This window comes from Eschrichtius robustus, chromosome 8, assembly GCF_028021215.1.
Source record: "Eschrichtius robustus isolate mEscRob2 chromosome 8, mEscRob2.pri, whole genome shotgun sequence".
Classification (NCBI taxonomy): domain Eukaryota; kingdom Metazoa; phylum Chordata; class Mammalia; order Artiodactyla; family Eschrichtiidae; genus Eschrichtius; species Eschrichtius robustus.
The window spans coordinates 24,350,527-24,422,615 of record NC_090831.1 but is presented as its reverse complement, the minus strand read 5'-3'; the positions used below and the strand labels follow the sequence as shown (position 1 = coordinate 24,422,615).

The 72,089-nt window shown below is 35.6% G+C and overlaps 1 protein-coding gene across 1 annotated transcript; it reads right to left on the bottom strand.

Moving 5' to 3' along the window:
• Positions 1 to 13,425: 13,425 nt before the first annotated feature.
• Positions 13,426 to 49,968, bottom strand: LOC137768419 (platelet glycoprotein 4). The gene is made up of 14 exons (XM_068549930.1): positions 49,871 to 49,968; positions 49,176 to 49,384; positions 39,064 to 39,224; positions 34,804 to 34,951; positions 33,872 to 34,051; positions 32,536 to 32,627; positions 24,073 to 24,119; positions 21,277 to 21,346; positions 19,995 to 20,182; positions 18,833 to 18,951; positions 17,791 to 17,864; positions 17,163 to 17,217; positions 16,177 to 16,341; positions 13,426 to 13,685 (listed from the first exon to the last, which is right to left on the bottom strand). Exons 2-13 carry the CDS (start codon positions 49,293 to 49,295, stop codon positions 16,177 to 16,179), a joined length of 1,419 nt encoding a protein of 472 aa, XP_068406031.1. The 5' UTR covers positions 49,296 to 49,384; positions 49,871 to 49,968; the 3' UTR covers positions 13,426 to 13,685.
• Between the last annotated feature and the right edge of the window lie 22,121 nt (positions 49,969 to 72,089).

Genomic DNA, 72,089 nt, shown 5'->3' with positions numbered 1-72,089 from the left:
GGGAGGTAGTACCTGCCTGCTGGGACAAAGCAGAAAAAGAGTGTGAAGATGGTGTCGCCAGCCTCTGTCCCCAGAAAGTATCCCAGCAGGCCCCTATGTGTGTGTCAAATGAGATGCCTGTCCCTCAGTCTGAGATTTTAAGGTTAGCAAATGAGCCTCTTTCATATACAGTCTGGGTGCCTCTGGTTCTGCTGCTTCTGTACCTGGCCCTGGGGGAGGTGAGTCTGAGCATGTGAGCCCTTTGACTGAGTCATTTCTCAGTTTGTTATACCTTTGTGGGTCTCATGGATGCAAGATCTATTGGCTTTCAGACCGAGATGTTTTGGGGACTCATGTCTCAGATGCACATATTAAAAGTTAGGGTGCCCAATGTGGGGTTCAGACTCTTTGCTCCTCAGGGAGAAGCTCCGGGTTAAGTTTCCTCCTGAATGTTTCTTGCCAATGGCAAGATTGGGTCTCAGCCTCTCCTACCTGCTTCAGTGTGGGTTTTTTTTTTTCTCATTTGCTCTATGTGTAGGAATTGCTCAGCTAGTTTTTAGTTTATTCAGAGAAAATTGTTCCTTATTTGCTCTAGATTTGAAGTGTGTGGGGGAGAAGGTGAGTTCAGGATCTTCCTATGTTGCCATCTTCAGCTGGAACCAGAGCTTATGTTATTCAGTAATAACATAAATAATGTAGCAAATAACACATGTCAGCAAGAAATTATTTGTGGAAAAAGTTTCTGAATCCTAGTGACTCAACTGCCCATTCAGTTGGTTATCTCCACTGATACCCCTCCTTATACTTCTGTAAACATGCTACATGTGTGCTCGTGGCAGGCTGGGGTGGGAAGGGAATGGGGGATGGGCAAAGGGAAGTTGCTAACTTAATAGTCAGTGCAGATAGTTCTCACAATCTTATAGGACCTTTAATTTTAAATTATTATTCAGATACCTACAGGGAAATACATAACATTAACATGTGATGATATTTCAAACAAGTTCCAGAAAAGAGAAAAATTTTAGAATTCTGTTCCCCAGTCTATATCAAAAGCTGAAGATATTTAACACTTTCTCACGAACCATATTTCCATTTTAGGATGGTTCCTTGGACGTCTTCAATAACTAAATTCTCTTCTTTAGTACTTAGGACGTGGAGTTTATAAAACTACCTGCTACTAATTACCTATCCTTTCATGTAGGCCCATCTTTTCATAATGACCACAGTCCTCAACTGTGTAGACTGAGGGTAGGATTAGAGCAGAATAGTAGCTGTCGACTTGGTTCTTTGAGCCTAGATAGTTCCAAGCTCAGTTCTCTCCTCCACACTGGCCTTATTTATTCTTCTATAACTTCATAGATACTCATTCTCTGGAAATAAACCCTCATCTTTGTATTCTCCCCCTTGCCCCTGCTCCTTACCCCTTTCTAGACATCCTCCAAGCAAGCAATCCCGCCCATTATTTTGCCCAGAGTGAGGCTCCATAGCTGTTAATATATTCCTTATAACTTATATAATATGTAAAACTCCTGGATGCTGAAGAGTCCCTTTATTCAAGTGGATAATTTCCATCTCAGATAAATTCTGGGGAATATCTCCAGTCTTAATATTCCTTACCTGCCCTGAGCTATCTCCTACTTCACATGCAGTAAATATGTGATCAAAGAACACATTCCAGAAAATTCAGAGAGAAAAGTTACTTTCACTTCACCCTCTACCCTGCCAAATAGATTAGCTCTATTACCATCTGAAAATAGCATTTACAAGCTCAACAGGGCAAATGAATGAGAAAACTTAGTGGAATATTTATAGCAAATTGTCAAGCGAGATGACTTTCCTCTCATCTCAGTATGCTTATATAGCTTTGCTCTCTTAAGTTGTTCTGTTAATAAATCTAATACCAGCAACCAGTCAAATAAAACTTTTTTACACAGGTAGTCTGATTTCAGTATGACTTAAATCTGGACGTGTCGAATTTTCTTGTGTGTAGAAATCGCTTTGGTATCCTATTAAACTACAGATTCTGATTCAGTAGGTCTAGGATAGAACCTGAGATTCTGCATTTTTAACAAGTTCACAGGTGATGCTGAGGCACCTGATTCAGATTTCACATAATAAAGGAAACAAGACTTTAAAACATTTATATTTGTCCTAACTACATCAGAGTTCCCCTTCATGAGTGTGTAGAATGTAGCATTTCTGAAATGTGTGAACATTAGCTTACTAGCATCTGAGAACAGTTGGGAAAAGAAAATAGGAGTTCATATGTCAATAACTCATGCACAGGCAAAAACAGCTAATATACAATTATAGTATTTATATCAAACAACATTGATGTCAAACGCATTCAAAAATTATAAATGAAAAGCAAATCATTATTCTAATAAAGGAAGTTTTTATTTTCACAAATGTTTAAAAATGCAGCTACCTTTGAGCCAGGAAAGAAAAAAGTAGAGTATGCCTGTATGTATTTGATGCCAATATTAAACACTAACTCACTTTTAGTTCATTAGCTCAGCCTGCTACAAATAGCCCAGAAAAACAATCATAGGTATTTCTGTTAGTGTATGCAGAAAAGGGTAATGGACAGTGATTCTTTTTTTTTTTTAACATCTTTATTGGAGTATAATTACTTTAAAATGGTGTGTTAGTTTTTGCTTTATAACAAAGTGAATCAGCTATACGTATACATATATACCCATATCCCCTCCCTCTTGCTTCTCCCTCCCACCCTCCCTATCCCACCCCTCTAGGTGGTCACAAAGCACCGAGCTGATCTCCCTGTGCTATGTGGCTGCTTCCCACTAGCTATCTGTTTTACATTTGGTAGTATATATATGTCATTGTTACTCTCACTTCATCTCAGCTTACCCTTCCCCCTCCCTGTGTCCTCAAGTCCATTCTCTAGTAGGTCTGTGTCTTTATTCCCATCTTGCCCCTAGGTTCTTCATGACCTTTTTTTTTAATTTAGATTCCATATATATGTGTTAGCATATGGTATTTGTTTTCTCTTTCTGACTTACTTCACTCTGTATGACAGACTCTAGGTCCATCCATCTCACCACAAATAACTCAATTTCATTTCTCTTTATGGCTGAGTAATATTCCATTGTATATATGTGCCACATATTCTTTATCCATTCATCTGTCGATGGACACTTAGGTTGCTTCCATGTCCTGGCTATTGTAAATAGAGCTGCGATGAACATTTTGGTACATGACTCTTTTTGAATTATGGTTTTCTCAGGGTATATGCCCAGTAGTGGGATTGCTGGGTCATATGGTAGTTCTATTTTTAGTTTTTTAAGGAGCCTCCATACTGTTCTCCACAGTGGCTGTATCAATTTACATTCCCACCAACAGTGCAAGAGGGTTCCCTTTTCTCCACACCCTCTCCAGCATTTATTGTTTCTAGATTTTTTTGATGGTGGCCATTCTGACTGGTGTGAGGTGATACCTCATTGTAGGTTTGACTTGCATTTCTCTAATGATTAGTGATGTTGAGCATCCTTTCATGTGTTTGTTGGCAATCTGTAGATCTTCTTTGGAGAAATGTCTATTTAGGTCTTCTGCCCATTTTTGGATTGGGTTGTTCGTTTATTTGATATTGAGCTGCATGAGCTGCTTGTAAATTTTGGAGATTAATCCTTTGTCAGTTGCTTCATTGGCAAATATTTTCTCCCATCCTGAGGGTTGTCTTTTCGTCTTGTTTATGGTTTCTTTTGCTGTTCAAAAGCTTTTAAGTTTCATTAGGTCCCATTTGTTTATTTTTGTTTGTATTTCCATTTCTCTAGGAGGTGGGTCCAAAAGGATCTTGTTGTGATTGATGACATGGAGTGTTCTGCCTATGTTTTCCTCTAACAGTTTTATAGTGTCTGGCCTTTTGAGGTTTTTTTGTGTATGGTGTTAGGGAGTGTTCTAATTTCATTCTTTTATAGGTAGCTGTCCAGTTTTCCCAGCACCACTTATTGAAGAGGCTGTCTTTTCTCCATTGTATATTCTTGCCTCCTTTATCAAAAATAAGGTGACCATATGTACATGGGTTTATCTCTGGGCTTTCTATCCTGTTCCATTGATCTATATTTCTGATTTTGTGCCAGTACCATATTGTCTTGATTACTGTAGCTTTGTAGTATAGTCTGAAGTCTAGTGATTCTTTAAGTCCAGTGATTCGTTTTTTTTTTTTCACACACACACACACTGTATTTTATTTTTACAAGAGATAAATAGACTGACACCAAGCATTGTACATGGATGACCACAACAAAAGCAACAATGGTTGCAATTACCAAACATGAAACACACTCATACTATGTCATAATATTGACATTCAGTCCAGTAATCCTCCACTGTAACAGCTCCTTTACTTTGCAGTGAAAATTGATTTGTATATTCTTTGCCTCTGAGTCCTTGTGGGATTTTTTTTTTTTTAATTCAGACAGAAAGTCACAAAAATTATACTCATCCTCATCAGTTCACTCAGTCCCATGTAATTAATTTTTTTTTCATCTTGATCTTTTGTTAGCACTTTTATGAGTTCATCAGTTTTTCATTAGAGTTCTGAAAATGCTTATTCATTCAGTTCAGCAGTACAGTCAGTTACCAGAAACCTGTACTTGTCAGAGTCTTTTCCATGAATTTCATGAAGATGAAACCCTTTTATAGGAACATATTTGCAAAATCATCAGAGTACACCCAGAACTGTCTGTAAATGACAAAAGACTTAAAAATGACCATGGTTAAAGATTTGATGAAAGTTCATAATAATGCAGTTGACAAGAAAATTAGTTATTTCTGAGATATACATTTTAAAGTAATAACTAGGATTATTATTTATAACATTATACCAGAACATATAAGATTTTTAGAAATTTCATGTAATGTCTGAAACATTTATATTAACATATTTCCATACATATTTCCATACAAATACAAATATAAGATTTTTAGAAATTTCATGTAATGTCTGAAACATTTATATTAACATATTTCCATACAAATAACCCAATGAAAGTTTAGTATTAGTTGTTTTGTTTTTTTATACTGCAGGTTCTTATTAGGCATCAATTTTATACACATCAGTGTATACATGTCAATCCCAATCGCCCAATTCAGCACACCACCATCCCCACCCCACCGCAGTTTTCCCCCCTTGGTGTCCATATGTCCATTCTCTACATCTGTGTCTCAACTTCTGCCCTGCAAACCGGCTCATCTGTACCATTTTTCTAGGTTCCACATACATGCATTAATATACGATATTTGTTTTTCTCTTTCTGACATACTTCACTCTGTATGACAGTCTCTAGATCCATCCACGTCTCAACAAATGACTCAGTTTCGTTCCTTTTTATGGCTGAGTAATATTCCATTGTATGTATGTACCACATCTTCTTTATCCATTCATCTGTTGATGGACACTTAGGTTGCTTCCATGTCCTGGCTATTGTAAATAGAGCTGCAATGAACATTGTGGTACATGACTCTTTCTGAATTATGGTTTTCTCAGGGTATATGTCCAGTAGTGGGATTGCTGGGCCGTATTGCAGTTCTATTTTTAGGTTTTTAAGGAACCTCCATGCTGTTCTCCATAGTGGCTGTATCAATTTACATTCCCACCAACAGTGCAAGAGGGTTCCCTTTTCTCCACACCCTCTCCAGCATTTATTGTTTCTAGATTTTTTGATGATGGCCATTCTAACAGGAGTGAGGTGATACCTCATTGTAGTTTTGATATGCATTTCTCTAATGATTAGTGATGTTGAGCATCCTTTCATGTGTTTGTTGGCAATCTGTATATCTTCTTTGGAGAAATGTCTATTTAGGTCTTCTGCCCATTTTTGGATTGAGTTGTTTGTTTTTTTGATACTGAGCTGCATGAGCTACTTGTATATTTTGGAGATGAATCCTTTGTCCGTTGATTCATTTGCAAATATTTTCTCCCATTCTGAGGGTTGTCTTTTCGTCTTGTTTATGGTTTCCTTTGCTGTGCAAAAGCTTTGAAGTTTTATTAGGTCCCACTTGTTTATTTTTGTTTTTATTTCCATTACTCTAGGAGGTGGATCAAAAAAGATCTTGCTGTGATTTATGTCAAAGAGTGTTCTTCCTATGTTTTCCTCTAAGAGTTTTATAGTGTCCAGTCTTATATTTAGGTCTCTAATCCATTTTGAGTTTATTTTTGTGTATGGTGTTAGAGAGTATTCTAATTTCATTCTTTTACATGTAGCTGTCCAGTTTTCCCAGCACCACTTATTGAAGAGACTGTCTTTTCTCCATTGTATATCTTTGCCTCCTTTGTCATAGATTAGTTGACCATAGGTGCGTGGGTTAATCTCTGGGCTTTCTGTCTTGTTCCATTGATCTATGTTTCGGTTTTTGTGCCAGGACCATATTGTCTTGATTACTGTAGCTTTGTAGTAGAGTCTGAAGTCAGGGAGTCTGATTCCTCCAGCTCCATTTTTTTCCCTCAAGACTTCTTTGGCTATTCGGGGTCTTTTGTGTCTCCATACAAATTTTAAGATGATTTGTTCTAGCTCCGTAAAAAATGCCATTGGTAATTTGATAGGGATTGCATTGAATCTGTAGATTGCTTTGGGTAGTATACTCATTTTCACAATGTTGATTCTTCCAATCCAAGAACATGGTATATCTCTTCATCTGTTGGTATCATCTTTAATTTCTTTCATCAGTGTCTTATAGGTTTCTGCATACAGGTCTTTTGTCTCCCTAGGTAGGTTTATTCCTAGGTATTTTATTCTTTTTGTTGCAATGGTAAATGGGAGTGTTTCCATAATTTCTCTTTCAGATTTTTCATCATTAGTGTATAGGAATGCAAGAGATTTCTGTGCATTAATTTTGTATCCTGCAACTTTACCATATTCATTAATTAGCTCTAGCAGTTTTCTGGTGGCAGTTTTAGGTTTCCCTATGTATAGTATCATGTCATCCGCAAACAGTGACAGTTTTACTTCTTCTTTTCCAATTTGTATTCCTTTTATTTCTTTTTCTTCTCTGATTGCCGTGGCTAGGACTTCCAGAACTATGTTGAATAATAGTGGTGAGAGTGGACATCCTTGTCTCGTTCCTGATCTTAGAGGAAATGCTTTCAGTTTTTCACCATTGAGAATGATGTTTGCTGTGGGTTTGTCATATATGGCCTTTATTATGTTGAGGTAGGTTCCCTATATGCCCACTTTCTGGAGAGTTTTTATCAGAAATGGGTGTTGAATTTTGTCAAAAGCTTTTTCTGCATCTATTGAGATGATCATATGGTTTTTCTTCTTCAATTTGTTAATATGGTGTATCACATTGATTGATTTGCCTATATTGAAGAATCCTTGCATCCCTGGGATAAATCCCACTTGATCGTGGTGTATGATCCTTTTAATGTGTTGTTGGATTCTGTTTGCTAGTATTTTGTTGAGGATTTTTGCATCTATATTCATCAGTGATATTGGTCTGTAATTTTCTTTTTTTGTAGTGTCTTTGTCTGGTTTTGGTATCAGGGTGATGGTGACCTCATAGAATGAGTTTGGGAGTCTTCCTTCCTCTGCAATTTTTTGGAAGAGTTTGAGAAGGATGGGTGTTAGCGCTTCTCTAAATGTGTGATAGAATTCACCTTGTGAAGCCATCTGGTCCTGGACTTTTGTTTGTTGGAAGATTTTTCATCACAGTTTCAATTTCATTACTTGTGATTGGTCTGTTCATATTTTCTGTTTCTTCCTGGTTCAGTCTTGGAAGGTTATACCTTTCTAAGAATTTGTCCATTTCTTCCAGGTTGTCCATTTTATTGGCATAAAGTTGCTCGTAGTAGTCTCAGGATGCTTTGTACTTCTGCGGTGTCTGTTTTAACTTCTCCTTTTTCATTTCTGATTTTATTGATTTGAGTCCTCTCCCTCTTTTTCTTGATGAGTCTGGCTAACGGCTTATCAATTTTGTTTATCTTCTCAAAGAACCAACTTTTAGTTTTATTGATCTTTGCTATTGTTTTCTTTGTTTCTATTTCAATTATTTCTGCTCTGATCTTTATGATTTCTTTCCTTCTGCTAACTTTGGGTTTTGTTTGTTCTTCTTTCTCTAGTTTCTTTAGGTGTAAGGTTAGATTGTTTACTTGAGATTTTTCTTGTTTCTTTAGGTAGGCTTGTATAGCTATAAACTTCCCTCTTAGAACTGCTTTTGCTGCATCCCATAGGTTTTGGGTCGTCGTGTTTTCATTGTCATTTGTCTCTAGGTATTTTTTGATTTCCTCTTCGATTTCTTCAGTGATCTCTTGGTTATTTAGTAACGTATTGTTTAGCCTCCATGTGTTTGTCTTTTTTACGTTTTTTTCCCTGTAATTCATTTCTAATCTCATAGCGTTGTGGTCAGAAAAGATGCTTGATATGATTTCAATTTTCTTAAATTTACTGAGGCTTGATTTGTGACCCAAGATGTGATCTATCCTGGAGAATGTTCCATGCGCACTTGAGAAGAACATGTAATCTGCTGTTTTTGGATGGAATGTCCTATAAATATCAATTAAATCTATCTGGTCTATTGTGTCATTTAAAGCTTCTGTTTCCTTATTTATTTTCATTTTGGATGATCTGTCCATTGGTGTAAGTGAGGTGTTAAAGTCCCCCACTATTATTGTGTTACTGTCGATTTCCTCTTTTATAGCTGTTAGCAGTTGCCTTATGTATTGAGGTGCTCCTGTGTTGGGTGCATACATATTTATAATTGTTATATCTTCTTCTTGGATTGATCCCTGGATCATTATGTAGTGTCCTTCCTTGTCTCTTGTAACATTCTTTATTTTAAAGTCTTTTATCTGATATGAGTATAGCTACTCCAGCTTTCTTTTGATTTCCATTTGCATGGAATATCTTTTTCCATCCCCTCACTTTCAGTCTGTATGTGTCCCTAGGTCTGAAGTGGGTCTCTTGTAGACAGCATATATATGGGTCTTGTTTTTGTATCCATTCAGCCAGTCTATGTCTTTTGGTTGGGGCATTTAATCCATTCACGTTTAAGGTAATTATCGATATGTATGTTCCTATGACCATTTTCTTAATTGTTTTGGGTTTGTTTTTGTAGGTCCTTTTCTTCTCTTGTGTTTCCCACTTAGAGAAGTTCCTTTAGCATTTGTTGTAGAGCTGGTTTGGTGGTGCTGAATTCTCTTAGCTTTTGCTTGTCTGTAAAGCTTTTGATTTCTCCATCGAATCTAAATGAGATCCTTGCCGGGTAGAGTAATCTTGGTTGTAGGTTCTTCCCTTTCATCACTTTAAGTATATCATGCCACTCCCTTCTGGCTTGCAGAGTTTCTGCTGAGAAATCAGCTGTTAACCTTATGGGAGTTCCCTTGTATGTTATTTGTCGTTTTTCCCTTGCTGCTTTCAATAATTTTTCTTTGTCTTTAATTTTTGCCACTTTGATTACTATGCGTCTCGGCGTGTTTCTCCTTGGGTTTATTCTGTATGGGACTCTCTGCGCTTCCTGGACTTGGGTGGCTATTTCCTTTCCCATGTTAGGGAAGTTTTCGACTATAATCTCTTCAAATATTTTCTCTGGTCCTTTCTCTCTCTCTTCTCCTTCTGGGACCCCTATAATGCGAATGCTGTTGCGTTGTATGTTGTCCCAGAGGTCTCTTAGGCTGTCTTCATTTCTTTTCATTCTTTTTTCTTTAGTCGGTTCCGCAGCAGTGAATTCCACCATTCTGTCTTCCAGGTCACTTATCCGTTCTTCTGCCTCAGTTATTCTGCTATTGATTCCTTCTAGTGTAGTTTTCATTTCGGTTATTGTATTGGTCATCTCTGTTTGTTTGTTCTTTAATTCTTCTAGGTCTTTGTTAATCATTTCTTGCATCTTCTCAATCTTTGCCTCCATTCTTATTCCGAGGTCCTGGATCATCTTCACTATCATTATTCTGAATTCTTTTTCTGGAAGGTTGCCTATCTCCACTTCATTTAGTTGTTTTTCTGGGGTTTTTTCTTGTTCCTTCATCTGGTACATAGCCCTCTGCCTTTTCATCTTCTCTATCTTTCTGTAACTGTGGTTTTTGTTCCACAGGCTGCAGGATTGTAGTTTTTCTTGCTTCTGCTGTCTGCCCTCTGGTGGTTGAGGCTATCTAAGAGGCTTGATGGGAGGCTCTGGTGGTGGGTAGAGCTGACTGTTACTGTGGTGGTCAGAGCTCAGTAAAACCTTAATCCACTTGACTGTTGATGGGTGGGGCTGGGTTCCCTCCCTGTTGCTGTGGCGGTCAGAGCTCGGTAAAACCTTAATCCACTTGACTGTTGATGGGTGGGGCTGGGTTCCCTCCCTGTTGCTGTGGCGGTCAGAGCTCGGTAAAACCTTAATCCACTTGACTGTTGATGGGTGGGGCTGGGTTCCCTCCCTGTTGGTTGTTTTGCCTGAGGCAACCCAACACTGGAGCCTACCCGTGCTCTTTGGTGGGGTTAATGGCAGACTCTGGGAGGGCTCACGCCAAGGAGAACTTCCCAGAACCTCTGCTGCCAGTGTCCTTATCCCCACGGTGAAACAGAGCCACCACCCGCCTCTGCAGGAGACCCCCCAACACCAGCAGGTAGGTCTGGTTCAGTGTCCCCCAGGGTCACTGCTCCTTCCCCTGGGTCCCGATGCACACATTACTTTGTGTGTGCCATCCAAGAGTGGGGTCTCTGTTTCCCCCAGTCCTGTCAAAGTCCTGCAATCAATTCCCACTAGGCTTCAAAGTCTGATTCTCTAGGAATTCCTCCTCCCGTTGCCGGACCCCCAGGTTGGGAAGCCTGACATGGGGCTCAGAACCTTCACTCCAGTGGGTGGACTTCTGTGGTATAAGTGTTCGCCAGTCTGTGAGTCACCCACCCAGCAGTTATGGGATTTGATTTTACTCTGATTGCGCCCCTCCTACCGTCTCACTGTGGCTTCTCCTCTGTCCTTGGACATAGGGTATCCTCCTTGGTGAAGTCCAGGGTCTTCCTGTCAATGATTGTCCAGCAGCCAGTTGTGATTCTGGTGCTCTCGCAAGAGGGAGTGAGAGCACGTCCTTCTACTCCGCCATCTTGGTTAATCCTCTTAAGTCCAGTGATTCTTTAAGTGGAGTTGTAGATGGGCCAGAAGAGGCAGACAGACAAAGAGAGAGCAGCCACACTGTCTCTAATACATAGAACTTCAACCAGAAACACTGAAGTAACAGGTGGAACACACCTGCAACAAACTCCAGCTCCAAAGATAATTATTGTGTAGCTCAGACATTGATAATGGGTTAAGATTGACAGATAATTGCATATGTAAAAATCTAATGTATAGCTGTGTTTTTTTTCCTGAAATGATGCCCCTTTTACCTCTCATTTTCTGAGAACTGAAAGCTATATAGATTGTTCTCCATGTACTTGTCAGCAACAATAAGCCTCAACCCATTTTAAGATGCTGTAGACTCTCTATATTAACCCCTTTGCAGATACTACACATTTTCAAACTTAAGTTTTGAACACCAATAGTTTTGTGGTGATTAAACAATTTTGAATGAAAATATGCCTCTCTAAAATATGGGGTAGTTTTTCTACGAAACAAAGCAAATTCATCCTTGTGTACAATTACACTTTCTCTGGGGCAATCAGCAGGTCAACATTTAATACATTCCCAAAAAGTGCTCCACTCCCACCTCAGCACGTGCACGTGGGCACGCACACACATATCCAAACCCATTTTTCATATTAAAAAATCTACCTTCCATTTTTTTAAAGAAAGTATTATACTTTCTACTGGGTATTTTTAATGTGTTTCACTTATCTCTGTGTATGGATTATTTTTCCTCTGCATAATTTATAGAATTCAGAGAAAATATGGTGAGGAATGATAAAGATTAGAATATACATGTGTTTAGTTGAACAGTACTAAAGACACATAAGTCAGAACCTTTTTACTGATACCCGAATACTATGAGGTGCATTCTTGTATGAAGAGTTAAAATCTGAGTCACTGATTGGTTATGCAATTCTACCATGAGGTGGGTATATAATTTCTCAACCAATTCTTTTGAACAGTTTCTACTTTACATCATTCAGCCCTACTCAGTTTAAGATTTAAAGAAGTATCCTTTATATTCCTCCTAGAACAACATGTCCACAAATATCCTAATGCAGCGAAAGTAGACTCAAGTATCAGAAGAGGATGTCTAGGATCTCATCTGTCTATATCTTAGGGGGATACTTTTTTCTGTTGCCAATAAATGAGAGGACATTATTACATCAGTATATTTTGAGTAGCTTCAGATTTTCAAAAGATCCTTCTGAACTGGTGGTATCTTGGTTTGGGGTTATCAGTATTTATCCTGGCAGCTAACATGAGGAGATTAATTATTCTTGATTTTAGTATCTCAACAAACCAGTTACTAATAATTTATCCTAGAAACCTCTGTGTATAAAACACAGAATGTGGTCCACCTTCCCTTTCTATGGGGAGCCTTTTTAGGGGGCCTAGTGCTCTCTGCCATAAGTGAACCCCTGCTAAAGAAAGCAGGGTTACCTAACAATATGTCTTCTAATAAAAAGGAAAGATCCTTCAGAGTCTAGACTTTAAGTACTGCAACTCTAAAGCATGACCAAGTATCCTTTTATTTCCTTTTCCCCCAACTAGCTCAAAAAATTACCTAAGGAAAAAGTGGTCAAGGTTGAATTTAGAAATGTTTCAGAAGGAAACGTAGATGCATAAAGACATAAAAATTCAGATAGAATACATCAGTCAGAAAACTAGAGTAAATGTTTTGTGACACAACAGGAACTGGGCAAAGCACAGAAATTTAAGGAAGGACATCTTTTAATGTTTGAAACCAGTCTTTCTGTGGTGACTATGAAAGCAAGAAATACTACAACAAATAACTATGAACGCACATTGTACTCTTTGTAATGTCCCACACAACAATTTCTGTATTATCATTTACATCTCTTAATACTAGCACAGCATTCTGAAGTTGCCAAGCATAAGTTGTATGCAACTGAGTGAAAAGATCAAAATCTACTCAGATTTCCGAAAGAACTGCAGAACATGGAAAATGACCGTCCCAAACATGTCCATTTGTATAATCATTGACAAAAATATAAGCCCATGTTGTTATAAACAGCATGGTTGCAGTGCCTACTGATGCTGTACAAAGGATTCCATAGAGAAAGAAACTTAAGTAATGTATAATAAATGGTTCATAGGCCAGTCATTTAGTTTCCATTTTTAAACGTCTTTCAAAATGGTTGATGCTCATGAAAAGCAACGTCCTGACAGTCCTGGGGTCTGTGTATTGCAGGGACACTGATGAGGGTAGTGATGTTTTCCCTTTGATGAGGAAGACAAGAGTTCAGGGTCCAGGATTTGTTTAGAACATCCACCCCTCTTCTGAATTTAGCAAAAGGGAACCAATCAGTGAATCAGTACCAAATAAAAGTAACTGGATCATGCTGAAGCCACATCTGTAGAAACTGAAATCCATTCCATTGTGAACATGTTGAATTTTAAAAGTTACTGTTTTTTGTTCAAAGTGGGGATTTTAATGACATCTTAATAATCCTTTAGAAACATGCTGCTGCTCAGTGCAGAGAACAAAAGTGCCGCCAGTTCTTCAACTGTAAGATAAGACGTGTTTTGCAAACATAAAGCATATTAAATCTTCATTTTGTAGGTCGATATTAAGAAAGGTCCTGATGTAGCTGGTGCATAAATGTCGACTCATTTGCTTCCTGGAAAGCAGAAGAAAGGTAAGTACTTAACAGAAAGTCGTGGAAAAATGAAACTGGTAATATTCGAATTCTATATACTGAAGATGTCATGTTTTCTAGTAATTAGCCCAATTTCTCAAGCTGTGGAGAAAAGTTCTCTGATGAACTTCATGGATAAGGCAATTATTTTCCCATTCCAGGATACACGTAGGCTGCTTCCCAGCTCTCAAGAGCTGCTCATGGCCAGCTAAGGAGGGGTAGCGCGTTCAATCTGCTCTGGATGAGCATCTCCACTCTTTGCTGTCCCTTCAGACCATCCTCCACTTAGCGGTGTATATACTGCTACTTTCCAAAGGACTACTGGCTTACTCTCTTTGTGATCCATTGAGCAAACTCACACCTTAGCTCCACCATCTTTGCTTTACTCCCTCTCGTACATCCATCTCCTTATTTTTCAATTGTTTATAAATCTTCCCAAAGGCATAATTTATTATAATATTCGAAACTGAAGCTTGTTTAAGGAAATCTATATCTGTGATTCTTCTAAATCTAGTAAATTAGGTAATCTACAGACAACAGTGTTCTCTATTTGTAAAGAAAAGAAAACAGACATATCATTGTGTAAAGAGCAGTAACTTTTCCTTGTAACAGTCAAATGTTTAAGCCAAGTCAATATACTTGTTGGTAAAGACACTCTAGAAAGTTTTTAGTCTTTCACCTTAATTTAGCCACATAGAGACCCAAGATATTGGACATTCAGGGCTCATTAAGCACTGATGAAATAGATCATATAATTTTAATAGAGAATAGTATCAGACAATTTTTACAACTACTATATACTTCATTTTGAAAAGCATATTCTCCCACTAGAACAAGGTTTTGTTGTAAATTGGCTTTTCAGTGAATGATCTCTTCTATCTATTATATAAATGGTCATATGAAGTACTTTGTTTAATCATAACTCATTTGTTACTGGACTGATGACAGATCTTAATGGTGATGCCGTATTTCCTTTATTATACTGTGAATGTATTAAGTCAGCATTTTGAATACATTCTGTCCAAAAAGATTGTAGGCAGAATTGTTCAGTCTTCTTTGCAGGGACTAAATATAGGCCGACAGCATCGGAACAAAAGGTGGAGTTGCCTTCCTAGGCCTAAGCTCTCAATCTCACACACAAAAAATATTGGTCCAAAAATGCCACTTCAATCTTCAATTTGACTGGTTCACGTTTTGAAAATGGTTAATTCTGCAGTTAAAATTTACAATTTTCTGGAACGTCTCCAAAAGACAGAAGGATGGATCCATGGCTATTGGAAACTCATAAAATTTTATTAGGTATTAGTTGTGATAATTCATGTAAAATATTTAGCATGATTTTGGCACATTAAGAAGGTCAATAATTATCAGTGGCAGCTTCAGAATTTCTATATAAGACAGCTTACGGTCAACAACCTGATTGAAAGTAGAGTAAGAAGACTTGTTTTGAAATTGTGATTTTTCATAGCAAGTATATTGCTTTTATTTAGAGTCCATATTTTTTTTGATGTTCCTGGGAAGGAAGGGTGGATGGAAGCTATGGGTAAGTGGAAAATCCCACCCCACCCCCCACCTTCAGGCCGTACCAGTGCCACGTATGATCATTAAAGAAAGGCTTCCATTTAGGAAAGATAGGGTCAGACATTCATTCCTCTATGTACAAGGGGGCACAGGCACTAATGTCTAAAACACAGAGGCCTGAACCGCCTCTTCAGTTTTGCTAAAACTCCTATCCACATTTACCTGATTTTTCCTGTAAACGCTGAGTAATTTGGTTTTACTATGTTGAACATTTTTTGTCTCTATTTTCTTGTACTGTTGTATTCAGTTCTAGCTCCCGAATTGTGATCATTCATCAGGGCTTCCACATCATGATTTTGGACAGCATGTCTATATGCAGCAACTCTGTTTTAATATGCTATCTATCTTCATTTTAAAACAGCATATTTTTATCTTACCTTTATCATTTGAGTGAGTTTTTAATTCTCATTAATTTTTAGCTTATCATCTAATTTTCCTTTTTATTTTCTTTTCCTTTGTAAATTTCAGTCTCCCCAAATATCTACCATTTTCAGCTTCACATACCGTTTCCTAGTCAGAGATATATTAATTTGATTTTTTAAAATAACTAGCTAGAAATAATTAAGAAATAAAATTTAGTACATGTATAGCTTTTGTGCAACATTCTAACTTTTCAAAGGTGACAATTTCATAATTTAGCCCATTCCTCCCAGAATAAAGATGAAATGTAGTGATCTGCTTAATATTAATAGGCCTTATTACTCATTCAGGCTTTGTTTATAATTTACATTAAGCATCTCAAAACTTCAAGGATGTGTTAAAAATGATAGGTGACTAGACATATCCAGAAATAGTTGCAGCCTAGTTTATAACCTCTTTTTGATAAAATGAAAACAAGTAATATATAAACTAATGTTATTAAAGCCGTATATAATTTTTGTTACATACTTACTTAATTTACCCTCTTTGATCTGCATGCACAGTATGAAATCATAAAAACAATAAACATCACCACACCAACACTGAGTAAGGTAATTTCTACCAGGCCAAGGAGGTTTATTTTTCCAGTCACTTGATTTCTGAACATTTCTGCCTTCTCATCACCGATGGTACCAGTCTGTAATCAAGTTAATAAATAGCGTTATTTGGTTAGATTTGAGAACAAAATACTCAACTCTCCACTTAAGTGTATCACTCTTTTTTCGAAACACCGCATAGATGTTAGTCATCTTTATCTGTAAGACAAGCCAATGGAATTCCCTTTGCATGTCAAAGAAGGCAATAAATGCCAAGGTAGAATATTTAGAGAGAGAAATATAATCTTCCTCCCTTGTAACATGTCAGCTAGCATTCTTCAATATACTGATTTCATTGATAAATACAATGGTCTTACTGGAATATTCTCCAATTTTCCAAAGGTTGTTTCTTAGTGGCAGAGGAAAATGCCAAGGGTCAACAGTTTTCTTCCTCTAAAGGGTTATGCAGTTCATTTCCTAATCCTGTGGCTAATCAGTTCCCTGATTTGTACTAAAAATATTTTGTCAGGCACTAGATAGACTGCCTACATGTACTCTAACCTGGTTTTTATAAGTTTGATTGGCTTTTATTAGCACTACAACATTCACATTGAGTTATTTGGAGTTACACATTTGCATGACTCTTTCCTAACACATGCATTATGACAGGAAAAATTGTTTAATAAACACATTATGAAAATAAGAACACTGAAATCTAACATAATCGTGATACTTCTGTGTGATTTGGTATTCTCAAAATAATTATTATATAATTAATTAATAATATATAAATCTCCCATATATGCAATGGAAACACAAGTTCAAATACTATATATGTGTATTCAGTTTTCAAACATCAAAAGCTTTTTCTATCTACTGAGAAGTTTACTGTTTTTAGTGACTAAGCAATAAAAATACTAACCTCATTAAGCCAAAGAATAGGCACAAAATAGTTCTGCTTCAGACCCTTTAATGCTCTGTAATAAACATTGAAAATAATTATGAAAATATATACTAATATACTACCCATATATGACAGAAATGTTAGTAATTATTAGTGAAAATAAATGTTCAGAAATTAGCTGCTCTTGAAACTTGGTTAAGTACCTTGATGTTTGTTCCCTGTAGTGAATCATTTAAATTTTAATATGCCTGTTTCTCAGACATCTTTCACTCTTATAAATCTTTCTAATACAGATTTCTAATTAGACTGACTTTTTCTAAGCATAAGTTTTGTTCTTTCAACAAATTATACCCAGGAAACTAAAATATGAGTGCTAGAAACTATTCTCTTGAAAATATTTGGACAGCTAGCAAAATGAGCAGTGCCACAAATACTCATTCCAAAATATGTGTAAATACCATTTCAATACACACTAGATATAATTCTAAATTACAAATGAAAGTTATAAGCATTTGGTAATTATTTAATGACATAAAGCCAAATAGAAGGTGAAAGTTTTATTATTTCCACTTCCTGTCATAGATATACCCACATTCTTACAAGGAGGTAGTAAAAATCATAATGAAACTTTTTCCAAGGGACTCACTCAATTTTTCTTGCTGGCTTGACCAATATGTTGATCTGCAGCCGTTTTGCAAATCGTAAGGTAAATCCAGTTATCTAAAAAAGAACAAACTAAAAAATTACCAACTTATTTTAAAAACATTCTTTTATAATATCCAAAACTTATTTTTACTGTTATATAGAACCTAAGGTGAAACTGTTGTTCTTAAAACTTGTGAAATTTATTAAATAATTAATTGGACTTATTAAATATTACATACATAACTCTCCATCATTACATTTTATGTGTATATGCCTGTGTGTATACACACAGATGTATACACACATGCGTATGTATGTGCACGCGCACGCACACAATTTTTTGCCCAAACTACTGTCAAGGTTTTAGTTAGATTTTTGATATTTATCAGAACTGGTTTTGGGGAATCAACAGCAACAACAGTAGTGAAACCTAGAACTCGTGTAGTCAGTTTAAATCCTGAACTATATATTATCAAATATATATTCAGTCAGAATCCATGTATCGTCCATATAATTATAATGCTACTTCTGTCATTTAAACTGAAACGTGACTACTAAAATCCTGGCATTTCATTTAACTGTTGACAAGGGAATATTAAAATAAAAGTTAAAACTGTTACACTATAGGAAATTTAATAGATTTTTTTACACTAAGTATATCATAGATCTTGCCTCAAATGCACATATACCCATAAAATTTTTTAATCCCTCATAGTCTACAGTGTCCCTTCATGTAAGCAATACTTGCAGTTAAGTATAAAAGAAGCATAAAAGAGTACCTTATACCAAATTGTTTTAAACTGATTAGAATCTTTTCCATCATTGTTATTCCTGACCTTTGCTGAAAAACTAAAATTGAATTACCTTGACATTTCATAAGCAACAATAGGAAGAAATCAACGTAATTTTCATTGAAATAAAGGTAATTTATCAAGATTGTGATACAATAAATATGATCAATAGATGTGATTGACAAAAGGAGAGAATTAAATTTTTCCTTCATTTTTAAAAAAACAGATGAGATAAATAATGTATTTGCTTACAGGTTCAACATCTAAGTACGTGCTGTGTTCTTCTTCATTTGGACTTAAGCCTTCAATAGGTTGTGAAGTTTCAGGACTTGCATATAGAAAATGAGGAAGTGAAATATACACGGGTTTTCCTGAAAACAAGTTTTAAGAGACAATTGGGATAAATTGTTTTCCTCATTTCATATACCACTTAGGAAAGACTTCCTTGAAAATAAAGCTTTTTAAGTTAGTTAGAAAGAGAAATGCATAAAGTTGGCTTTGAATACTAATTGGGGGATGAGGGTGAGGGAAAATTATTATATCTGATCACTTTTTGATCAAAAATAAAATATAAATTTCTGCATCATCTTACTAACCATTCAGTTGATGTCTGTTGTTTATCCCTTAGGTGTTTATTTTCAATATGTCATGCTTCGCTGCTGAACACAAAGTTACAACCATGTACCTTCATGTTTCAGGCAGTAGTATGTCTCTGGACTGAGAATTTATTTAATTTAAGAGGCTTTTCTTTCTTTATTCTCACCCATTCCAATATGAAGAAGGTGAGCAAAATAAGATAGATAGATAGACTCCAAATTTCATGTTTGAATCAATTCTTGTCTCAGAGACACCCTGAAATATACTGATTTTTATTTACCATTTTCTAAGGTAGAAAAGGTTAGAAAAACATCAGATGGGTAAGTTGGGATGCTCAGAATATTCTGGGAACTATTTTCACTTTACCCTAAATCTAAAAGGAGCACAGGGATTCTGCACAGCAAAGAAAACCATCAGAAAATGAAAAGCCTGCCTATGGGATGGGAGAAAATATTTGCAAAATGCATATCCCATAAGTGATTGATTAATGTCCAAAATATACAACAAATTCACACAACTCAAAAAAATAAATAACCCAATTAAAAAATGAGCAAAGGACCTAAAGAGACATTTTCCAAAGTAGCACTGGGAAATATCAGTAGGGTTTTACCTAATAAAAACTAAGTTTTGCAACACTGAAACAATTGGAACCTTGAAAGTGGTACAAAAATCAAACTAAAAATATCCTACCACCACCTTTACTTTCTGCCCTTATTGCTTTCACACTTTAAATTTTTGGTGGAAAGGATTCCTGCGTGAAGTTTAAAGAAAACTACAAATTATGGCATGGATTGTGCCATCGAGAACTTTTACTCACCGTCTTTGCATTTGCCAATATCTAGCACACCATATGAAGTACAATTTTTGGAGATAATTTTTTCTGTGCAGAAACAGTGGTTGTCTGGATTTTGAAGTGGAGATGCAAAAGCCAAGGATGGAAGAATAAATCTATACACAGGGATTCCTTTCAGATTAATTTCGGCTCCAAACACAGCATAGATTGACCTAAACACAGATAAAGATCTTCATTCTGGGAAACTGAACTTCATTCTGGACATTCTTTTTTTTCTTACTCTTAAATTTATATTATTGCCTTAAATTAGAGAAACTGGATATGATCTTGTTGAAATTCTTGCTTAATTTTTAGGGAAAAAATTCTTGTGAAATTCTAAGATATACCAGAACTCAATACCTGAGTATGAGCTCTTCTTACCTTTGTTTTCAAAAGCTTCTGAGAATAATTTTTGCTTGTGAACTACTATGGAGTGTTTATACTGAGGACATTTCTCAGAGTTTCCTTTATAGATTAAATATTTATGACTCCCTCAAGTCCTCTATCTGTGCCCAATTTAAAGAAAAATAAAATTTCAATCTTCTACAACTTAATCCTGGAGAGAGAGAAAGGCTGCTCACTTGCTGGGGTGTGTGCATGTGGGTTTTGATATATATCTCCTACACTCCCCCATTTACCAAGTGTCCACCATAACCCCGGCAATGTACCGGGACTCAATACATGTTTTCTAATCCCCAGTTAACTCTAGTTGAAGAAATGCTGCTCTTTTCAGTTTTACAGATAAGGAAAAATTCAGAGATATTAAATGCTTACCCACACCACAAGCGTGTAGAAACAGGGCTAGGATTCAAGGATATACAACGCTTTTGTAATAGCTGCTAGGCCCCATCAATTTGAAAAGGTGCTATACTGTCTGTAGAGCACATCAACATAGCTCTGTGACTGTGGTATCATCCTCTTTGGACATCTTTGCCAAGACTGAACATGCCTTTCTAGACTTGACTGTTATTACACATACTACTAGTTTAGTAAAAGAATGAAAATAGAGTTCTTGCTTAGAAATAACGAAGAAGAAGATGATTTGCATTATGCAAAATATCCTCCATCTTTCAATTTTTTAAAGACTTATGAACACGTTATGAATTCCATATTATATTTTTTCTTAATACATCAAGAAAAGACTTCCCTAAATGTACTTTATTTTTCTCAAATCACATGATTATTAAGTATGAGCTTCTTGGTCTGTGTTTTATCTCTTAGGGAAAGAACTGTGACTTCGAGAAATACATCAATGTCTTTGTCTTACCTGCAAATGTCAGAGGAGAAGAATTGCAATACCTGGGTCTTCTCAACGAAAGGTGGAAATGAGGCTGCGTCTGTTTAAAAACCAAGCCGGCGGCAAGGGATTAGGTGTAATGTGTGTCCTAGACAAACCTGGAAATCCTGATTCCAGCAGGGTTAAGAGAAATATGATGCAAACTGTATATATAATATTAAAATTCTCCGGTAGCCACAGTTTAAAAATGAAAAAAGTATCTGGTATATTTTATTTAACCCAATATACCCCAAATACCATCATTTTAACATACAATCAATATAAAAATTAACAGAAATCTCAAAATCCAGTGTGTACTGTATACTTACAGCACATTTCAGTTTGTACTAGCTACATTTCAAGTGAATTGTGGCATGTGCTAGCAGCCACCACATTGAACCAGTCTGTACACTATACACAATCACTGGTATTCAATTTCATACTAAATTTTCCCACTCCTTAAAAATAAATGAAAGTTTGGCAAAATCGCACGTTGTTCAAACTGTGATTGTGTGTTTTGAAATCCTCCACCTATCAGTAGAGTGGCACTTTTCTTACCTTGAGGTTCCTTTAGAACTCATTTTGGTAAATGTTGTTCTTACTTTTAATAATGATTCATTCACCTACCCTAATGTCTGATTAATATTTTTTAAGTCACTTATTGAAGTTCTCTCACTAAACAGAATTTCATGCAAATGGTTGGAAAATGTACACATCAAACTAAAAAGGGCAGTTGTTGAGTTTATTGAATCTCTACTATGATTATGATCCATGGCACAGCACACACTGGATATAAGCCGAAATAACAAGATTATGCCTCCATTTGCTCCACAAATGAATATCACCAAAATGAGCCACCACTGAATGTGTCTGTTCAAAACAGTAAGATCCATCCTTCAATTATGAATACCATGCTCTTTTTCTGGTAACTGCACTAACCTTGTGATCTTATTACATTTCATTTATATTTTTTTGATAAGTGAAATGTAACAGAATATCTCAATGAACTGGATACTGACATTGAGAGAATGGGATATTGAATATTACCTTAAATTCCACAGATAGGCCCCTGAATGGGCATTGTCTACAACTGCTGTCCCAACACCTTAGCCATTAAAGGAAAAGAATACCTTGAAAAGCTTTAAAAATGATCTGAAATATTATTGAAAATTGTGTCATAATGACACCAACAATTACCATGGGCCATGACCATAAGATAGCTGATATTAGCAGGGCTCTTTTTTGTAATACATTCAAATGTAAATCAATATTTTCATTTTCTGTCTCTTTAAACTTATTGAAGAAGGTAGAAGAAGTACATCTAAATCATGATAAAAAACACCTTGGAACATTTTCCATTTCATTAGTCTCTTTCCTAGTGCCATAACTAAGAATCTCTCTCACCAGGGATTCCATCAGAGTCCTCTGGCCTGTTCAGTCTACCTTTACTCCTAGTTTGTTTTACTGCTTTTTTCTTCTTAGATACTTTTAACTTCATGCCTGATGCATATGTATTTATAGTATAGTCATTAACGAATCTTCTAATTCCTGTTTTAAAACTTCTCTACTTCTCTGTTTTGGACAAAGTTTTAAAATATATTTTTAAGCCCATAAACAGTAGTTTACTATTTAGAAGAAGCACAGTATATTTTTCTCTGTATCTAAGAACTGAAGTTTATGCTTATGAAATTACTAGAGTTAGTGGTATTGGGACACCTGACTATTTGCAGAAATGAACTCCTGAGAAAGGACTTCCTCACCCATCCCCATGACTCAAAGCACTACAAAGCAAACTCAACGTTTGGTTTTGCTGTTTTCTTCTAGAAGAGTGTTAACAAAATTAAATAAACATGCAAAACTCAGCAATACGTTTGTGAAAATGAACATTCTCTGTTTCCTTTTTATGCCCTGCCTTTTACATAACTAACTTTGTATTGAACATTTTTCATCTTCATTATATTACTTTCCTATAAAGTATTGTCTCACTAGCTTTGTAAACATTATACTCCGCTTCTGCTTCTTAGCAGCTGAAAGTTCACCTCTGATTTTAATTACCTCATGGGATTCGATTCCCATTGTTTTTTACCATCTTAATTCTTAAAATAATAGGCGTATGTGTACTTTGCTTTTCTTTAAGGAGACTAATAACCTGGATCTACCACACACTAAATCTAAATTCATGGTACCTTCTTTCTTCACAACTCTAATTCAGAATGTTCATTTCTGCATACATTTTTCATGGTTAGTACACTTATAACTTTGTTTTGTTGCTGCTGTTGTTTTCCCTCTCATTTCTGATCATCTCTTTCAAAAATCCATGGCTCTGTCTTAACAACTTCACTGATTCTACCTCATACTGAAACCTCAATTTGGATGCATGTTTTACTTTTGTACTTATCTTGATTTTTTAATTCTTTCAGTTTTAAACTGTTATCTACACAGTATTTACAAAAGATGCAGAGAGTAACTACTACTCTAAAACTTTCTAACCCCTGACTTCTGTGGCCAGGGAGGGAGTTCAATTAAGTAAAGCTTTTATGAAGCAAACATTTTCCCAGGAATGCAGTAAAGGCTCATCCTCAATGGTTAATCTTCAGAAATCCCATTACATTAGACAGACATTTACTAAGCCTACATAAGAACAGAGACTCTGAATTATGTTGTAGGGATACAAAGATAGGTAAACGCATACCCTCGACCTCCAGAACATTGTAGGTACCCTGGTGGATTTGTAGGAGAAAGGAGTTGGTTTCACTGTGATTATTACCACAAAACAAATGCCCTTACCTGTACCATTAATCATGTCACAATAACTTGGCCAATAGGAGAGATTCCTTAGAAATAAAAAAAAAAAAGAAAGAAAGAAAGAAAGAAAGAAAGAAAATGATCAGTCTCATTTCAACAGCACCTTTTCACATTACATTGTCTATTATGAGTCAGTACTCCTGCAAAAATAATAAATATTGATTAGACTAGATGTGTCAAATGCTAAGTTTAAGAAATGTCCTAAGTCATTTGGTCTATGTTTCATTTGAAGTTTGCATCTTGTTGAGATAAGTGAAGTGCCTGATGCCATTAAGCGGCCAGATTATACAATACAAGCTGCCAAAAGTTGGTAGTTAGAAACAACTTGGAACAGAGTTCTGCAAAAAGAAAATTGAGAAGCACTTATCAGAAATTTAGCTCTCTACTTAGGGGAAAGGTTTTTTGTTTTGTGTGTTCAACTGAATAGGAGGAAAATATTAACCAGATAACTGGTATAAACTCAGTATGAGGTATAAACTCAGTATGAGGGATAAACTCAGTATGAGGGATAAACTCAGTATGAGGGATATAAACTCAGTATGAGGGAATAAACTCATACTCAGTATGAGTTTATAAACTCAGTATGAGGGAAGAGGGGAGTATAAACTCAGTATGAGGGATAAACTCAGTATGAGGGAAGAGGGGAGTGTGGAGGAGGACAGAGAGAAGCAGATGTTTGATCAGTAGAGATTAGAAACATGTAGATAATCAATTTATACTTTTCCTCTCTTTTATCTCTTACATGAGTGGGCATTAAAGTAGGATGGAGTTTATTAATTTATACTCTGGTATCTGCATAAGATATATGTATCGACATATATATCTGGAAACAATAAAAACAACAGTAGTGATAGTTTCTCTGCACACTCAGCCACTTTTTGGTGATGGAAAATGGGTTTTTCACACTCCCAACATACCATCCAATAAGATGTCAAGGCAAGCGATTGCTTTTTTTTTTTTTAATTTAATTTAATTTATTTATTTTTATACAGCAGGTTCTTATTAGTTATCTATTTTGTACATATTAGTGTATATATGTCAATCCCAATCTCCCAATTCATCCAACCACCATCACCTCCACTGCTCCTGCTTTTTTAAACAGAGTAGACTTAATCATGCTCAGTCGTGCCATGGTCAGTTAAATTAACCTCGTCATAATCTTAAACTCATGTGAGATTCTTATTCCAGTTTGGAACATTTAGTAACTCTCCTCAAAAACTCTCTGTAATCTCCTCGTGCACCAGGAAACAAAAAAAAGTCTCTTGCCTCTTCGGCAGGTCCAGACTTTTCCCCGGACTGCCTCCCGGCTAGCTGTGGCGCACTAGCTCCTTCAGGCTGTGTTCACGCCGCCAACCCCAGTCCTCTCCCTGCGATCCGACTGAAGCCCGAGCCTCAGCTCCCAGCCCCCACCCATCCCGGCGGGTGAGCAGACAAGCCTTTCGGTCTGGTGTGTAAGGTGGTCAGCTGAACTGGCAAGAGCTGAGCTGTCAGGTGTCAGAATAGCCATTAAAGCAGCAAGACAACAAGGAAGAGCTGGCTGTCTGAATGTGACCTCCAAGTCCAGGGAGTTGAATGAGTCACTTCTCCCACCGACTGAGAGTGAGGTTTCTGTTGAAGGTGATCAGTGTACTCATGATTGCTCCTGACACCCCAGAATATTTACACAGGAATACTTGAGCACCTACAGAAGCCGTGTGGACGAAAGGCTCTTGGTGCTCCAGCCAGGCATCAGGGCCGTGCCTCTGAGGTGGGAGAGCCAACTTCAGGACACTGGTCCACAAGAGACCTCCCAGCTCCACGTAATACCAAATGGCGAAAATCTCTCAGAGATCTCCATCTCAACATCAAGACCCAGCTTCATTCAACGACCAGCAAGCTACAGTGCTGGACACCCTATGCCAAACAACTAGCAAGACAGGAACACAGCCCCATCCATTAGCAGAGAGGCTGTCTAAAATCATAATAAGGCCACAGACACCCCCAAAACACACCACCAGACGTGGACGTGCCCACCAGAAAGACAAGATCCAGCCTCATCCACCAGAACTCAGGCACTAGTTCCCTCCACCAGGAAGCCTACACAACCCACTGAACCAACCTTAGCCACTGGGGACAGATACCAAAAACAACGGGAACTACGAACCTGCAGCCTGTGAAAAGGAGACCCCAAACACAGTAAGATAAGCAAAATGAGACGACAGAAAAACACACAGCAGATGAAGGAGCAGGGTCAAAACACACCAGACTTAACAAATGAAGAGAAAATAGGTAGTCTACCTGAAAAAGAATTCAGAATAATGATAGTAAGGATGATCCAAAATCTTGGAAATAGAACAGACAAAATGCAAGAAACATTTAACAAGGACGTAGAAGAACTAAAGAGGAACCAAGCAATGATGAAAAACACAATAAATGAAATTAAAAATACTCTAGAAGGGATCAATAGCAGAATAACTGAGGCAGAAGAAAGGATAAGTGACCTGGAAGATAAAATGGTGGAAATAACTACTGCAGAGCAGGATAAAGAAAAAAGAATGAAAAGAACGGAGGACAGTCTCAGAGACCTCTGGGACAACATTAAACACACCAACATTCGAATTATAGGGGTCCCAGAAGAAGAAGAGAAAAAGAAAGGGACTGAGAAAATATTTGAAGAGATTATAGTTGAAAACTTCCCTAATATGGGAAAGGAAATAGTTAATCAAGTCCTGGAAGCACAGAGAGTCCCATACAGGATAAACCCAAGGAGAAACACGCCAAGACACATATTAATCAAACTGTCAAAAATTAAATATAAGGAAAGCATATTAAAGGCAGCAAGGGAAAAACAACAAATAACACACAAGGGAATCCCCATAAGGTTAACATCTGATCTTTCAGCAGAAACTCTGCAAGCCAGAAGGGAGTGGCAGGATATACTTAAAGTGATGAAGGAGAAAAACCTACAACCAAGATTCCTCTACCCAGCAAGGATCTCATTCAGATTTGATGGAGAAATTAAAACCTTTACAGACAAGCAAAAGCTGAGAGAGTTCAGCACCACCAAACCAGCTTTACAACAAATGCTAAAGGAACTTCTCTAGGCAAGAAACACAAGAGAAGGAAAACACCTACAATAACAAACCCAAAACATCTAAGAAAATGGGAATAGGAACATACATATCGATAATTACCTTGAATGTAAATGGATTAAATGCTCCCACCAAAAGACACAGGCTGGCTGAATGGATACAAAAACAAGACCCATATATATGCTGTCTACAAGAGACCCACTTCAGACCTAGAGACACATACAGACTGAAAGTGAGGGGATGGAAAAAGATATTCCATGCAAATGGAAATCAAAAGAAAGCTGGAGTAGCAATTCTCATATCAGACAAAATAGACTTTAAAATAAAGACTATTACAAGAGACAAAGAAGGACACTATATAATGATCAAGGGGTCAATCCAAGAGGAAGGTATAACAATTGTAAATATTTATGCACCCAACATAGGAGCACCTCAATACATAAGGCAAATACTAACAGCCATAAAAGGGGAAATCGACAGCAACACAATCATAGTAGGGGACTTTAACACCCCACTTTCACCAATGGACAGATCATCCAAAATGAAAATAAATAAGGAAACACAAGCTTTAAATGATACATTAAACAAGATGGACTTAATTGATATTTATAGGACATTCCACCCAAAAACAACAGAATACACATTTTTTTCAAGTGCTCATGGAACATTCTCCAGGATAGATCATATCTTGGGTCACAAATCAAGCCTTGGTAAATTTAAGAAAATTGAAATCGTATCAAGTATCTTTTCCGACCACAACGCTATGAGACTAGATATCAATTACAGGAAAAGATCTGTAAAAAATACAAACACATGGAGGCTACACAATACACTACTTAATAACGAAGTGATCACTGAAGAAATCAAAGGGGAAATCAAAAAATACCTAGAAACAAATAACAATGGAGATACGACGACCCAAAACCTATGGGACGCAGCAAAAGCAGTGCTAAGAGGGAAGTTTATAGCAATACAAGCCTACCTCAAGAAACAGGAAACATCTCGAATAAACAACCTAACCTTGCACCTAAAGCAATTAGAGAAAGAAGAACAAAAAAACCCCAAAGCCAGCAGAAGGAAAAAAATTATAAAGATCAGGTCAGAAATAAATGAAAAAGAAATGAAGGAAACAATAGCAAAAATCAATGAAACTAAAAGCTGGTTCTTCGAGAAGATAAACAAAATTGATAAACCATTAGCCAGACTCATCAAGAGAAAAAGGGAGAAGACTCAAATCAACAGAATTAGAAACGAAAAAGGAGAAGTAACCACTGACACTGCAGAAATACAAAAGATCATGAGAGGATTACTACAAGCAACTCTATGCCAATAAAATGGACAACCTGGAAGAAATGGACGGATTCTTAGAAATGCACAAACTGCCGAGACTGAACCAGGAAAAAATAGAAAATATGAACAGACCAATCACAAGCACTGAAATTGAAACTGTGATTAAAAACCTTCCAACAAACAAAAGCCCAGGACCAGATGGCTTCACAGGTGAATTCTATCAAACATTTAGAGAAGAGCTAACACCTATCCTTCTCAAACTCTTCCAAAATATTGCAGAGGGAGGAACACTCCCAAACTCATTCTACGAGGCCACCATCACCCTGATACCAAAACCAGACAAAGATGTGACAAAGAAAGAAAACTACAGGCCAATATCACTGATGAACATAGATGCAAATATCCTCAACAAAATACTAGCAAACAGAATCCAACAGCACATTAAAACGATCATACACCATGATCAAGTGGGGTTTATCCCAGGAATGCAAGGATTCTTCAATATACGCAAATCAATCAATGTGATACACCATATTAACAAATTGAAGGAGAAAAACCATATGATCATCTCAATAGATGCAGAGAAAGCTTTCGACAAAATTCAACACCCATTTATGATAAAAGCCCTGCAGAAAGTAGGCATAGAGGGAACTTTCCTCAACATAATAAAGGCCATATATGACAAACCCACAGCCAACATTGTCCTCAATGGTGAAAAACTGAAACCATTTCCACTAAGATCAGGAACAAGACAAGGTTGCCCACTCTCACCACTATTATTCAACATAGTTTTGGAAGTGTTAGCCACAGCAATCGGAGAAGACAAAGAAATAAAAGGAATCCAAATCGGAAAAGAAGAAGTAAAGCTGTCACTGTTTGCAGACGACATGATACTATACATAGAGAATCCTAAAGATGCTACCAGAAAACTCCTAGAGCTAATCAATGAATTTGGTAAAGTAGCAGGATACAAAATTACTGCACAGAAATCTCTTGCATTTCTATACACTAATGACGAAAAATCTGAAAGTGAAATTAAGAAAACACTCCCGTTTACCATTGCAACAAAAAGAATAAAATATCTAGGAATAAACCTACCTAAGGAGACAAAAGACCTGTATGCAGAAAATTATAGGACATTGATGAAAGAAATTAAAGATGATACAAGTAGATGGAGAGATATACCATGTTCTTGGATTGGAAGAATCAACATTGTGAAAATGACTCTACTACCCAAAGCAATCTACAGATTCAATGCAATCCCTATCAAACTACCACTGGCATTTTTGACAGAAGTAGAACAAAAAATTTCACAGTTTGTATGGAGACACAAAAGACCCCGAATAGCCAAAGCAATCTTGAGAACGAAAAATGGAGCTGGGGGAATCAGGCTCCCTGACTTCAGACTATATTACAAAGCTACAGTAATCAAGACAGTTTGGTACTGGCACAAAAACAGAAATATAGATAAATGGAACAGGATAGAAAGCCCAGAGATAAACCCACACACCTATGGTCACCTTATCTTTGATAAAGGAGGCAAGCATATACAGTGGAGAAAAGACAGCCTCTTCAATAAGTGGTGCTGGGAAAATTGGACAGCTACATGTAAAAGTATGAAATTAGAACACTCCCTGACACCATGCACAAAAATAAACTCAAAATGGATTAAAGACCTAAGTGTAAGGGCAGACACTATCAAACTCTTAGAGGAAAACATAGGCAGAACACTCTATGACATACATCACAGCAAGATCCTTTTTGACCCAGCTCCCAGAGAAATGGAAATAAGAACACAAATAAACAAATGGGACCTAATGAAACTTAAAAGCTTTTGCACAGCAAAGGAAACCATAAACAAGACCAAAAGACAGCCCTCAGAATGGGAGAAAATATTTGCAAATGAAGCAACTGACAAAGGATTAATCTCCAAGATTTACAAGCAGCTCATGCAGCTCAATAACAAATAAACGAACAACCCAATCCAAAAATGGGCAGAAGACCTAAGTAGACATTTCTCCAAAGAAGATATACAGATTGCCAACAGACACATGAAAGAATGCTCAACATCATTAATCATTAGAAAAATGCAAATGAAAACTACAATGAGATATCATCTCACACCGATCAGAATGGCTATCATCAAAAAAATCTAGAAACAATAAATGCTGGAGAGGGTGTGGAGGAAAGGGAACACTCTTGCACTGTTGGTGGGAATGTAAATTGATACAGCCACTATGGAGAACAGTATGGAGGTTCCTTAAAAAACTACAAATAGAACTACCATACGACCCAGCAATCCCACTACTGGGCATATACCCTGAGAAAACCATAGTTCAAAAAGAGTCATGTACCAAAATGTTCATTGCAGCTCTATTTACAATAGCCAGGACATGGAAGCAACCTAAATGTCCATCGACAGATGAATGGATGAAGAAGATGTGGCACATATATACAATGGAATATTACTCAGCCATAAAGAGAAGTGAAATGGAGGTATTTTTAATGAGGTGGATGGAGTTAGAGTCTATCATACAGAGTGAAGTAAGTCAGAAAGAGAAAAACAAATACCGTATGCTAATACATATATATGGAATCTAAGGGAAAAAAAAAGGCCATGAAGAACCTAGCGGCAAGACGGGAATAAAGACACAGACCTACTAGAGAATGGACTTGAGGATATGGGGAGGGGGTGGGGTGAGATGTGACAGGGTGAGAGAGTGTCATGGACATATATACACTACCAAATGTAAAATAGATAGCTAGTGGGAAGCAGCCGCATAGCACAGGGAGATCAGCTCGGTGCTTTGTGACCACCTAGAGGGGTGGGATGGGGAGGGTGGGAGGGAGGGAGATGCAAGAGGGAAGAGATATGGGAACATATTGTATGTGTATAACTGATTCACTTTGTTATAAAGCAGAAGCTAACACACCATTGTAAGGCAATTATACTTCAATAAAGATGTTTAAAAACAAAAAAACAAAAAAAAAACTCTCTGTAATATTGAAATAGAGGAAATGCTCACTTGCCTCAATATATAGTGATTTCCCCTAAAATGAGCATTTAGATGTGTTCATTTTCCTCTATTAGAATTTTCAACAAAAATACATGACTATGAACTCTGTAGAAGAAAAAGGACTACACGAGTGTTTAACTGTTTTAGGCAATTTTTAGATAGGAACGCAGTGTGAGGTAATGTTTACTTAATTAATAAAAATATTTCATCTCTTTTGATTTTGATTATTCTTGGTCAGGAAATCACTGACCTAAAAGTCATTTTAACTTTGAGGAGAAAAGGCTCTTCCCTTAATATTTATTGGGGTTCTTCCTATTTTAGATATATGATGAATAAATTAGGTGTACTCCAGATAAACAGGCACGAGCTAGGGTAAAGTAGGAAATCATGGCTATATGAACATATCTCATTCTACTACTACTTCACAGGAGGCGTGCTCCTTATTTTCAAGTTTAATATGTCAGTTTTAGCACTTGAAATACTACTTCCCTTATTGCATTGATAAAGTTTTTAAAAGCTAAGTTATCAATATGGAAAATTATTTCAAGAAAATTTTGAAGAGGAAAGTCATGAAAGTGTTGGCATGGATTCATTAAGCTTCCACCTTTATAGGCACATTTAGTCATGTCCTTGGAATGAACAATTTTTATTTGACATGCTCGGTTAAAATAAAAAAAGCAGAAAGATATATTTTCCTACTTACTAGACGATGGAGTTGAGGTATTGATTTTCTTCCTTTTCATTTGTGGCTATGTAATTATATGAGTGCACGATAACGCTGGTTATGCAGCAGAGACGGAAGTAGTCCCTTTAGATTTCTTTATGTAAGAGACCCTGTGCATAAAGGTCAACCCTCAAGTGGGGCTGATACTCAGCACCTATGCACTAGTATGACCAGTCGTCACAGCTAAAGGGTTAACGCCTGGCAGAACAGGAGTTTCTAGGGCTGAGATACAGGCAGGTCTGTTCCATAGGTTGGTGCCTGTGCCTTACCAGTTGTTAAAAAGTTTCTTGCCTGCCTTAGAGTATCCTAGTGACACACACACACACTTTGTGTGAATACTTACTTTTTGCCTTTATATGTGTCGATTATGGCAACTTTGCTTATGTCATCCTTTCCGCTGAAAACTTTATAAACTCCGTCTGCAGTATTGTTGTACTGAAAAGATATGTACAAGAAAAAATTACTTCTACAACAAGCCACATTTTCCAAGTTATCAAATATGTAATTAACTTACACATTTCTCAGTGGTTGTTCATAATTATTTTATATGATTTGAAATATATATGTGCAATAAAGTTTTAAAATGTTTGGTCTTTAACATTTTAAAAAGACGTAATATAAAAGGTGCCTAGAAATAAGTGCTAGATGCTGAGACAGAAGGAAACAAATAGCAAAGCTGACATCCAACTCTAGCACACTTTTCATAATTAAGCCAGAAAGGCCATCTTAATCACCACTCCTATTTTATTGAGGTGAGGGGATAATGAACAAAACCTATGAGAACAATGACAGATTTCTAGAAGTAGTCTCCATGTTATGATCTTTAATAAGATAATAAGTGGTTATGAAAGATTAGGTCACAAAATTTAAAACGGAATTAGCCAAGGAAAGAATTAAGAATATTTGCGTTAAATAATAGTAAATGAATTTATTATCCCTTAAGGCTTTCTATATTCATATTTGATTGATATATGAACTTGCAATCCTAAAAACCATCTAAAGTAAAATAACAACCATGAACTGGAGAATATAACTAATACGTCATATAGTGCCAAATGACACCACAGTCATATTTTCAATGCAATAGTCACCTTGTCCTATTTATAATTCAAAACATTATGCTATAACTAAGTACATAACCAAGTTCACATTTTTCTTTATCTCCAAACTGCCATTTCATGGCATTTGTAGATTCCTAGAAGTTCTTATCAACTAATTCTGTGAAAATATGACATTACTGATTTATCAATCTGCTGTGCAATTTCTGGTGACTTTTAAATTTACATTGAAATAAATTTGTAACAGGTCTAGAGAAGGAAGAATGATATGATGAATACAATTAACAAAAATACAAATATGGTATTAAACTTGATTTTATCAGACAGGAAATCAAAACCAAAAACAGTGTTCAAAGTCTTACCAGCTTATAACCTTATTTTTGACAATTGTATATTTATCTAAGAGTGGAAACTTGATTAAATGTGCTAAATTCAGATACGTAAATTCTCCCAACTGAGAAAACTAAATCCATGTAGGTAGAGACTTTTAAAAACTTAGAACATGTATTCCCAGATCAGAAATAGGGTTAACACACTAAATGATAAAATTATGAATTGCCAGTGCCATTATATTTATCCAATTAAAGTCTAACAGTATCGACATTCATATTTGGTACTCACAGGATAAAACACACCAACTGTAGTGGTAATAGGGTATGGAACCAAACTCAAGAATGGATCCTTATAGCCCCACAATAGTTCTTTCAAAGTTCTCTTTTGAAACATAGACGATTTTGACTTCTTGATAAGTGAATTAAGTACTCCTTGAATAAATACGTTTGGGTAGAGGTGGGGTGCAGCCTGCAAAAAATAATCACCATTTAAGACACCAGTCACAGTAACAGATTTTAAACAAATAAATGGAAAATACTAGAATTAAGCTTGATAAAACAGTTTTCAACTGTATCTTTAAAATGACTGCCAAATCTTGCCAAGACTAAAAGTGTATTTTTTCTTCATCTCTGAATGATTACATTTCTCTGCCTCAGTGTGAGCCACAGGAAGAAGACTTTCAAAGTTAAATCCTCCTTTTTAAAAAATACACTTAAAAAAAAAAAGTTATTTATTTATTTATTTTTGGCTGTGTTGGGTCTTTTTTGCTGCGTGCTGGCTTTCTCTAGTTGCGGAGAGCGGGGGCTACTCTTCTTTGCTGTGTGCGGGCTTCTCATTGCGGTGGCTTCTCTTGTTGCGGAGCACGGGCTCTAGGCGCGTGGGCTTCAGCAGTTGTGGCTCACGGGCTTAGTTGCTCCGTGGCGTGTGGGATCTTCCCCGACCAGGCCTCGAACCCGTGTCCCCTGCACTGGCAGGCGGATTATTAACTACTGCGCCACCAGGGAAGTCCTAAATAATACACTTTAGTTTTCTAATTCAGTTGATTATTCGATAATCTTGTTATCTTTCCAAATGAGTGTAATTCAAAATAATGCCGTAAGAACACATTTTCATAAAAATGACAAAATAAATGATATCTAATGGTAGTTCTAATCATGAGATTAATTACAGAGGATTCTAGAGTATTTCAAAACCAGTAATTTCGCTGTTTGTCTACTCACTGCTACAGCCAGATTGAGAACAGTGAAAGTGTCATTCTCGGTTCCAACTGATAGTGAGGGTTCGAAGATGGCACCATTGGGCTGTAGGAAAGAGACGGTGTGGGTCTCAGAGTCCTGGGTTATATTTTCCTTGGCTAGATAACGAACTCTGAAAAAAATAAGTAAATAAAATTCAAAATAATTGTTTCAAGTGAACATTAAGTCTCATATGCCGTTCATTCATGCAACAAATAATTTTTGAGTGCATAGACTATGTCAGAAATTAGGCTAAACAAGCAGGTTAAAATGATATATAAGCAAATGCTGAGTTTCTAGCAAATCAGAGAAGGCGGGGTGGGGTGTGTGGGGAGGTGTCTTAGAGGTACAGGGCAGGGGAGAAGGAATACGTCTTATTATAGGAGTTTGCACAGAGTCTGTGGGAAAACACAGAACAGGTACAAACCCACGCTTGGGATGGTTACGGTGGGGATAATGGACAAGACACAATTCCACATAAGTGGTCTGAATGACAAGGAGAAGTTTAGTTTGGTAAAGTAGGGTAGAAAATAGAATGTAGAAGATTAAGGAGTAAGAACATGGTGTAATTTTAGATACGCAAACATTTCACTATGGTTGGTTTACAGAGTTAGAGTAAGGAGAGTGGTGGAAATAAAGCCACTGAAATAAACAAGATCTCGAACATAAAAGGGTTGTGTCCTGTACTCAGATATTTAGCTTTTTATCCTGAGGGTCAGGAGGAAGACAGCAGAGAGGTTGAAGGAAAGGAACAGTAACAGCACGTTTCCATATATTAGAAAGACTTCAAAGTGCACAGCCTTTCCACCACTGGCTTTTCCATAATTTCCAGTATTTTAATGAGAATTAAAGATAACTAATGGAATATAATTTCCACTTTAGAGATCATTCCCCTCCATCTCTGTCCCATATATTGTATACTTATTAGTTCTAAGCTCCTGGCTCTAAAGTCTCTAGGCAAAGTACCAACTACTTTTTAGGAATGTGGTGAAGGGTTATATATGGAAAAAAATCTTTTGCAAGTATAAGATATTTACTGAGATGAAATAAGGTATACATTATTCATTGCTATGTCATATATCTGGATGTCTATTATGTGAGGTTCTAATAGTTATCTGTTGCTATCTAACTAAGGTAAAGACTGAAAAAGCATGGGACTGAAATGGAAAAAATAAAACAAACCAAAAACACGTGACCTGATTTCAATCAGGTATAATAAAAATGTAAATTCCTATAAGATAGGTATTATGTGTGTTTTGTATCCCCAAGCAGTGTCTGGTACATGGTAAGTTCTTGGTAAATATTTTTGAATGAATAAATTTATTGTTCACATTCTTTAAAAAGAGAATTCACAAAAAATAGAAATAGATTTTATTTCTAATGTAATTTCATCAGGCTTTATTATTTATTCTTCTTGGAGTACTGTAGACATGCAAAGAATATAAAAATCTGGAACATCTCCCTGGAGAGTCTACTACTCGTCAATTACTGTTTTCTATTAGATAACTGTATATTAAAATTAGATAACATATTAACATTTAAAATTAAAATACTTTAATTTTCAGGATTATATATATAAAATAATTGAAATAGCAAAATAATTGTGACCCAAATTCTAGTCTACTTAGTTATACTTACATTGTACCAGTAGATGGCACTGACGAACAGAAAAATCCTTTAAACTGAGGCCTGGGTTTAGAAGGTACTTTTAAAAAGAGAACCTAAATCGCTAAAGTTTTTGTTTAAAAATTAGAATGTATACAGGTTTCAGAAAGTGTTGGTTAATAAGGCCAAAGGGAGAAATTTGCCTCAGATTTTGCTTTCTATGTACTCCTGCCAAAACAAAGTAATTAAAAAAAAAAAAAAAAAGATTGGATCTGAGGATATTCTGAAGGAGCTACCAGGTCTTCATAGAGATGGTGTAGGTTGGAACATATATAATTCAGATCTCTATCCAGGCAATTTTATGCTTTGACCCATGTCACATCTTGTCAAAGTTTCATCAAGCTCACTTTAGCAGCCAAAAGCCAAATAAGCCTGTGGTTCTGTTTGAGGAGAGACATCTCCTCCACTTAGAATTTCAACTGAGTTCAGGGTGTAATTGATGGGCAGGCAGGATCACCTCAACACGTGGAAGACTCTCAAACTATTAACTTTTTCGGAAAGGTAAACAGTCATTTTCCCATCATTTAAGGCATCCAAGCATACACTAAGGACTGTTTTGTTGACATCACGAGACAAGATGACTTGTAGTTGATCACAAATTCCTTTAACATTGTTATATAAATAGGAGTTTATTGTTTATGTACTTCAGCTGCAAATCCAGCTTCTCTTCTCCAATCCTCTCACTGCTTCTCCAAGTAAATCAATTATATCTAACCCACCCCCTTTCATCCCTTCGAGAGCAAGGTTTAAGCCTCCAAGAATAAAATATGTATTAACTGTCAACTATCAGAGCAGGATTAGGACTAGATTCATTATGTTTTTCCATACCCCAATAAATATCTTTAAAAGTAAAAACCCCTCCAAACAAACAAAAAATTAAAAACTGCGATGAGTTCCCAAATTCTAAGTATTCTCTTTCATCACATGTATTCGGTTCTCTTAGGGTATGATTTTTAATCAGTTATGCTTAGATTCTTACTAGGTCATATGTGAATTCTACATTTTCATAGGTACACATCACAGCTACAACATTTTTTGGATGAAGGTATTCATACAGGCTTTTCATAATAACATAAAAACTATAAGACCATGAAAAAATAAAAATATTTTCCAAGGTGAGGTGTTGTTTTGTTTTGTTTTCTGGTTTTTTTTTTTTTTTTTTTTTTTGTAACAATGAAAACCATGTCTTCTTTGACAGAGCTGTGAACAGTCGCAGACCTGTGCCTGGAGACAGGAGACGTGGGGATAATTATTGGGACAGAATAGGCACCAAGGCTCTTGGCAGCTTACATATCATGTGCTATGGCAGCAGGCATCACCCTGCCAACTACACTGTTACTTCATTATATTTGAGTGTGAGTTGTCAATCTAGAAATATATTAATGCATAGAAAGGAAAGAAATTATATAATCATAGACTATCTGAAACAGATAAGAAAGTAAAACTATGAATTAGAAGAAATCATTACAAATATGAAATTTTGTAATAATACTTGATCATGGCATATGAGTAGTTGTATTATTCTTGAGGAAAAACCACTCGTGTATAACAAATGATACAGCAGGATTAGCTATGTTCACATATGGGCACCATAAATATATTCCTAATACCTGGATAAGGTTAGTGTTTTTAGCACCTTAATCTCCCCTTTTCTTACTTTGTTAGAAAATACACATAGTCTATAATTTAGACAGGAGAAAATGTACACAAATATCTAAGAGTTACCTGTTCCTAGGTTTGTGTGAACATGGACAAATCATTTCACTTACCCTGGTGTCAGTTTGTTTTTAAATTTACAAAATGAAAAGTTCTGGCTAATTATTTCCCCCTACTTCCAATAGCTTACGATTGTATTCAAAAGTATGTTAAGGCATGTAGATAAAGGTATAGCTTATTCAGTCTCAGTACTGAAGAAAACATAAGAATGAAACTACTGAATAAATACAAACACCCACATGACCTGCAAATTAGTTTGAATAGAAGTCCTTAGCAGGTATTGTAGTTAGGTAGAATCAGTTTAATGCTGTGGTTCTCAGAATTGAGTGTGTATTGCAATCCCCCAGAGTATTTGTAAAACTCATTGCTGAGCTCCAAACCAAGAGTCTCTGATTCATTTGGTCTAAGGTGGGGCCTGAGAATTTGCATTTCTACTTAGTTCCCAGGAGATGCTGATGTTGTTGGTTCGGGAGCCGCCCTTGGAGAACCACTCGTATAACCTACACTTTCAATTTTATGATTTTAAAGTGCTCTGATTTTAAAATTGTGATAGATGGTTTTTTTATTTAGCATGCATATTTTAGACTTGCTGAGGATACATGCCACAAGTGTAAAACTCCTGTAACTTCCTAAATGTAGGGCAGTTAATTGATGCTGGTAAATTCATAATAAAATATATATTTCTTATCATCATTAAATCCTTAGATTAGGGTTTTATATAGGCAGAAACAGAAATTTCAGTGTATATTAATGGTAAGAAAATAACAAGTACATTTCAATACAGTGACATTTGTCAAGTGGAAGCTTTTTCAGAAATACATATGGTCAAGGAAAGAGTGCCACTTATTGCGGGGACTCGCTCACCGGTACGTGTAAGGACCTCTTTGCTTAACTTTAATTTTGCTGCTGTTAACTGCCACCTCCTCTGGATTCTGCACATCAAAGATCCAAAACTGTCTGTAAACTGCTGTGCCTGTTTTAACCCAATTTTTAAAAGCAATTGTACCTTCTTCAAGGACAGTTTCCTATGAAAAAGAAAACAAGTTTGGGTTATTTCTTTGTAGTCAATATGGGCACTTGTGGGAGTTTAAAACCATTAATGAGTTCGTGAAAGAACCAAGCTCAAGTATCTTGTTTGTGAGAACCTCTGCAACCTGCCACAGGTTGCGACAGAAATGTTTTCAACACATTTGATAGCAATAGTTTTCGTCAACCTTTTTTTTTTTTTTTTATAAATCTGATAAGAATTTTTTTTAAAATTTTATTTATTTATTTATTTATTTATTTATTTTTGGCTGTGTTGGGTCTTCGTTTCTGTGCGAGGGCTTTCTCTAGTTGTGGCGAGCGGGGGCCACTCTTCATCGCGGTGCGCGGGCCTCTCACTATCGCGGCCTCTCTTGTTGCGGAGCACAGGCTCCAGACGCGCAGGCTCAGTAGTTGTGGCTCACGGGCCTAGTTGCTCCGCGGCATGTGGGATCTTCCCAGACCAGGGCTCGAACCCGTGTCCCCTGCATTGGCAGGCGGATCCTCAACCACTGCGCCACCAGAGAAGCCCTCGTCAATCTTTTACAAAGAGAATCAGTGTGTAATATTGCAGACAGGTCTGTCGATTGTAAGACCAACCATTAGCAAGCTTTAGAGTGACCTTATGGCAGTATTGCAACAGTTTATAACACAATTTATTAAGCTAATTTAAAGCTTTTCCAAAAATTTCTTATCAGGTTGAATATTAATTTCTCTTCTGCCCTCAGTGAGATGGATTGAAGAGGCAAAACAGAAAAACTGAGGGAAAATTCTAGTGGTATTGGAAGCTTTTTCATTTTCTTCAAAAGTTGGATACTTGAGGGGAAAATCACTTAATATTTGTTAAATTAAGAAAAACACAAATTTGACTTCTCCCCTTCAAAACCCTGCTGAATGAGGCTTTCCCAACTCTCAATACATTTGCAGAAACCTACTAGTACATGCTTCTAAAAATTACAAGTTTAATTCATTATTATTAGGTTAATACTTTTTTTAAAAAAAGGATGAAATAAGGAAGTTTTCATGTTATCCTTTTGTGAAATCCATTAAAAATCTTTGATGCTCCTTGTAATAAAGATAGACAAATAGAAACAATACCAGTGACAGAATCAGAAAACCCTACATTAGAAACCTCCCTTGTGCTTCAGGAGCTGGGACTGAATAGAGAGTCACCAAACCCCTTGGGTCAATTTCAGTATCTGTCAAACGAGGGAATTATCATAGATGCTCTCCTGGATTCCTTCCAAGGCTTTCACTCTCTGAGCAGGAAGCCTATGAAGCTCTAGTAGCTAACGCAGACAAAGGTGACTTTGTAGCAGGCAGTGTTTCCAAGTAAGTACCTTGGGAGGAATGCCCAGGTGTAAAGTTCCAACTTACCTTAGTGCTAGAGGAAGAGAGAGAAAAGTATTTCACGCAAAATGAGCCTAACAAGACCCATGAATACAGGGACAGTCTGACCTGTTTGTTTCCTTCACCTGCAAGCATCCATTCATAGAATGATGGATCAGGAAAAGACATTGAACATTAGCACATTTTCTAGGAGAGCGTGCTGAGGCTCTGAGAAACCAGGTGTCTGACCCAAGGGTAACCGAGGCAAATACCTAGAAGTAGAATCATGACGAGGATCCTAGTCTCTGACCCTTAGGCTGGTCCTCTTTTACACCGTGTTTTTACTATTTTTGTTCCTGTCACCTCTGCACTTAGTTGGTAGAAGTCAAGTTTCGTATCTTCAGGAAACTTTACTTATTACTTAGTGGAGAGAATAAGGGAATTCCTTAGAGAAGAACAGGGCATCAGCTAAAATGCCTTTACAAAATCCTGTGCTGTTGCAATCATTGCTGTTGCAATATACACTGGGTACATTGGAGCTGCTAAAGCGATGTTAGATCTTCTTACTTTTTACGAGCAGTTGTCCTTGAAAATCTTTTTATTTGCTCCTAAAATGTCTATTTCCATAGCAAGCTCAAAATTAAGACAAAATTGTGTACAGATAAAGTATTAATGCTATTCTTTTAAATGTAAGGGTGTTTACCCTAAATGATGGGGCTTTTGAAGCTGAAATCTATATGGAAGCTGAAAGCTGTGTTAATTTACCCATTTCAAGAGACTTTATGAGGGGAAAACTCACACCAACATACACACATACACATTATTACTCTCACACTATAGAATGTTAAGGACTAATATATATATAGTATCAATTGTTTATCATGTACCTCTCAAGGCACATATTTTATTTCAGTTCTTAATGAAAGGAACTCAATAATGTACTTGGCAGGACAGAAAACTCCCTAACTCTGATGCTTGTGCATTTCATATCAAAAGACATTGTAACTGTATCATGCCTTTCTTCTAAGGCCATGAATTACTTTGTCTTATTTGTTGACCTAGAGATTTTTCTTAATGGGGAAATTGAAACACTAAGAGTTGAAATGAATGCATTGAATTACTAGCTTTAGAATTAGGGTCATCTAACCCCATCCAGTTTTTAGAAGTAGAAGTGGGGCCTAGAGAAGCAGATGTCTGATTCAATGTTGTATGACAATTTAGTAGCAGATAATGGAGAATCCGGTGTTTCACTCCAATCTTGTGTGGTTTCCATAACACCATGGTTTGTTCAGAGACACAGAGAAAAATATTGAAGCAGTCACAATAGGAATGAATTTCTTATGATCCTAACATTACCAAATGTACTAAAAAATTGTATAGGCCTCTTTGACTACGAAGGCTAAATATATCATAAGTTCCTCTAAAAGGAGCAAAAGTTTTTATGTTTTTGTGAATTTAGGAGGCCTTGATTTTAAGTTGACTTCGGACTCTCTACCTTATTTTGCAGATCTTTTACTAAATTTGAAGTACAAAGGTGATAATTATGTGTACAGAAAAAGTAATATTTAACATTCTCTCACTTGGCTAATATGTATATCAGTATCTGTCCCTGACTTTAAGTGTTCAGACTATCCAGCCCTAGTAATGAGTGGATGCCAGCCTGATGACTGCCACATGACAGGGTCTCCAGCTGGGTTTAAAGCCACTTACCTTGAAACTTCTATTCTGCTACATTAATTTAAAGGCAGATATATGGGACTGTAATGCCCTCTATCTAGTCACCTGGTCACTTGATTATTGCTGTTATGGGAAAACAGTACTCATCAACTTTAGTGTAACTATTAAAATGTCCTTGATATCTTCCTATGCCTGAAGTATATAGAATACATATGTAGAAAATATATCGTCCCATTTCTCAGGGCTCTTACAGAGTACCAAGAGACGGAATCGTATATAGCAGATCTTTTTTTTTTTTTTTGGCCACGTCATGTGGCATGCAGATCCCAGTTCCCTGACCAGGAATCAAACCTGTGCCCCCTGCAGTGGAAGCACGCAGAGTCCTAACCACTGGACCACTGGGGAAGTCCAAGAGATTTTAATCTATGAGTAGATTTCCTTAGCCTACTCCCAGCCTGACCAAGTATATTGGCTTCTTCACTCAAAGCCTAGAGTGAAGTGGTTAACAATGAAATAGATGCTGAGTTTGATTCCCAGTTTGGTCACATGCTAACCAGTTAAACCTGGGCAGGTTACTTAATTTCTTTGTACCTCTGTTTCCTTATCTGTAAAATAGGGATACTAATAATATTAGATTGAACTATATGAAATTAGTATTTTTGAAAGTCAAAATAAGTGGAATATGCTGTAATTAAATATTTATCCTCATAGGTTATGGTAAGAATGAATAAACGTGAGCACTCAGAACAGTGTTAGCACATTCAGTAAACACTGACTATCATTATTATACAAATACTCTCCACCCCTTAGAGGGAGAACTCTCATCTCACTTACTTTCCAGATTGCTTTAACTGCTTCGTTCATAGGATTCCTGTCTAAACCATTCATGTGGCAATAACTCATGTAAAATCCTGTGACACTACTTCTTCTATTTAATCACTTTTCTATTTATTCTCCATCCAGTGAAATCAAAATTTCCCTAAAAAGCAGAAACATACTGAAAAGAGTCTTTATCCTCTCCACTCACTATTACAATTTGTTCTGTTTAGGACCAGTTACAAGCAGTCTTCCCATGTTCAAAAAATATTCTCCTATGTGTGTACATGATGCGTGTGTGTGTGTGTGTGTGTGTGTGTGTGTGTGTGCTGAGAGAGAGAATGAATTAGAATATTAGTGCCAGTTGTGTTGAGAGTCAAAAAGCGGTTTTAGTCTCAGGTTATCAAGTCATCAGTTAAACCACAGAATAACATTTGGTGAAATGGATCAGATTTAATGTGTTTCTGAAACTCAGAAATCAGCCGTCAAGAGTTTATGTAAGGACCTAAAATGGGAGATTTTGTATTTGGCATGAAAAGTAAACTATGTTGATATTAAATTGGGCTGGAGGGAGAAAATTACACATGCTGATCTGCTTTTTCTTAAAACATTTTAAAGTGATTTTATTATTGGAGCTAATATGCAAATATATGTGTTTAAACCATGTCATTCTGCTATTTAAATTTATAATTTGTTTTAGATCATTTCATGTTCTCATATATTATCATTAAATTTAAAACAAATGCTACCATCTTTAACAACCTATACTTCTGGCACTTTTTTTGAGCTTTTTAGATACTATAATAATGTAAAAACGATTTTATCATATCTGGAAATGCTCTAAGCATATATTATGAAATTATTATAAATATAAATTAATTTTACTATTAAATATGTATGTTGACTTGAAATTCTAGTCATTTTAATGAACATAAATAATTGTTATTTCAATTTATTTTATCTGGAAGCATTTTTTTTTGGCTACTGAAGGATCATTCTTTTCAAGAATGGGGGAAGGAAATGATGGTATAATTGAATGATGGTATAAAATTGAACATTAGTTTTTAATTGGAAAAAAAGGTATCTTTAATTCCCTTCTTGGTGTTCTACAGTTAATATCATAGGGAAATTAAATTAAAATTATTTGAAATTGCCTATGTTATATAATATTCACCAAACATATATCAAGTGACATTAAGAGTGTCAAGTGATAAACTAACCTTTGTAAATGGTGGCAGAACTTCGACCTTTGTCTGAAGTCCTTTGATAATTTCTACTTTCCACATTCGTGGCAGCTCATGCCACTGACTTTTAGTGTGTCTAGCAAGATTGCATAAACCTGCTGGGCCCACACAAATCTACTAGGAATCAAAGTCTAAAATACTGGTAAAAAAGTTTCCACTTATAATGCATAAAAACACAAAGTCCCTAGAAAATATCCCTTGGAAATAACGAGTAAAGAAATACATATATATACATATACACACACACATATACACATGAAGTAAAATGTATGGACTAGTTTAGGCCATTTCAAAGGCTGGTGTCAGGGTGCCATCTTTTAGAACTGGAAGGTATCATAGAGTCCCAATTCTATATTTAAAAATTAGATAACAACGTGATATGATTTTCTGATCTTTTTAAATTAAGCACTTTACTTCTTTTTTTTTATGGTGCTTGTACACAGGTAATAACTTTGCCAATTTGCTACTAGACCATTAAATAAAGCAAGTAATCTGCAATAAGTTTCAATTGTAGACAAAACTGACCAGTAGTAAAACTTGTATATATTTGTAAAATAACAGCATTAACCTAAGTGCTCTGAGTCAGTAGTAAGATACTTGGCTCTCTGGGATTACACACAATTCAAAGATTTGACTTATATTGCATGCCGAACAGAAACATATGCCAATCTCATTTAAAAAATAATTTTGTAAACTAAATAAAAAAGAAACAGTTTTATTTAAATAAAGAAAAAGTCCCAGGATCTTTACATGATTCAAATGGGCAAGGTCATCATGGATATATGAACATCTGAGAGCAAACTCAGGTTTAGTCTTAAATGTACCACACAGCCCCTGACCATTGAAGGGATTCTGACGATGTCTTAGTCTGTGGATATTGAGCTGGGTTACAATGTAAACCAAAGATTGCAGATAACCCTCATTTCAAAAACAAGAAGGGAAAGCACTCTATTTCTTTATTTTATCCCTGCTTTGTTACCCTACCCAACTGAAATTATACTTTCAAAGTCATTACTGACCATATTCTAACCATTATTTCCTTAATTTTCATCTGCCTGAGATCATTTTATTCTCTTTCCCTGAAAATTGGCTTCCTATTAACTTCCAAAAAAATGCACTCTATTGTTTTCATTTCTTCATATAAAATAATTTTACCCTTTTCTGTTTTCGTTTTCCTACCTACCTCTGAATGCACAAATCCTATAGTAATTTCTCTGCCCTTTTGTCTCTATATTCAAATTCTCCTTAAGCGAATCTACTGTTTACTTTTATCTGTATTCTCTATAATAATGATCAAATCTCTTGAGCTCTGACCTCTGAAATATACACTGATGTTCATATCAAATCACTTATAAAATGTCTGTTTTTTATTCTTCTAAGGTATACATTTCTATCAATAACAACTGGACATCTTGCAGTTTGTTCTTTTTACTCCTCTCTCTCCCTGTTTAGTCCCTCTATCCCATTGCATCCCATCACCCATCAGTTCTATACACTCCACCGCACTAGACCAGAGTGCCTTTTGTTATGCGCAGACTGTGCAAAGACCTTTCTAAAGGGAGTCTTAAATTCTCCTTGAAAGTGGTCACGTCCTACATAGCGTTTCCTGTTTTCAGTCTCCTCACTTTCCAGTACATTCTATTGTACAATTATAGAGTACAAAACTGTGTAAATCATCTAGTCTCTCCCTTCAGGTTGCCTAAGTTTGGAAACTAACTCGTCCCCCTTTTGGCTAGGTGAGTTGGCAAGTTGATTTAGGGTCTTGTGACTGTAAAATGGGTAAAATAATAGTACCTTCTAATAGATATTTGTGAGGATTAAATGAATTAGTATATACGCAGCTCTTAGTAGGACTAAATAAACGCTTTATTAGTATATTAGTATATAGTATGGTATATTAGTATGTATGATATATAGTATATTAGTATATAGTATATTTGATATCAATCTCTGAATGCAGATTTTGTTATATCTAACACCTACCAGAAAACATACACCATCTATTATTGCCTGTCATGTCATTAATTAGTCTTCTGACTGATGTTCAAAGCTTCCTAAATCTTACCCCATGTTATTATTTTTCTAATTGTCTCTCCTGTTAATCCCATATTTTTGGCACATTTTTTAATATTCTTCCTTCCCTCGTCACAACATTTAGTTGCATTTCCACAACTTTTCCCATAGTATTAAACAGTCCTTTGACACTTTTATTGGAGCCTTCTTTGGACCTTCAAAATTTTATACTTCAAAATCCAATTCAAGTCTCACCTTCTTCCTGAAGTTATTGAATACTCTGAGAAAGTTCTCTTTCTAAATAATATTTATTTTCTATAATATATGCTTTAGAATTCAATTATAGAATTTCACAGGTCTCTAGTTTTTTACAATATGCTTTTCCCCAGTTAAAATTTATATTTCTTGAGATAAATATTTATTTTATTCTCTCTTAGCCTCTATATAAAAGCCAATTTTTGATGGCTCAAAACTCTTATTTCCTCAGGATTAGCCATTCTGAACTTAGAGATAAACATTAAACAATTAAAATAGATGCTGGCACCTCTCATGCCATCTAACAGGGTCTAAATGAATAATATTGTTGAATAATAAGAAAGAATAGATGATCACTATTCAGCTACAGATGATCAATTATGTATCAAAAAATAGTCTTAGTCTAAAATGCTGTGCACTGGAAGATTATTGTCACTTTTCTATTCTGAAGATTTTTCCAAAAAATAAGTTATAGCTCTGTGTTAGAACTGATCCTGTTCTCTCGCCACAGAATATACAGAAGAGAAGCAAGTTTATAGAGCAGAAAGGGTGCTGAACAACGGCAATTCCCTCTCGCACTATTAGATACTCCCCACCTCACCATCACCTGTCTGTCTCTATTGAACTGTATTAAAAATAGGGCTTCCCTGGTGGCACAGTGGTTAAGAATCCACCTGCCAATGTAGGGGCCACGGTTTTGAGCCCTGGTCCAGGAAGATCCCACGTGACGCAGAGCAACTAAACCTGTGTGCCACAACTACTAAGCCTGCACTCTAGAGTCTGTGATCCACAACTACTGAGCCCGCATGCCACAACTACTGAAGCCCACGTGCCTAGAACCCGTGCTCCTCAACAAGAGAAGCCACTGCAATGAGAAGCCCGTGCACCGCAACGAAGCGTAGCCCCTGCTCACCACAGCTAGAGAAAGCCCGTGCGCAGCAACAAAGACCCAATAGAGCCAAGAATAAATAAACAAATTTATAAAATATAATAATAATAATATCAAGAGAACTGGGAATTCCAAGGAAGGAGATGGAATTTAATTTAACTTAAATGCATGAGGTTGAAAATTTCGCAGTCTGTTAGCAAGAGAAAGGATAGAAATGACTATATTGTTATTAAGCAAATATAGCGTGCAAGTATAGAAACTGTACCTAAAAATGTCCTCTTTTTAAAAAACCTATTCTACTAAGACGAGAGCTATAATGGTATAGTGAGAAAATTTTTTAAATTTAAAGACTAAGCATTTTAGCTAAACAAACAAACAAAAAAACATTGGAAAATAGTAACTTCTTGTCCTGGGTAACTAGATTTGAAATTAAATCTTCATATTTATTTGTCAGTTAGGTCAGTGCTTTAGTGAAATATAACTGTATGTGTTTATACTCCTAGTAAGAGTAAGATGTTAAACATGGATGAATGGATGGGACAGATCAAGGTCTTGGCAGGAACAGAAATTGCAGTATGAGTTCATAGTCTAGCCCATTTTCAGATTCAGTTCTTGTCGTTCTCCATGGGCACTGTGCTTGCTGACATCTAGACCGCTGACATCTGAACCAGGCTGAGAGCTGAGCCCAGCATTCAGATATGTTTTATTTGGCTAGCATTGTATTTTAAATATGAACATACATGCCTTTGGGCAGAGCACACACTTTTAAGTTCACGATAGTCCTTGTCTTGTTTTTACCTTGTTCTTGGTAGTTCCCCATTTTTTTTTTTTTTAAACCTTGTCTGCAAACCCCTGAAGCCATTTGAATTTGCCATCCTTGGTTTAGGACTTGAGCAGATCTACTTTTCTGTATTCTAGTCTTCCTTCTCTTTATCAATTAAAGTTGGTGAGTATCAAACTGAATTAGAAGGAACTAGGGTGGGAGATGAATTCTAGTTTGTTGTACAAAGCCTATATATTGTCACTTTATTTTTAGTGACTTAATATATAGGTGACTATATTTTAGTCACTTTTATTTTTAGTTTTGTTAAAACTACAGTCAACTTGTTACATATATACTAGGATATGTTCTACATAACATTTCTGGAAGTATTTTCTAAAAGTCAATTATCAAACTTCATCAATAAGAAATGTTTATAAGACAATCATATATTATTACACATATCATATAGGGCAGTTTACCAAACAAAAATAATTTTTACCAGTTTTACCAAATATTCCTACATCAATATTAAACACAATTTTGTTTAAGTTATATATATATTAAATATGATTTTACTTTTCTCAACATTAATCAAAGTGCAACAATTTTATAAATGTACCCTCACAAAATAACACTCATTTCTCATTCAAAAGCTTATCAGCATACTCTTTTGACATAATTAAATGCAATTATTTCTACTTACCTGCATACCTATAATAGTTTTTTATCAGAAATTAAATATTTAGACCTAAGATGACAGTGCATTCATATAGAATATGATGGTAGAATATACATCATACTGTGACCACTCCTCTATCATGTAGAGTTTCAGTAGTTCACAATCACGTTTGTGTTGGACACATTATTGCCAGTTACAATGAAATATCAAACAGCCACCCTAAGCCAAAAAGGGATGGAAGATAGAATGAATCAGGATGGCAAGAAATATTCTCGAAATTACTTGTACCTTTTTAATTGTCTTCTCAATAAGCATGTCTCCAACTGGCATTAGAATACCTCCAAACACAGCCAGGACTGCACCAATGACAGCACCAGCGATGAGCCCGCAGTTTCGATCGCAGCCCATTTTTCTTGTCCAGGGAAAAAACTAAGGTTCAGCACCTGCTTCTTTTAAACTCCTGGGCCTGAAGAAGGTGGTTTCCAAGAGGTCTGGTTCTATCATTAGAAGGAGATAAAGCAGAAGCATAAGTATCATACAAAAAGATCAAAGTACAAGGAAAACACGCAACTGAGACAGATCATTTTGCCAGTTATAAATAAACAGATGCTTTTTTTTTTTTTTTAAACAAACCTTTCTAGGTCTTGTCCTTTCTTGACTTGACCTACCTACCAGTGGTAGAAGTAATAAATAATGTCACATAGAGCAGTTCTTCAAAGTTCTCCTCTTTAAAATTTTCTTTCTATGGATGACTAACATTCTGAAATCTTATCTAAGGAGAATATGCTTACTGTACTCTCGCCCTCTGCTTACCTTGCATCAGCCTGGGACACTTACGGGCATCTTCACCCTCTATCTGGCTTCTCCACCCCAACACAACCATCTGCACCCTAACTGGAGTTCTCCTGCCAACTGAATGTGGGTGGACTGATGTCTGTCACATCTAAATGTTAAGCAAGTTTGGTGACAGATGTTTTCTTTACCTTTTTCACAAATAGAAAGATACGGATTTTACAGGAAATGATCTGATGAGTCTCAGAGGAATCAATTCTTGTAATCAATTGTAAGCTATCTGTTAAAACAAAAAAGCATGAGTAAATTGGGAAAATACATCGTCAGAAAATTAGCACTAGATTACTCCCTAATATCATCAAAATTATAATCACTATTAAAAGAAAATTCCACTTTCATCAATATCGAGTTCACGCCTGCATTCTTTCTTATACATGGTGTTGAAAACATTGAAATATTTTAAAGAAGAGTACTTCATTTTCAATTTCTTTTTTTAATAACTGATTTTTAGATAGTCTAAAGGTGAAAAGACTTTAAAGAAAATATGTAGAGGATGTCTAGTTTCTGTGATAGACATTGCTTTCTTGCTGGTCTCAAATATATATATTTTAACATATTCAAGGGCAATATTGTTCATTTTGTCATGGGCAACTGACTCATGCCAATTCTGTTAAAAGCAACTAGATTGTGTCAATATGCATTTCACTTAGTCAGTCTTATCTTTGGAAGAAAACTCTTCGTGGAATAAGTAGATCCTATTGTAACAAAGTTAATAAGACTTTATTATTCAAATATTGAAAACATACTCATTTGAGCTATTTTGGTTGCAATGGCATTTTTTATAATGGGGTTGACCTGACATCAATAAACAGAATGTGCTTTGTAGCTTATAAACAAATATTCCCTACTTCAAAATGCCCCCGGCCAAGGAAATCAAAAATGCCAACAGAATGGAGGCTACAGACAAAAAAGAGGCACACGCAATATTTTTCTCAACCTTGTAAGTATAATAATAATTATATTTTTTTATGGTCTCAGATTTTCCCTCCATAGCTTTGTTGTGGTTGAAGTACCACTCTGATGATTTTATTAGTAGTTCTTTCCACTTGAGGAAACATTTAGTTTTTTTAAAGTATTCATTGCATAGCTAAGAAAATAGTGTTAAGACTAATGTTAAGAAAATAAGACTTTTCCCCAAAATGGAAAAAGATGCTATAAAATTTTTTCATGGCAATTTATTTATTTTTCATCCTTTAGGATCTCCCTTTACCAATGCCTTATAGCTAGGATGCTTCCACTGTAAATCAGGATGAGCAAACTGATTCACACTGAGGTCCTCATGGCTAAGAAGCTTGAATAGTCATTAGTCTCACATGTTTTTTTCCAATGTAAACAAAACACACAAGCCTAAACAAGTGCTTTATTTTTCCTGTGGAATTTTATGTGTCCCTGAGCAAGTAGAGTTGGCTTTTTATTAATTGCTTGGGGGTGGAAGGGGAAGAATATATGCTACCTCCTATGGCTTTGGCCAGGATGGTCATAATGCAATGGAACAAATTATTTAATCCTGATAATAATGACTAGATATTCACAAGTAGAATCTCCTTTGCAAAGGATAATTGTACAGCACCTTAAAATTTTTGTGAAATATCATCTTTTAAACGATCATTGTAATTGCTAAGTAGAGAATGTCACCCAGGTGTTCTGTACTGTAGTCAAGTGATCATATTCAGGGGAGCTTATCAAGTAATATTTTACTGAATGCCCATTTTATAGAACATTCTCCAGTTCAAAATCTACAAGTTATACTTAAGGTAGTCATCAAAATACAGGGATCGAACCTGCTGTAATTGAGACTGGTAGACTGGAGAATAAATAGACCCAAGCGTGATTGGCTACTCTCTTGCCAGCTGACTTTGGGCAAGTCACTTAATAACTCTAGTCCTCCGTTTCCTCATGTGTAAAATAAGATGCTAAGATGAGATTCCCAGTTTTTAATTTAGGCAGCTGAACTGGTTCTTCACTCATATTCTTACATGGTAGACCAGGCAGAGTGACTTTGATTACAGCAGTGGTGGGAACCCCGAGACCCTGATTCCTAACTTGGTCTCCCCACTCCCAACTAATACTATCCTATCCCATGTTTTGGAAACTTGAGGAGAAACTCTGTAGAAACCTATGGACTGCAATTCGTTAAAAAGTTGGGACATGAACTCCCGAGGGTCAAATTCTAGTTTTGTTTCTATAACATCATGAATCTATTAAAAAATACAACTCAAAGATAAAATCATCTCTTTCAGAAAGATACTGTATTTTCTATATAAACACCACTAAAACTTATTCAATATTAATGTCATTTGCTATTCTGACAGATGGAATATAAAATGAGTTAAACATTACAATTCTATTGTTTCTGAGATGGATAGAGGTGTGTATTATTTGCCCCTTTCCAGATCTATGCCATCACCTGGTTAAGAATCTACCTGACCTTTCCCAGAATCATTCTCCTTTATTGAAGCAGCCCCATGGACTACAGGAAAGAGTTTCTGCAAGGGGCAAAGAGTCCCAAGAAAGTCCACTGGATGACTGAGGGGGCAGCAGGTTATTCAATGCCTCTCTCTTTAAACCTGAAAACTCATTATTATGACTTTCAAGGACCCTGAGCCCAGAGATGTGAAGTCATGGGCAGACCTGGGTACTGCCTAGGCTCTGTCTGCTTTGAACTTAAAACTGAAGTGAGATAGTATACACAGCCCACTACTGTTGAGTCAAGTTCATCAGAAAACAGAAGGGTCAATAATTTATTGGGTTGAATTGCATGGTTAGACAGTTCTTAGTCTGACACTGTCTGGATGATGCATAAGCAAAGATACAAGAGTTACTCTAACATTCCTGCATATGTGTACTGATATTTTCAACAGGAAAAGATTGAGTTTATCTAATTTTTCACATTTTCTATTGGCCGACATACTTTTGTTACCTTGATGTAAGTTTCTATTTTTTTTTTTCTCTCCAAGAATAGGCACGATATTTCACATGTGTAGTGTAGTCCTTTATCAATGGCTTTGCTTTCCACAGTTTCACTTACCCATGGTCAAAAGTGGTCAAGTGAAGATAACCGAACCTGTAGAAAGCAAACTCTTGGCTACAGGGGGACTACTTACGGTTTGGTGCTATCTCTGGGTTCAGGCACCCACTGAGGGTCTTAGAAGTTATCCTCCACACCCGTGAATATGGGGGAACTACTTACTTGCATTCATTTATTATGCTTCAGTGCCCTGTCACCATAAGTAAGTATTGCTATTATAATTATACTTTAACCTTATGACCCTTGAACAACACAGAGGGATTATGAACCCTGCAGGCAGTGGAAGATCCACGTATAACATACAGTCAGCCCTCCTTATCTGTAGTTCTACATCTGTGGATCCAACCAACTACACATTGTGGATCAGGTAGTACTGTAGTATCTACCGAAAAAATTCTGTGTAAAAGTGGACTCACAAAGTTCAAACCTGTTCTGTTCAAGGGTCAACTGTAGTTTTATTCACCTGAAGCAAAGGAAGGACCAACAAATAAAGTAGGACATGCACTGAATACATAAAAGTTCAGGTTACTCAGGACATTCTATTCAAGAGCTTCATAAAAAAAGTGTAGTTATTCCCCACTCTCCTCTCACATGTAGCCATTTAGAGCACATAAAATTTGTGTTTTGCACACTTGGTTTTCTCAATAGTACAGCTTCTCACATAATAAAATTTATTTTACTTGCTAATTTTAGATTAAGTTTTTTCTTCACTGTTATTTCTTCTTCATAATAAGACATTGATGTCTGTAATAACTTACTGCTTGCTTAAAGTACTTAAATTGAGAAAACAAAAAATAATCAAAGGTACAGGAAAGAAAACGTATTTTTGAGACCTATAAGAAGAAGGAAGAGAAAATAAAAAGAAATGTTTTAAGATATCACTAATCCCATAACTTTCTTGAGTCTATATGGAGATCATCTGTATCCTGTCATTTCACAGACATTAAATCCTGTTCCTTTTGTAGAATTCATGAGTATATGTTCACGTGGCTGTTTCTTTTTTTGCTGTCATATCTACAAAGTGTTTCTAGATGAACTTATGAGCGTTATGCCTTTCCACTATGTTGGAAACCTGGTGGTAGGAACTGAGACTGAGCTATAAGAAGCGTCTCCATTAGTAGGTCAGAATAATAAAGTTCCCAGAGAATCTGTAATTATTCCCATGTGCAGAGAGAGCTGTGTTTCCTGGGAAACTCCACCCAGAAAAGGCATGGCCCAGAGGTACAGTTTCCTGGGATGTGAACTACGAAACTTTAACAGTTTCAGATTATAAGAGTATGTACTTGTACCATAAATGAATGCCAGGACCTGGATGACAGTTTCTAACTCATGAGTGAGTTGGAAATTTCCTATTCTATCCATAAGCCTTCCTTCCACTTTTCCTTGGAATAGGAAACCAGATCACACACCTCTGTTTTCCACTAGACACACACTGTGATTCTTTTGATACACAGTCTTCCTCACCTAATAAATACAGTATCTGCCCACAAAACCCAGTTTTAGAGTTTTGGGGGTGATTAATTCAACAACAGGTTGAATATGAATGATGAAAATCAGCTTTCCAAATTAAGTTCCTGTTCACACTCTTACTTTATATGATATCTAGGTGTGTTTACAAAGCCATGATTCCCTAGCCATGAGTAAGATGCAGATTCACATCAAGCTAGTTAAATCAATCATTTAAACCTGGTTGTGTTTCATTATGTGGAAACAGAAGGGCATTAGACTAGTACTTATTTTACACACAATCCCAACATATAAAGATAGTTAACAGAACTATCTGGTCAAAGCTATTCTGGTCAAAGTTGGCAAGAACTGTGGCCCTTCCCCCTTCCAGTCACATCTCATTTGGGCTCTGAGTCATCCCCACAGAACCCAACGGCTATGTGGAAAATGTTTAAATAACTAGATGAGGAGATCTCCGACACCTTCTCTTATTCAAGTTACCATAATCCTTTTAATTTATATGGGCATTTCCATCCTATCAGAATATATGGAGCTAAACATATATAATAGAAAAAAGTTTATAGACGTCTATAATATAAAACAATAACATGCTTTGCTAAACTATGCCTTTCAAGTATAACAACTTAAAACTTGTTTTGGTGGTAGTCTTAGAAAATTAAAACAATAATTACATTGACTTCATTATTACACTAAATGTTCTTCTAGGAGCAAACCAACCTTCCTGGAGTAGTTTTTGGAGTACTTGTGTATAGAGATTACTATAGGTTTGAAATGATTCTCTTAGAGTCATGTCCGTTTAAATAGGATTATCTAGAACCATTCTTGATTGTCGAGTCCTAGATAGAAATGCTATTATCTCTTTTTTCCCAACCCAACTCTTACTATAAACAGTAGAATACTATAAGATTTGCAATAATTATGATTCTGAGCTTTGAATTCAAATAATTAGGTTCAATTCGTAGTCTAACATTATAGTTTTCTGTGGCTCAGTTTTCTCTGAAATGGATATAAATACATCATATATGGTTAAAAATGTCAAATAAAATTCAATGAGATACTGAATAAAAATTCCTGTCATAGCACATGTTATGTTATTTGAAATATTATGGAATATTATATTGAACAACCATAACATAATAGTAAAATGTTATTGCAAATTGGCCAAGTATTATTTTTAAAAAATCTAATAAACGTGTATAAGTTACACGAAGAAGAATGATTATTTCCAAAACTCTTAGGTTACGATAAAGTCTGATGAAATGGTTTATTCTTATGTATACCAGGATTTAAAATATCATGCAAATGAAAAGGCAGCTTCTAGGTTAGACTAATGCTCCTTGAAACTTTCAGCCATGACTTGGGCCAGTGAATTAAAACATGTTTTGATTAAATCAGAAAACAGTTACAGAATCCATTCCTTCAGGAAGAAAAAAAACTCCACAAGTATTTTTTGCTAACATTTTCTTAAAAATTAAGCCTAGCAACTATAACTTCCAAAATAAATTCCAAAATTTTTGGTACACTCTGTCCAATACCTCTCCAGTTGTAATTATGTTATTCCTCCCAGCTTAACTTCTGATGATTTTGTATTGGATTTACTGTTCCGGTCTCATAATGATTTTGGTAAATGAAAAAAATTTCTATGTATTTTTTTCTCTCATAAATCCAGTCCACCACTGGACTCTCTACATAACAAAATTTTTAAAAATTATTATTTTGGTTATTTTTTGAACGAATACTAAAAGCACTGTTTCTTTTACTAATTTAAAACTACACAGTCAAGGACTGAAAAGTACATGCAAAGATTTCAAAAACATCTTTCAATATGTTACAATTCTAGAAACTGTTAGAAATTTACTCTAGAGAATTTATGCCATTTACAGTTATGTATGAATTCACTTACTATAAATTACTATAAATTAAAACTTTTAATTTCTCTAGAATGATTTGTCCTTTAAACATTGTATAATCATTCAAGAAAATAATTTGCTGGTATTTGTAATAAATAAAGCTTCCTAAATATCCAAAAACTTTAATTTTGTTTTAATTTTGTTTTTTTTTTAATTCTGTTACCAAATTTTATATAATTTATAAACATTTATATAAATCAGAATCATTATTTGGAATTAATACAATTAACCATCCCCAGTAGCAATTACAATATCTTTGTTCATTTTTAAAAAATGCTTAATAAGAATATATCCAAAAGATGCACTGCATTTAACCATGTAGACAAAGTCAGGTTCACTAAAGGTTGTGAAATTAAGATAGAAGATTAAACAAAATAACGACTCTCTAAAATAATAGGTAATTAACAATTGCATATTAGAAAGCATGTTGGCATAGAGTGGCAAGTCATTTATAAGAACTAATCCTACTATACTGGTTTTTATTTATGTTGATTTTCATTCATAATTTAAATTAAAAATCATGTATAAATAGCCTAAGTAGACAATGAAAGTTCTACAATAATCAAATTGGATAGTACATCATTTTAAATATTAACAAAGAAATATTTACAAATAAACAAGATTTTAAACATCAAGAAACAAAATGGCATAGGCTGGTGGACAAGGTTTCAATATTTTTTTAAACATAAAAGGTAAGAAGATTGATAACTTAGAAAAGAACACAAACCTACTTTTTAAAAAAAGCCTAATGACTTCAAGAAAACAGTTCCTGCTTGCTGTTCTGTTCTATAACTTCTAACAGGTGTTTATATAGTGGTGTCATCTCCTATCATTTGGGAGATAGAAATCTTTTTATTAAAAAAAAATCATTATGACTTACCTTTAAAAAGGCTAAGAAGGATTTTTCAATCAAATGCTCCAACATTTGAACGGTCAATTCTTAGTAGGACCAAATGGTATTCAGCAGAAAACCCTACACTGAAATCCCCATTATAAAAAGTGTGAGTTTAAATATGCTTTAAGAAAAAAAAAAGAGAGAGAGACAGACAGACAGACGTCAGATCCCAGTGAGTGTTTTGTTGCAAGAGTAATTAAAACAAACAAACAAACAAACAAACAAAAACCCCACACACATCCCACCACTGATATGGCTCCTACAGGTCTATTTTTATGTTCTGGTAAGGACCCATTACCTATATCTGAGATCCTCTGCAGTACTTTTTTTTTTCTTTTGGCCATTTTCCCATCCAAGTAAGTCAGAGGCCAGAAAGACAAAAGGAACTAACTTGTTGAGTAGCCTCTAATATACTCTTTTACTGCAGAATCATTATTCCAGATGATAAACTGGGCCCAGGGGTGGAAAGCGTAGATTGGGCAGAATTATCAGAGTCTAACTTTCCTGCTTGAAAACCTCATTTCATAAAGTTTAAACAAAATGCACTTTTCTATGCATCATAAATCTAAAGTGTGTTGAGGCTAATTATTGCGAAAACGACTGGAGACTCTGTCAGTCAACAAGGATGACAAACAGACGTTTAAAAAAGGAAATAGCCTATTGTTCTAACTGCAAGTTCTTCACTATTTATTATTTTCTCTTAGTTTTATAGAAGTTTCATAAGCACAGCAAAATCCTTCTACGAAAACCCCCCAAATTAAATTTCTCTTAGATCTCTTCAGATAAAAAGACAACTGTTACATAACATTTAAATAATTCTACTATTTAGGATGACCTTTTAATATAAAAAAGCATATACTAAAGTTACTTTAAAAGAAAGTCATTATTTTAAAATCTAACCAAATCTTGCACTTTGGGAGGATAAAAAAGACCCTTAATATTAAAAATACATTTTTACAAAGAAATTCTCAGAAACATACAGGCAAAAATCAAAATCTTCAGAAGGTTAAACTGTCATCTATCAGATAGACCAGCTAAATAAATGCCTCTAAGTCAACCTTGAAAGACAACAACCTAACAGTAATAGGCAGAAATACATTTAGTTCATCAGATTGTATTTAAACCAGTCCTCACTGGATTGCTTGTGCTGTCCCTTCTGGGCCTGCGTTGGATCCTCTCATTTGCTAGCTGTGCAATACAACTGGAAAGGAATCCAAAGCACTCTTTTTCCTCTAGCATTGCTTTCTTTTTCCAGGATACCTTTACAGACACATTTATTTAAAAATTAATAATAAGTTATAAAAGTCTTCAGGTATATTGGCATTTTTAAAAAATATCTGATCATTTAATTACGATAAAGTAGAAATGGCCTTGTGTAATCTCATTATGATTGATGCTTTTCATTTAAAAAGAATAACTTACAGAGATTTCAGATAATTTAAAGAGATGATTCCCTTATAATTGTGACCTTTTAACTTTGTTGTATTAATAAAAAGGTAGTGTAAAAGCTAATTTAATAATTATTTTGATGAAGAGTATCTATTTTATTGTACTTAAGCTGCTTTGATACATTTCCTTCTCAGCCTTCTCACAAATACACACACCCTACAGTGTGACAATTCAGAAATAACCCACCAACATAGGAGTTCAGATGCCATTTTAAACAGCATATCTTAAATATATTTAAAGGATAGCTAAATTATTATTTTTTTAAATTTTGGCTGTCAGGTCTTAGTTACGGCATGCGGGATCTTTCATTGCAGTGCGTGGGCTCTTCGTTGTGGCGCATGGACTAAGTAGTTGGGGAACGCGGGCTTAGTTGCCCCACAGCATGTGGGATCTTAGTTCCCTGACCAAGGATCGAACCCACGTCACCTGCATTGGAAGGCGGATTCTTAACCATTGGACCACCAGGGAAGTCAAGGATAGTTAAATTATAATGAAAATTTGAACACTGTTAGAGAAAAATGATTCAGAAAAAATACATGTAAAATAGATGCCTAAGCTGACACTGAACTTACTTGGATCACTATTTACTCAGTAGCCTAATGCCATCCAAATCCTCTGTCTCTGGAGAGGAAAATGTCACACCCTCCCATGAGCAGCCCAAAGAATCAAATTTACATTCCCAGAGGCAGCTGTTAAGTGTTCAATCCCATAGACAACCGTTCTGAGCAGCTTAGCACACAAGACCCAGGAAACCTAGAGCTAGGTAAAATCTGCAACCATATATCTATATTTTGAGCAAAATATTCACCTTGAACAAGGCAGAAAACTACTGCACCCATTTCTGAGTAATGCATGTTGGGGTTTTCATTTTAAAAATATAATGTATGTGCAATATTTTGAAGGGATATTTTTATATGAGGCTATACCTTGCCTTCTGTAAATCCACTACAGCACTAGACAAATTTAGTAGAATGAAAGATAAAACTGTCAATATGCTTAAGTAAGCTTAGGCACAGTGCTTTGGGAACTCTTTCTTTTTCTGGAAGACCACTTAGTATTTGGAATCAGACAGACATCCATGACTTCTGATGTTACCACTGCTAGCTACATTGACTGGGGGTTAGGAGTTAAATAACTACTTATTCTTATTTTCTTAATCAAAAAATGGAGAATGAAGCCTTTATTGAATTTGTTACAATATTGCTTCTGCTTTATGTTTTGGTTTTCTGGCCGCGAGGCATGTGGGATCTTAGCTCCCTGACCAGGGATCAAACCCACACCCCCTGCATTAGAAGGTGAAGTCTTAACCACTGGACCACCAGGGAAGTCCCCATATAGTTTTGTTTACTGTGCTAGGACACTAGTAAACAGCAGAAAGTGAAATTCAAAAGTATGTACTTTTTTTGGAAGGGGGAGTTTTACCAAATTTCTGTTCATACATGTACACAGCAATGTGTGAAAATGCCTCTCTCCATACATCACTCACACTGGTTTACACTAAACTTTGTTTTTAACAAGTACTTATTTTATCGGTAAATATTTAATTGAGTGAAGGTTCACCTATTTTCTTAAGCATATTGGCATTTATATTTTTAAATATTTGTGATAATATCTTTGTTCATCTTTTTTTTTCCCCTGTGGGTTTGTTTGTCCTTCCTTATTAGCTAGTAAGGAAATAGCCAGTCTTCTGACATTTGACAGTTTTTAAAACTTTTTTGACTATTTTAAACTTTATTTTTATCGTATTTTTAAATTACTGACAGTTTCAATTTTTATGCCATTAACTTTCACAGCAATTCCTTTTAAGTATTGTGTCATGCTTTGAAAGGCTTTCTCCAAGAATATAAAAAATAATAAACTTTCTTCTAGCATTTGTATGGTTTCAAAAAATCCTTTAGAACAGTATTTCTAGATGAGCTGATTCATGGAATTTAACACTTGTGAAATAAAAGAGGAAGAGTAAAGTATGCTGACTAATTATAAACATTGCAACATATTTGAGAAGTAGACAATGTATGCATAGTAAGAGTTCTAGAAGAGGAATCACACAGCCCAAGTCCTGACCACAGCTCTTTTAATAACAATAGGTTTTGTGAACTGGGCAGCACACAGTCATCATATTCCTGATTTCCTTTCTTGTCAAAGAGAATAACTACAGAGGCTACCTACAGCCTCAAGCTGAAGATCAAATCATGTGGTAGATTTAAATTTAAAACGTAAAGATGTATGCAGGTTCTATATAGTAGATAAAAATGTTTAAGTGATTCATTTTTTTTGTTTTTTACAGTCTAGCAAAAGAAAAGAATTTTAGTATCATATGCTTTGCAATTCTAGATTGTATGGGCAATCAAAGACCTATAAATTATGATGATGATAAGGTAACAGAGTTAACATGTATTAGGGGCTTACTGTCTGCCAGTTGTTGAAATAAGTGTTTCACATAAGTTAGCTCACTGACCCACCACACCACCTTACTATGTTCTTTAGACAACTAGTTGAGGTCAAACAGCTAGCATGTGCCAAAACAAGGATTAAAACCCTGAAAGATTGACTGAAGAGCCTATACTCTTTTCTGAAATAAACAAGTATATATATATAAATAAGTTCTTGATCAATACCTCATTTACGTATTCTTTTCAACACATTTGTTCAAATTGAATAACAATTTTAAATAACCTTCTCTTAGAAAATGATATCTAAGTACAATAAACAAGGAATGAACAGTGAACATATTCTGTAAGTGGCAGTTAACAGAATTATTTTGAGTTTAGCTAAAACAAAATTCATTCTGAAGACCTGCAACACATAACACTGTAAAGTATCTCAAAACATTAGTTACCAGTGTAAAACCATAAGGCAAAATTCTTCTTATCACTTTAATCCTTGGGGTAACTAATCATGAAGATTTACACACACACACATACTTATGCACATGCATAAGACACCTGATTGTGTGTGCTATATAAACAAATACCTATTTTTTCAATTGCTGCCTTACATTTATGGAAGTATTAAACCAATGGCAGGTTCTACCTGCTTCATATGATGAGGGGGGGGGCTTCACATGCAGGAATAAAAATAAATATATATGTACATAACTTTAAAAGAGAATATTAAATGCACAAGACATAGCAGTACACGGTAATGCCAGCGAAAGTTTGGGAGATTAAAATGGAGGTTTTTAATACCACGTTTAAAGGAAAATTTCAAAGGACGTCATTAAAGGTAAAATGCAGAATATCAGGGTCATTAAAGTTTAGACTTAAGCTATGTCGTCTAATGAATAGAGCACACGATGAAAGTAAACTTACTGCATTAGTGATATAAAGTAAACTTCCCCATATGTCTCATAGAAGTCACGGTAGGAGCTGTGTGTAAAAGACAGATTAAAGAGAGAGCACCTCTGTATATGTGGATAGTTCTCAATGTGGGCTGGGCCAGATCAATATGTAAATTTCACAGGCCTTCTAAATATGTTGGCACACCTATCTTTACTTGAACTGTTTGCAAAACAGACTTAACTGTCTAAGGAGAGTGGGGAAAAGTCAACATTTAAACAATACTAAGAACCTTACGGAAGTGTTAAGATCAGCATAGTTGTCAGGATAATTTGTGTTCATACATTCGAAAGGAAATTATTAGGGGGGAAAAACAGAAATCTTCAGGTAAAAGAATAACTAGGCCTCAAAGCATGTTGTTATGAAATAATAAGAAAAAAATCAATAATCAATTACAAAAAAAAAATAAGCATTTAGCTACCAAATACCAAAAAGAGGTTGAAAAAAATTATGTGAGCAATTAATTTGTAATTTCAATGGCAGAACTATAAAATTCATTGAATTGTGGGTACAACAGAGTTTTGTGTTGAGAAATGTCATCTACCCTATAAATAGTCCCTGAAGTGGGGTCTTAAAAAGGAAATCAATAAAATAATTTTAAGAAGGATTAGAGAAATCAATTTACACATTCACATTAGCTGATGGTTTGATCAAGTTGATATGCTTTGAAATGCTAAGAAGCTTTCATTGTGATGAATGTATAAAAACAGAAAAGAAATCAGATGGATAATGAGACTTAAAGTGATTTTGTTCCACTTAGTAAATAAACAGACATACTAACCATACTCTCTAGTCTGTCTTTGAAACAATTATATTGACATCTATGCCATCTGACAATCTGTTAAGTTTGGAGATACACAGCACTTGGGTGTCAGATTCCTGAAAGAGTTAAACTCACATACATGCACGGGCACGCGCGCGCGCGCGCGCACACACACACACACACACACACACACATTTTTCCAGGGACATGGGAGCATACCTAATTAAATTCTTTTTTAGAGCTGAGAAATAAAATACTTTCTAAGAAGTATGTCACATAACAATAATTTATCTTAGAAATCACCCCACAGGAAATAAGATGTTTCTGATGCCTTTCTTTTTCTGTTTGTTTGCTTGAAAATGGAAAAGTTTGATCCCTTCTGCCCTGACACTTTGAAGAAACATTTGGCACAAACCTTGCATTTGAGTGGCACAGCAGCTTCTGCTAGAAGCTTTAAAGAACTATTAAACAGCCTATCAAACCCTACAGTGAAATCAAATCATCATTTTCCAGGTTGGTTCTCAGTGGGCTTAAGGGAAGGATTTGCTTGTGGATAGGCCAGAGTTTTCTGTCTTCCAAAAGACCAAAGGGTTTGGTTTAGAGTGCTGCTTCTCAAATGAACTCCTTGGAAGAATTTGAAATAAATTCTTAAGATCTCCAAGAATCCATAAGGATTCAAAGTGGGACCATCTTGCTCTAAATGTATTTTGCAGTTTGAACAAAGCCTTGTATAATAGTCTGTAAAAAACAAAACAAAACAAAAGCCTGTGTAACACACATACATACCCACATATAGAGTGTATGGGGGTGTGTGGGTATATATCTATCTAATATATCAAATAAAACTTCTAGAAGCAAATATTTTCCTGGAAATGTTATAAATCATTTAAATTTCTTTCTATATATCTTATTTCCATGACTATATTCTATAAATCATAAACATTAAAATCCAAACAGATAAAAGTGACAGACTACTACTCTATCATGCATAAGGTAGATATAAAAATTCAGAATTCTAAAATATCAGAACCCTGCAACTGTTCTGCATGTTTCTCTGTGACAGTTGGTTATCTGCTTGAATGAAAGAAATGACAACTAGTCAGGGGTACAGTAAAACCTTCCCTTTAGTATCTGCACACTTAAATTTTGAATAATAGAGAAGTTCAACTTACCTATTAAACTTCATTTTAGCCCTAACGTTTTAGTAGCATCATTAAAGTTTGTTTCACATTAGGGGGCACTGACAATGGACTTGATAAAGGAATTTACCTTATGGTTAAGTAGAAAGAAATCTTCTATTCTGAAGTAGGTTTAAATAACACCAGCCGTGTCTTTATGCAAGTGTCTGTCATCCTCATCGTTCTCCAACAAGTGACCAAGGACTCAAATCATGTTCATTCTGACCATCCCCTTTCAGATTCCTGAAAGTCGCTCTTCTCTTTTGTCCGGAGGTTGTGACTTAAGTAAACAGTAGCAGGTTATGGAATCTGAATTGCTACGGAATGTCACCCTAAATGACTCTACTGGTCCTGCTAGTTTTGCACTGGTTGATTAGTACATCTATCCTCAGAGATTGCTCACACAACTGTTTTCCTGGCTTTCAGGGCCCAGGGCCCTCAGTTGTGGTATTTAGCAAGCAAACTGTCCTACTCCACGTTGCCTGCTGTTCATGGGTAAAGATACAAATGTGAATCGAGATGCTTATGTTATCCGAGTGCGTTTCAGTGTACTCTGTAGTACACCCTTTGTTAAGGACACAGGGCTTTCCTGTTGAGAGTGAATACGCTGAGATCCTCATTGTTTTCCCAATCTGTGTATATAAGGCTTGGGGCACCATCCTCCATGTAGTCCAAGGACTAAAAACATTTTCTGGATGCGATCCAAGACTGTTGCAGGCCTGTTTTTCCTCTCATTTTCTACAACTCCTCCGGGAAAACTGGATAATCACAGTAGGTTGAAGAAATGAGGACTGCAGTGAGTAATATTTGGAGGTGAAATAAGCCCATAAAAACACGGAAACCATACCATTTCATGCAACTCAAAATTAAAAGCCACTAAATATTTCCCATGTTATAAAGAAGTCTGTGCCAAAACATTATTTTTATAATAAGTTTCAGTATAGACTTCTCTCCTCCACAAGATTCTCAGTTTTCATTTTTCCTTCTTTTCTTCCTTGGTTTACCTTGCATTTACCTGTCCTAGTTGTTTTTTAATTGACATCTCATTTTTATCTTTCTAATAGTTTTTCAAAATTAAATGTGGTTTTAGGTATGTACATTTGAAATTGCATCCAAATTAACTTACTGCAATTATACTTACAAAATTACAGCTATTCCTAAATTAGCAGAAACCATGAATTCATTTGTTCCTTCACTCCTTTTATTGGTACACTCACATTATCCACTTAATGGGTATTTCTGTTTTGAAAGACATCTACCTCCTGACGGCAGTTCAATACACAATCACGGGTTTCCAAATATTACCAAAAAATATTTTAGTTATAACGGAACCTTATTCTGCCACTTATTCTTTTAAGCTCATATTTATTTACCATCCTGTATAGTAGAAAATATTTAAATTCTTCAAGCTATGAAACTAAAAAAAATAAAGATTAAACTAAATTCGTACTGTTTACTAAACTTTCTCTGGCTTATTTGCCATGTCATTTAGGTTAGGGAAAAAATACTGTGGTGATTTTCCTTTTTAAGTTTCAAGTCTAACTGGTGCCAATTAATGACAGGGAACACCTTTTCTTTCTATGATAAAACATTCTACCATTGAAGATGTCACCCTTTCAGGCAATCCTCCTCCAATCTTAGGTGAATAAAATTAAAATTGAAAATAGACAATATCTGTTTTTTGAAAAATTCCAATATGCATGTGTTAAGACGTGTTTTAGGAGATTGGCTTCAATTTTTTAAAGATGAAACATAATGAATAAATATAACTAAATTCACCCATTTTGATTGACTAAATCATAATCTCGAGGGGACATTTCTACATGCTTAAGAATTTCCCAGAGGAAAGGAAGATAGTAATGTTTCTTCAAGAACTTATCCTCAGATCCTTAGTACATCCTGTGTAGTGAGAAAAAACTAGTCTTCCAGAAGCCACAAGCAGCTGACTTTGCTTTCAGAGATGCCCCTTAATATTGAGTACAGAAGGAAAGATTCACAAGCAACCTCCATATTTTGATTTATAAAACATGTATTAACATGGTACTAACATGATATTGCCTCTAAAGATGTCAGTGTTCTATTTAATATTGTCCTTTATTTAATTAAATCCCTATTTATTTGTTATAAGTTAAAGTCTTATCAAAAGTTTAGTGTTATAAGAACATACGTCTCCTCAGGACTCACAAAATCTAGGCTCCTTTGTTCAATATGGGTGGGAGTTGATCTTCCCACTATCATCTTTCCCCATTCACATACTCTATGTGTCAGAGTGTGTAAGAATAAGGGAACGTGTACACATGCTGCCAGGAACCATCTCAAAACTTCAAGGAAGGCCAACCAGGGTTAAAGCCAACACCCAAATAAAGGGAAGAGCCGAGAAAAATCAGAAGAGACAGCACTTAGATCCAACTGTGCCTGAAGAGTGCTAACTCAGAAGTTTTCAATTAAGTGGGCCCCTCATATCCCTGTATCAATTCAGCTAGTTTGAGTTGAAAGTACTCAAACTGATACCCTGAGATTCTATGTAAAATATGGACTGTAGATCACATACATTTTAAACAACTAAACATATAACCAAATTTCTCGCTCATTAAGTGTGGTCAAGAAATATGAGTTAATCCGTAGGTCCCTAAAAAAAGTAAGGAAAGAAAAAAAAAAATCCCTGCAACATGGTTTTCTATAGTATATGCAACAGAGGTTTTAATATTAAGCACATACAAAATACCACGTGACTATATTTTATTCATCTCTATATCTCCAGAATACTTTAGTGTCCTACTTGTACAAAGTACCATAAAAAAGCTCAATTCATTATTTATTTGCTCACTAATGAGTTGTAAGGGAGTAGGTCCCAATGAAACTCCCTATAATGTATTCACTGGGATCTGTGTTCGGTAATATGCCAGATTCTACAATAGTGCCTGACACATAATAGGTGCTCAAATATTCATTGAATAGATGCTGAAAAACCTATACTACAAGTATCCCAACATACATTAAAGAGACACGTGTATGTTAAATACTTTGGTAGAAGAGTATATTTACTTTTCCAGGTTATCCAACATCAAATTTAAAAGGACTGGTTATTTTCCAGATGTGCATCTTTTACATTTAGTAGACACCAGGCATGAAATGGAATAAAGAACAGATGTAGTCTACTTTAAGCAAGAATCTGAATGTGTTAAACAGTCTGACTCTTCCACATTGGAAAATATTCTTCAGAAGGGCTTACTTCTTTTGTTCCACAGATATTTATTGAGTAACTGCAATATAAGGACAAATGACATGCGACTACACAATCAGTTTTTTCCCAAACATTTTATATGATCAAATGTGCCAATTGTGCTTATGTCTCCAGTTGCCAGGAATAGACATACTGATTAAATTGAAGATTTTGTAAATTTGTGACAGTACTTCAATCACACACCAAAAACCACAATTAAATATAAAATGTAGATCATTCCTTGTACTGCGTTTTTCTTGCCTAGTCCAAGCCTCCTTAATATTTTACTCTACCATCTAATTTTACATGCTAATCTCCTATCTCTTTGTAAACTAACATGTGTGATCCCTTGCTGATAGTTTGATTCCTTTGGGTTGTTTAGTGGATTTGTACCGGACTGCTCACTTATCTTGTTAAAAAAACAGCAGGCCTTTATCTGACAACAAAATGCACCTCTGTTGAGGGTGCCAATGTAGCTTAGTCACTGGAGCCTTAAATAAGGACCCCTGGGAACTGGCTTTTCTGTTCTGATGGCAGTTAATTCAAGGAAAACAATTCAAGTTTTGTTCTCATACTTGTTTCCATCTGTGAAATGAGATATATCATCAGTAACATGGGCACTGCCCAGATGAACTGACATACTAGAGGACTGACAAATTTGATCAATTGCAGAATTCTGCAGAAATCAAGAATAATGAAAAATCGAAAACATCACCGAATGCATCCTTGTCACATAAAAGCCTGAGTCACACTGATTCTTTTATTCTCAAGAGAACCTGTAATATGATAACCTCTTAAATATCAAAACAAAATGCATAAATGCCAAAACCCATGGGAAAATGATGGTAACTAGAACTTTGTAGCAGTCTAGTCTCAGGAGAGGCTGCCGGCTCTACCCGCGTTTTCGGCTGTGATAAACATGAGAGTTGGAATCAATAAGGAGATAAGATAAATACAGTGCCTACATATGAAGAGGTACAGAGAAGATCACAGTTCATATATAGCATGAGTATGTAAAAAACTAATAAACAGAAGGTATTATTAAAAGCTAGAAACATGCCTTAAATTAGAAGGGGCAAAATAGTTGAAAATGTACTGCAAGGAGCAAATACTTAGACTGAAGTGGAGAGTACATTCCCTAATGTCTTTTCCATTATTACAAAAATGTGCTTTTCTAATACATTAATTTTCGAATGCATTTGTGTATACAAATTACATGGCATATTACTTAAGACTTAAGATTTTAAAGAGAAATAATATGGTAAATAATATTTTTATTATATTATATTTATATGTGAAAAAGGGGTTAGTAAGGTAAAATAAAAATATCATGAAAATGTACTACAGATACATGTATGGTTAAATTTATGGATTTGTATAGATTAATAGAAGTCAAATTTATAGAGCCTTTTTTATTAACACATAGATTATATACTGTACTAGTCTAACTTTCCCACGCTTCTAATTTAGCGCAAATCTTACACGTATATAAGGAAGTTTAGGCAATGGGATAATAGCCAGCTGACATAAATTTGAAATAACTAAAATTACATAGTGAATTTAAGCTAAATTTTCATGTATTTGCTATCTATTATAAACTATAAATTATTCTTTTCAAAATTTGGTAAGTTGTAGTATTATTTAGTTTGATTGTGTGAATAATAAATACTTATGTGATAGAAGAGCTGATCTGAATATTCGTACTAGCAAAATATGGAGATCTGGCAAAATGCCAACTAAGTTGCTTTTGCATTCACTGATAAATTGGGTTGCCATCACAAGGACGTAGTCACTGAGTTTCTAAGCAACCTAAGACTCCACAGACTTCAGATACTTAGGAGTCCACTGATCTTTCATCATCCTTAAGGGAAAAACATGAGAACCTGTGGTACCAAACTCAGTGGAAGATTCCCTGATTACCAAGTAGAGCAGTGACCCCTATATAACATCCCCTATATTGATAGATTTAATTTATTAAATAATGATATTTATGCTGGGGAATTAATTGATCACTCAAAGTGCTAAGTGGATGAAATTAGGTACAGAAAATGGTCAATGTGCAGTATGTGATGGGCAGACAAATATTTGCTGAATGAATAAACAAGATGCAACACATAATCCAACTCTCCAAAGTCATTTACATAATGCTGACATTCACAAAGTCCTTGACTTTTCATATAAAAATATATCTCTTTGTGAATTGATAAAGAAGATGTGGCACATATATACAATGGTATATTACTCAGCCATAAAAAGAAACGAAATTGAGTTATTTGTAGTGAGGTGGATGGACCTTTAGTCTGTCATACAGAGTGAAGTAAGTCAGAAAGAGAAAAACAAATACTGTATGCTAACACATATATATGGAATCTAAAAAAAGAAAAAAAAAAAATGGTTCTGAAGACCCTAAGGGCAGGACAGGAATAAAGACGCAGACGTAGAGAATGGACTTGAGGACACGGAGAGGGGGAAGGGTAAGCTGGGACAAAGTGAGAGAGCGGCATGGACATATATACACTACCAAATGTAAAATAGATAGCTAGTGGGAAGCAGCTGCATAGCACAGGGAGATCAGGTCTGTGCTTTGTGACCACCTAGAGGGGGGGGGATAGGGAGGGTGGGAGGGAGGGAGATGCAAGAGGGAGAGGATATGGAGATATATGTATATGTATAGCTGATTCACTTTGTTATAAAGCAAAAACTAACATACCACGGTAAAGCAATTATACTCCAATAAAGATGTTAAAAATAAAAATATATCTGTTTAGTAGCATTACTATACAGCATGTCATTTCAAGTTTTTTGTTTTCTAATTATTTACATTTAGGTAACATACATAATTGTAAGTCAGTAATTGTTTTGTGATCTTGGATCAAAATATTTAATTATGGGTTGTCTGGAATGCTTAAATAACAATATTAACTACCAAAATGTCAAATAGAATTGTATAGGTCTGAGGTGCAAGCAAGGTTATGAACTATTCCTTGAATGAGCTTGTATTGACATTTCCTGTCCCTGTCTATGTTACACACTTTCTTTAGTATGCTATCTTCACACAATACCCACTGAGGCAAACCACTGCCTCCAATTTTACTTCACAGTTTACAACTATTTAAGATAATCACAGTGAAATAAAGTTAAGGTATACAAATGTTGTTTGGTCCTACAGAACACTGTATCATAATACGGGTTGAAATAAAATGTCATTAATAGCAATGGTTATATGAGACCAATAAAACGATTATGTCTGGAATCTGTAAATTTTTACCTAATTCTTACACCTGGTTTTCTATGCCTCCCATTCATTCTATGTAGCTAGTTCTTGCCATGAAAAACCTCATAGGAATGATTTGCAAATGGAAAATTGGCTTAAATTTAATGGCTAATTTTGTGACGTTACTTCCTATATCCTGTTAGCTGTTGCGTCAAAGATTCAGTAGCCCAAGTCAGGTATACAAGATGATGACTAAGTTTCCCTAACCTGAGGGTAAAATAAAATTGCAAAGTCACCTCTCTAGCAAGTCACAGTGACCACTTGCTGACTAGATCCATTCCAGGAATGCCCCAGTAGAAACTGCCTGTGACCTCTATTGGTTACTGTTGACTAAAAGAGATGGGGGAGGATAGATTCTTCTTTCTCCATGACTAGGAAGACAACCACTCTGCCTTACAATCTTAATATAAGAGACTCCAAAACATATATAATAATATTCATTCTAAGTGCCTCTTTGGGTAAAAGTGGCCATTTATAATTTAACAGTCTTCCTGGGCATATATTTTCTTAAGAATAAAAGGTAGCTGCACATGAATTTGCCCTTTTAATGTGGTGCTCTATTAAGATATTCCATCGTTGCATGAATACAAGCATAGGTAATTTGGAGGGTTTGGACAATTTCAAATATTTTTGAATGTCCTCTTATCCCTTAGTATTGTAGTTATTACTGACAAGATCATAGTAAAATTACAACACTGACGAACTCCTTCCATTTTCTTTTAGACACAATTTCTTACCTAAAAGCTTGGGACAGGGTGCCTGAATGTCTATACCATCTCATATATTCTATTTCTTAAGAGAAGAGAAAAATGCACGTATAGCTTAAACTGGACAAGAACAAAGCAAAACTCAGAGCAAAGTAAGAGATTTTAGTATTGCAGGCACTGGTCTTGAGTCCTACACTATTAGGCTAGATAACTTCACAGTGATTATATAGGTGTAATTACCAGTTAGAAGTCCGATGAGAAAGTGCAAGGCCACCAATGTCAACGCACTTTCAAAATGCTGGTTGGAGGATACGGAATTAACACTGATGACTCTGGTTGTGTTTGCCTCAAGTGTTGGGTCAAGTCACCGCTGTACATCAATCAGCCCCACCTCCAAGTATCCAAGAATGGCTGTGGAACTTTGATTGACCCTCCAGTGAGGCAGTGGGATTCCTAAACCAAAGTAAACCCTGCAGCCTATATTTGCCAAGCTCTCCAGCTTGAAAATGAGCTGCTCTCCCCCCTGGTTCTTTCCTTAAAAAAAGAAACAATTACTCTGCGACACTTAAAAGAACACAGAAGCAACTCCTTCTCCAGGGATATCCCTACTTATTTTCTCATAGCAATTCCCTTGACTCTTTTCATCCTTTGTCTTTGTTTAGGACGTTACAGTCTTCCTAGGAACCACATAACAACATGCACACTGGTCTTTAGGATAAGAAACAAAGCATCAGTGAATATTCTAGTTTGTGGAAAGCTGGAGATGTTAGCAACGTTGGGCAGGGTCTTGCAAAATGAACAAGTTCAGGTTTATGATAGTTATGACATTCTTTTGCCATGTAAGATTAGCAATATTTGGTGAGTATGCTATTATATATGCAACTCATAAGAATAAAGAAACTAAGACAAAAATAAAGATATTGTAAAAGCAAATCAAGCCATTACAGTATATGCTACATTAGACAAAAAATGTATGATTTTCCCCGTATCTCTTAAGGCAATAATTCTGTAAAGGTTAAAGTTGATGACATGCATCCTCATACACACACACACACATACTCAATGAAGATTCATAAGGTGGCCACTGTGTGCCTAGAATCCTGTCACAAAGAAGAAGA

Excerpts from the sequence above, each read along its gene's own strand:
- LOC137768419 (XM_068549930.1), bottom strand. The coding sequence starts at position 49,295 with ATGGGCTGCGATCGAAACTGCGGGCTCATCGCTGGTGCTGTCATTGGT. Across the intron at positions 32,628-33,871 it reads CAGTTGGTGTGTTTTATCCT|TACAACAATACTGCAGACGG; the intron begins GTGAGTACCAAA and ends ATATCTTTTCAG. Across the intron at positions 21,347-24,072 it reads TGACATGATTAATGGTACAG|ACGCAGCCTCATTTCCACCT; the intron begins GTAAGGGCATTT and ends GTTTTTAAACAG.